The sequence below is a fragment of the Oncorhynchus keta genome, chromosome 31 (genome assembly GCF_023373465.1).
Source record: "Oncorhynchus keta strain PuntledgeMale-10-30-2019 chromosome 31, Oket_V2, whole genome shotgun sequence".
Lineage (NCBI taxonomy): Eukaryota > Metazoa > Chordata > Actinopteri > Salmoniformes > Salmonidae > Oncorhynchus > Oncorhynchus keta.
Window position 1 is genome coordinate 12,075,887 of NC_068451.1, and position 72,089 is coordinate 12,147,975.

At 40.6% G+C, this 72,089-nt stretch overlaps 3 protein-coding genes across 9 annotated transcripts; 2 read left to right on the forward strand and 1 right to left on the reverse strand.

Annotated features, from left to right (window-relative positions):
• Positions 1–17,244: 17,244 nt before the first annotated feature.
• Positions 17,245–27,908, reverse strand: hormad1 (HORMA domain containing 1). Of its 7 annotated transcripts, none has more exons than XM_035745992.2 (16): positions 27,038–27,135; positions 26,504–26,567; positions 26,212–26,356; positions 26,037–26,100; positions 25,869–25,905; positions 25,754–25,774; positions 25,636–25,662; positions 25,427–25,494; positions 20,737–20,888; positions 19,232–19,389; positions 19,043–19,132; positions 18,833–18,890; positions 18,650–18,711; positions 18,380–18,463; positions 18,108–18,176; positions 17,245–17,872 (listed from the first exon to the last, which is right to left on the reverse strand). In XM_035745992.2, the coding sequence occupies exons 2-16, from the start codon at positions 26,534–26,536 to the stop codon at positions 17,780–17,782; spliced, it is 1,161 nt and encodes a 386-aa protein (XP_035601885.1). In that variant the 5' UTR covers positions 26,537–26,567; positions 27,038–27,135; the 3' UTR covers positions 17,245–17,779. The 7 variants fall into 7 exon arrangements, 6 of the variants coding, with proteins under 6 accessions (XP_035601885.1, XP_035601883.1, XP_035601884.1 ...); XM_035745990.2 differs by lacking the exon at positions 27,038–27,135 and adding an exon at positions 26,827–26,994; XM_035745991.2 differs by lacking the exon at positions 27,038–27,135 and adding an exon at positions 26,845–26,984.
• On the forward strand, positions 27,339–39,057 carry LOC118364451 (alpha-endosulfine-like). Its single transcript, XM_035745993.2, has 3 exons — positions 27,339–27,546; positions 32,090–32,212; positions 34,621–39,057. Exons 1-3 carry the CDS (start codon positions 27,493–27,495, stop codon positions 34,789–34,791), a joined length of 348 nt encoding a protein of 115 aa, XP_035601886.1. The 5' UTR covers positions 27,339–27,492; the 3' UTR covers positions 34,792–39,057.
• A 462-nt stretch (positions 39,058–39,519) lies between these two features.
• On the forward strand, positions 39,520–43,572 carry LOC118364452 (induced myeloid leukemia cell differentiation protein Mcl-1 homolog). Its single transcript, XM_035745995.2, has 3 exons — positions 39,520–40,181; positions 40,355–40,605; positions 40,733–43,572. Exons 1-3 carry the CDS (start codon positions 39,698–39,700, stop codon positions 40,847–40,849), a joined length of 852 nt encoding a protein of 283 aa, XP_035601888.1. The 5' UTR covers positions 39,520–39,697; the 3' UTR covers positions 40,850–43,572.
• Positions 43,573–72,089: the final 28,517 nt, after the last annotated feature.

Genomic DNA, 72,089 nt, shown 5'->3' on the forward strand with positions numbered 1-72,089 from the left:
TGCAGCCAGGTGCAGCTGTTGGCTAAAATGATGGCATAAATGTTATCAACATGAGGGTCTTCGATAAAACCACATTTTGAGTTGTTTTAGCTTAGTTCAGTTAACTTAGTTCGGTGTAGGCTAAGTCTTCGGTGTGTGCATGTGTGCATATTTGTTGATGTTTAGCCTAATCAATATAGGCATCTTGCATATTTACAAATATAGACCTAAAAATCACATCGCTGTTATAATTAGAATAATTACAGGAATCCATTCTTTATGTTAATGACATTATCATATTGCTAATGTTTGCTTCCCGAAAGAGGGAAAAACGATTTCATATGCAACCTTCTGCTCGAGGGGTTAGAAGGGTCGATATAGTTGCCCTTTGTTTTACTCCCTGGATCTGGTACACATCTTACATTAACTATGTAGGAGTTCTGTAAAGTTTGAACATTAGCAGTAGGCTACTCAGCAACTGACTTTCCTTGTGCAGTTTCTGCAGATGGCAACATAGGCCTGCAGGAACATATGAGTGCAGTAGCATTAAACACAGTCAAATTGGTCTTGTGTAACTAAAACCCCAATGTTGTATGAAGAAAATTGTCTCTTGTCAAAGTTAATGTGAAATAAATATTGCCTTTAGGTCATGGTTACAATCTCACCTTATTCCTCTTGATCAATAAAATATTTAGAGCCATCTTTAAAGCCACAGTCTGGGATTTGGGATGCTGTTCACCAGTCATTTAATGAGCTTAAAGGCCCAATGCAGCCGTTTTGTATCAATCTCAAATCATTTCTGGGTAACAATATTAGTGCCTTACTGTAATATATTAGAATGGGCAAAGCTTTTTAGCAAAAAACTCTTTCTCAAGCAAGAATTTAGCTAGAACTGTCTTGGAGTGGTCTGATTGGGGAGGGGGAGACTGAAAACGATCTGTTATTGGCAGAGAGGTTTGGAACCCTCTTTCTTATTTGTCTATTATCTATTATTATTTGTCTGTAAACCAATTTATGATGTCACCATGGAAAGCCCATACTCCCACCCTGTCACAGTTCTTGTTTCTCAAGCGGTGTGTGAATTTGAGAGGGGTTACATTTCACTAGTCCCATCCCTCAGCTGTATATCAAAACAACTGTCAGGGACCTCATTTTGTTTGTTTTTCAAATCCCAGAATATAGTTTTGTAGAATCTATGCATAGTACCTAGTGAAATTATTCTAAAAATAACTATTTAGGATTCTTCTAGAATAAATCTAATAGAATATCAGAAAATATTGTGATTGCGCAACACCACGTTTCACTGCAGCCTATTGCGACGAATGCCTTTTGATTGTCTTGATTGTCAACTATGTTGATGCAATATGTTTTGGTTCTTGCACATTGTATTTTATTTTCTATTCTACCTTATAGTTCAACAGATTTGATTTCAAAGCAAGCTAACATGAACACCCCCTCTCCCCCTCTTTCTTCCTGACCCCCCTCCTTCTCTCGCTTCTCTTCTCTCTCTATCCCTCTCTCTTCTCTCTCTCTCTCTGTCTCTCTCTCTCTCTGACTATCTCTCTCTCTCTCAATTCAATTCTCTCTCTGTCTCTAATGCTCTCTCTCTCCCCCTCACACACACACACACACACACACACACACACACACACACACACACACACACACACACACACACACACACACACACACACACACACACACACACACACACACACACACACACACACACACACACACACACACACACACACACACACAAACAAACCCTGCCGTTCTATCATCTCCCTCCTTGCATGCTCTCCACACCTTTCAGTCCCGCTTGGAATAAAAACCCACTTCTCAGAAATATCCATAACCATCTTATGAATTCCCTAATCATAACTGCTTAACGATGTATGACCGTTTGCCACTGTGCATTAGAGATACCACTTATGAAACATTTACAAATAGATTAGCATCATACATACTGTTCTATTTTCTATCATGATAATGCTTGCCTTGGCCTGTCAGCATGAGTGTGTGTCTCTTACAGCCAAGAGTGTATGAGTCTTTGCGGGTTAGCTCAGTGTTGTCCAGTCGGTGCTGTTTAGGGTTTGAAGCCGTCAGCATCGCTCTGTCAGGTCAGCACCTGCATCCATTTCCCCCTCCTCTCCCATCCTCCGTTCCGCAGCCGCAGCCTGCTCCGGAGCTCTCCTCTCCTCAAATTATCCCCTGCTTTCCGTTCCTTGTCCTGTTTTTTTAATCCGTTCTGCATCCTCTGCCTGAGCTCTCTCTCCCTGCTTGCGGCAGGGCTCTTCTGTGTCCCAGCTGCATATGTGCGTCTCTCTCCTGCCTACCAGTTCTCTCCCTTCTCTCTTTAATCAGCATGTTAATAAGAAAGGTAACTAATCAATACATTCAATGGCCTGGCCTGGCGATTGATACTATCTCAAACACCCCCCTCACTCTCCCCAGCCAAACACACACACACAAACACAAACACACACACACAAACACACACACACAAACACACAGAGTTCAAGCACTCTTGCTACAGGGGCTCTCTGTGGTAATTGTAATACGTTATAATTTTCCAAATGTTTGGGGCAAATTTGTCACATCAATCTAATTACACAGAGTGAAAGGCTGACCTTTCTTTCTTAGTCTTTCTTTTTTCTCTTCCCTATCAGTGAACTTCACATTTGGTTCTTCATACTGTAGCTTTTAACCCCTATTCTTCCTTTTTTCGTAGGATAGTACTGTAGTGTTGTTTAGGTTATTCGGGCTGGGAGGCATACAGAATCCTCAGGGCAGAAAAAGGTTGGTCTCAGAAGGGATACAAATGTTTAAGAGAAAATATACTCATACAGCTCAGGGCTTTTAAAAAAGAGGAAAGAACATCCTGCCTTGTACCAAAGCAAATGCATAACCACATTCCCACCCCCCAGTATTATTAATAGAAAGAAAAACTTCCAAAACCGTCCTCAGGATATGGACTCAAACACAGAAATAAAACATGTCTCTGCAACTACTGAGGCTCACATGAGAGACATGGCAGAAGATAAAGGGAAAGGATTCATGCAGGAAGGAGGCAATGCTACATTGGCAACTCTACAATACAAGGTGGCCTTTTATGGCTGACAGTATGGGCTTATACCCCTGACCTTAACCCAATGTGGTTTTTGCCTTCTGGTAACTTCACTGCCGAGGCCAGAATGGTGTAGATCCATTTACATCTGTCTGTGAGTTGAAATGTTTCCCTTTTCCCCCTCCGTATCATTTTACCCTCTCACGGTGTGCAATCAATAAGAAAAAGGCTGCAATGGTACCTAATTGTATGAATTATTACTGACAATGTGTTATGAATTTATTGTAAATATTTTATGATCATTGAGTCAAGATAATAACTACATTATTAGTCGGGGTAACATGTATTTATACCGTACAATGTATTTTAGAGCTTAAGAGTTTTTAATGATTTAATTACCTGCCAAAAGGGTCTCATCTTTTTATTATTTTTTAAAACATTTTAGAACAGAATTGAGGTATTGTAAATTCCCACTTCAGATTGTTGTGTTATGTGGGTGGAGGGTGATTGTTATTACATTGGTTTAGAAACACCACAAAGGAAACTGAAGCCTAATAATGTCCCCATAATGTTTATACATGTTGAGTGCAATTCTAACAAACAGTGGCCACTGTTTAGTCTGGATAGAAATGCACTTACATTGTATTTGAAACATGCATGTTTGAAACCTTAAAAGGCTGAAGAGAACATATCTTAATGTTCAGTAAATAGCTACCTTCTGGTTGCTTGTACATTTGGAAAATTGCTCTTATATTAACAGTTTCCAGATAAATGGCTGAACAACAGAATCCAGGCAATGGATAGGTATCAAACCTGCCTCAGCCATGTTTATGCAATATCCTTGTTTACAAACAACCTGCACATTCATGTCTGATTCAGAAAACTGGAAGCATCTACTCGAGAGGGGGGAGTCCATGTTGTATTGATGTACCCTAACCCATTCTGCAAAGGTATTAGACCAGGGTGGAAAACCTATGCTGCATAAACACTGCAATGCGTATTCAATTGATTTGAGCCTAATGTACAGAAAGCTGTGAATATCACTGGGAGATTCCACATCTAAGGCATTCGACGCCTTATATCACAAATTCATGCTTTGCAGGATACCTCTATAGCCCATATAGCCTATATCCTGTTTCATTGCATTATCTGCATGTCCGAAGCCTCCCATTGGGGCTCAGAATGACCACTGGCCCCAGTGACCCTCAGCTCTGCTGTCACCCTTCATCATCCCGTGCTCCATCTTGGATGGTGTGGTCACCTAGCAACGGAGGCCAGGGTTCGCGGCTCATGGACCAGAGGCTATTGGGAAATTAATCGATACTCCTCGGCCAAACTCGGCTCATCCCCTTCCCCCCCTTATTATGGCCAAATGAGACGAGGCATTTCTCACTTTTCTACACCTCTGTTTGTGAGGATATCCTGTTACAGGACAAGAAATGGCTCTGCTTGCCAGCAGCCTTCAATGAGGATGCTTATCTATGTATCTGTCCCTTCACCCACCATCCATTTCACCAATGAATGGTGGAAGGGACAAATAAAGCAAATTTGTAAGGATTTTAGTATCTTTGAATTGAGTATGGCTTTCAGTCATATAATGCTGACCGGAGATTGTTTTGGTGCAAGATCCTCTGCTATGTACAGTATGGTCAGCACAATGTTTCTGACCGCATTTAGTGCCTGCACTCCATTTTAGAGCTTTTGGATTTTCAATTTGATTCATGAAATCGTATTAAACAACTCTCTGATATGAACACAACGATCATTTCCAATAAAGCCAAATGAATAAATGCTAATAGGATATTGGATTCGTAAATAAAGGTGAAGCTGAGGTTTAGGCATATAGCTAGTGTTATCTAGCAATCCAGATCTGTTTAGCAGGATCCCTGTTTATTATGAAGGTCCCCAACCTTTATAATCAGGCAAGGGTCAGTCACCTTTGATCCCCTCCGACCATACTGGGAGGATGGGCAAAATTCGATCACCTTAAACAGTTTAAGACAGAAGGGCAGAGAAGGGGAGGACGATGAAAGGTCGGGGGGAGGGAGGAGGGAGTAGGAGGAGGAGAGGGAGGAGGTGTAACAATCCAGTGCTAATCTGTTCCCTGATCAGAGCCATCAGACTGAATGGGGAGACTAAAGTAGATCTGGTAGTCCATCTGTGCTGATTTACCTCCATTGTCTTCCCTATCTAAAAGGAGGAGCACCATTTTTTGCCATTCCTGTACAAATGATTTCACAACAATTCAGAGATTTCACCCTAAAATCATTGCAGCCGATGTTGAACATTTTTAATATGGTTCTGATCATATTTATGTCTTACATGTGGGACAAAAGAGAAACTGTCTTCGCACAGTAATAGTTGTAGTACTGAAAGCACCAAAGCACACTGCAGAGGCACACACCGAGGCAGCTGTGGCGGTAGCCATCTTTTGGAGATTCTCCACAGATCAGGCAAACAGCTTTGGTAACTTTTGTTGCTCATCCCGATAAGAGGATGCCACGTACACACAGATGGCTGTCCAGCGCGTGGCCGGAGGTGGGCCGTGAAATGACCCCCCCCCAGCTGGACACTGTGGACAGGTCACTGATCTCCAATCCCTTCCTTTTGAGCCAGCTGCCAGCAGGCCATGCTAATGGTGAACCCCTCCCCCTCAGAGGCCAGGCCACAGGGAGTGTCCAGCTGCCCCCCGCTCCCCGGCCTTTCACTGGACACCATAGAGCCTGGGGGTGTAGGGGCAGGGGTGGAGGCCCACAGGAGAGGCAGATGAGAGCAACAGCCACAAGGATGAAGCATGGAGGCATGACAAGAGAAGAGAAGATAACATTTTAACCATAAAACTGAGTCGCCGCCTCTGGAAACTGGTGAGACGGTATGTGTTTGTGTGAGAGTGCGGCTCCCATTGTCCCTGTTCAATGTCCAGTTGAGGATAGAATGGTGGATGATAGAGAATGAATGGAGGAGTTCTGGAGAAGGCATTGACTCAGCAACACATTACATTTGGATGTGTCTGATGCTAATGTGATGCTCTTACGGACAGTACTGTTTCCAGTTCGATGACTTGGCATGGGCCCATCCTGTACAGGGGGTGGTAGCTCTACTGAGCTGGAGCCTGGCTGCCTACTGAGAGAAGGCTTTTGGGTTCGGTTGCCTGGAGTAATGTCGATAAATCAATAGGACACACGTCACTGCAGGCCTGAGAAGCCACATGAAACTGCCATTGATCGGCATAAAGTGTAGCGGAGGGGAGGAGGGTTGGGGGGGCTGAACCGAGGTGTTGGGATGGGAGGTACGAGGAGTCGAGAACCCGACCTTCACAATGAAGACACGGGTCAAATGTCAGGGCAGTGGCCAGTAGCCCTTGAACAACACCGCAGAGCCACGTGCCCATCAACACCACTATGTCACAGTTCACAAAACAGGAACAGCCTCCATCTCAGCAATACACTGCAATGGTGCACTCTGACACATTACTTGACTGACTGGCCCTGTACAATACAAACATAGCTTATAATGTCACATTGTAGCTGTTTTCACTGAAATAGATTATGTAATAGTGTTAGGAAATACTTAATAATGTAGGAATGTTCATGTGATTTAATTGTGTTTAATTTTAGTGAATGGAAAGCTTCATCAACTTAAACCAAACTAGATTGAAGGAAAATCTTAAAAAAGGCACTCAATATACAGAACATTGTTTTCCATAACCACTGTTTCCTACGACTCAATGTCCATGACCGCAGCATTGTATACCAGATCCACTGTAGCAAGTCCCCACAACCAATTCCCCTCTCCTCCTGCATTTTCAGCAGTAGTTTCGATTGCCGATCAATACAACAACACATGATCAACACAGACCAGATCATGATATCCATCCCCCTCACTTAGGGCAGACCAGGGGAGCACCAGGAGCCAATGAGTCCCTTGTTTAAAGTGTGATAAGTTCAAAGCACACTGCAGACAGACAAGAGTATGTCTGGTGTCAAGTTCTCTTGACATTCTGTCTGGCTCTGGTGCAGCGTTTTGATCTTCAGTGCTGACCAAGAGGAAAGCGTAGACAATCCCTCAACCACTCCCTCTCTCTCATCCAATTTCTCTTTGCTCTCTGGCCTTGCCCCTACATTTGCTCATGGTGAGCTAATGGCCAGCACATTGATCATGCTTGTTCGACCTCCAAATTGAGGTCAACTACGAAAGAAGCCCTCTCCAATGTCAGGAAACAACTGCTGATTTCAACAGTAATATGTGCATTATTAGCTTTTATGAAATAATTTAATGTATTTTCTTTTTTTTTCTATTGCCACATGAAACGCCTATTGTTAAATATCTGTCCCATGACTATTTTTTTTATTTAGGCCTACTCAAAGTTATTACACATTGTATAATTTCTTTAAAAGTGGAATATATATAAATTCCAACATCGTTGCATTAATTTGCCGGACACTTTCATTATCACCATAGGAACATGAAATAGGCAGGTGTAAATAAATACATGGCAGTCTCTGTCCTTGCTCTGCGAGTTTCCATGGAAACGGCTGATAGAGTATCTTATCGATTGCGGTGTCCAGTCTGAATTGTGTAGCCTCCTGAACCGACTTTTTTTCTGCAGTGATGGGCGTGGATCAATATCCCGATATTGTATGCTTTTTCGCCTTCCGTCCTCCATAATAGCAAAAGATAGAACAAATAATTGGAAAATGTCAGAGATACTATTTCTAGAAAAGTCTAATGATCAACTGAAATGATTTAATTGACATTAAAATGAGCATTTAAATGTATTTTATCCCAGAATGTGACGGATGCTCTTGTATGGCGCGCGCATGTTTTGGGGGCAGAATAATGGTCGGGCAGCCCTCAACATTCTGTCACAGCCACTCCATAATCACCCATTTCTTTAGTCTCAATATTTACGCATAGCCTACAGTCAGGGTGCATTCACCCAAATGTGTATCCATTTACCCAAATCGTCTCTCTATAGTCGAATGGGTATATTTAACCAACTGCTAAATAAAAGTCTATTCATCTGTTCTAAACGTAATGGCGTGAGAGGAGCCGCAGCGGACCTGGGGGAGCTCGTTTAAATCCTGCCTGAGGGATCCCCCCAGCTAGGGGTCATGGTTGAAGTCATGGAGCATCGGATTTAAAGGTGGGCTCTCCTCAAGGTGTCTCTGTCGCCCCGAGGCACGGTCATCACAATTCCTAGATAGGTGGAAATGGAAGTGCAGAGTGGACAAAGGATTTTGGACACTTCTAGAAATGTTAGCCAATGAGCTTGGTGATTGATGGTCAACCACCTTCAATAAAAACACCTTGCCCTTACCAATACACTATAGCCTTGTACTGTTTCACTGGTCTCCAAACCAACATTTTTTCAGGACCTATTGATATGGGGGGCAAATTATTATTGTAGTGTCAGTTTCATTCAGTGTGAGGCTACTAATAAACAGACAGATATGATATTAGACTTTGAAAAAGAGCGTAAAATAATATGGCCTATTTTACTTCCAGCATGTCATGTAGTCAATGAGAGTGTGTTATGGATGTCCATGTTTACCAAAAAAAGGGAACATGAAATGCATAGAAGCAGACTGAAGGTGGTTTGTTAGTGGACTGGTGTCATGCTGCTTATTCTTTTATAGTCCAGCACCAACCTGACAAATATACAGTCTCTCCCCACACAGAGATGTCAATATGTTTGGTCTTCACTGGGTGGAATGCGCCCTCAGGCTCCCATATGAAATTAGCTGACCATTCCCATGTTGGTTCCTTTCATGCCCCCTCTTAATGCTGTGTATACTATTGTATTAATAATTCAGCCACAATTTAGTTGTAGTTGTGCCACATGTTACAGGTCAATTGTAATGGTTAGATTGCACTGTATGCCTGATATACGCTAGATAGAACTTTTGTGACCAAGCCATATCTTAGAAAAAGGAGCTAAGTAGATCCATACAGGGTTCTTCGGATTGTCCCCATAGGGGAACCATTTTTGGTCCTAGGTAGAACCCTTTGCAAAGGGTTTTACTTATAATGTAGGGTACTTCATAGATGTAGGGTACTTCATAGAACCCTCTGTAAAGGGTTCTAGGTAGAAACCTCTATGAACGGTTCCACCTTTCTTAGTAGCCTTTAAAATGAAACAATTTATGACAATACCTTACACATATCATAAGGCCTTTCATTGAGGGACTAGTTATACCCTAACACAGTGGTGTTATGAAACTCATGGTTTACAGGCCACATCTGGCCTGCAAGTCACATCACTAGAGTTTTTACATTTGAGTAATTTAGCAGACACTCTTATCCAGAGAGACTCACCGTAGCGAGTGCATACATTTTCATACTTAAAAAAAATATTTAATGCTGGTTAACCAATGGGTATTGAAGCCATGTTTTTTCAAGCACCATGCTCTACTAACTGAGCCACACAGGACCATTGTGCTGGCTTGCAAAGTGATGTCTAATCCCTATTGGAATCCAGCCAGTGAGGATATCCAACAACTTGAACATTTAATCACACACAACCTGCATTCAGAATGACTGCCAAGGTAGGGAAGATTGATAAAAGAGACTAATTAAACCATCTCAAATGAAACAACCATCTCAGTAATGGGTGCATTCAGTCCAACTACTAACAGATTTGATTAGTTTAGAAAAGTGTATATTATTTATCTTTGTGTAGGGTAAGATCAATCAATCAATAAATGTACATGCAAAAACTGTCACGCCTTGGTCTTAGTATTTTGTGTTTTCTTTAATTATTTGGTCTGGCCAGGGTGTGACATGGGTTTATGTTGTTGTATTTCGTATTGGGATTGCGGCTGAGTAGGGGTGTTGTATGGGCTTGGCTGCCTGAGGCGGTTCTCAATCAGAGTCAGGTGATTCTCGTTGTCTCTGATTGGGAACCGTATTTAGGTAGCCTGGTTTCGCTTTGTATTTCGTGGGTGATTGTTCCTGTCTCTGTGTAGTTTCACCAGATAGGCTGTAATAGGTTTCACGTTCCGTTTGTTGTTTTTGTATATGTATAAGTTATTTCATGTATCGCGATCTCTTTATTAAAGACATGAGTAACCACTACGCTGCATTTCGGTCCCACTCTCTTTGTACAAACGAAGAACGCCGTTACAAAAACACAGATATTGAAACAAACAATTCTAAAAATCAACCTGCTATAGAGCTGGGAAATATAAGAAGGTTTGGGAATGGTTTTGAGTGTTTTACTCTATACAGAGTAAAAATGACACAATCACTCTCACCTTTGGTTATTAACACCAACACTCAGGATATTTAAAACGGAAATATCTTATTCACATAAGTATTCAGATCCTTTACCATGAGACTCGAAATTGAGCTCTGGTATATCCTGTTTCCATTGATAATCCTTGATATGTTTCTGCAACTTGATTGGAGTCCACCTGTGGTATATTCAAAGGATTGGACATGATTTGGAAAGGCACACACCTGTCTATATACAGTTCCACAGTTGACAGTGCATGTCAGAGCAAAAACCAAGCCATGAGGTTGAAGGAATTGTCTGTAGAGCTCCGAAACATGATTGTGTCGAGACACAGATCTGGGCAGGGGTACCAACAAATGTCTGCAGGTCAGGGAGGTGACCAAGAACCTGATCGTCACTCTGTCAGAGATCTAGAGTTCCTATTTGGAGATGGGAGAACCTGCCAGAAGGACAACCATCTCTGCAGCACTCCACCAATCAGGCCTTTATAGTAGAGTGGCCATACTGAAGCCACTTCTCAGTAAAAGGTACATGACAGCTCGCTTGGAGTTTGCCAAAAGGCACCTAAAGACTCTCTGGCCATGAGAAACAAGATTCTCTGGTCTGACGAAACCAAGATTGAACACTTTGGCCTGAATGCCAAGCGTCACGTCTGGAGGAAACCTGGCACCATCCCTACGGTGAAGCATGGAGGTGGCAGCATCATGCTGTGGGGATGTTTTTTTAGCGGAAGGGACTAGGAGACTAGTCAGGATCGAGGCAAAGATGAACAGAGCAAAGTACAGAGAGATTCTTGAAGAAAACCTGCTCCAGAGTGCTCAGGACCTCAGACTGGGGCAAAAGTTCACCCTCCAACAGGTGAACAACTCTAAGCACACAGCCAAGACAATGCAGGAAGGGCTTCGGGACAAGTCTCTGAATGTTCTTGAGTGGCCCAGCCAGACTTCCCATCTAGCCTGACAGAGCTTGAGAGGATCTGCATAGAAGAATGGGAGAACCTCCCCAAATACAGGTGTGCCAAACTTGTAGCGTCATACACAAGAAGACTAGAGGCTGTAATCGCTGCCGAAGGTGCTTCAACAAAGTTCTGAGTAAAGGTTCTTAAAACGTATATATAAATTACACATATATGTGATATATATATATATATATTTTTTTTTTTATAAATTAGCAAACATTTAGCAAACATGTTTAGAAAACATGTTTTTGCTTTGTCATTATGTGGTATTGTGTGTAGATTGATGAGAATACAAAAATAACAACAATTTAATCAATTTTAGAACAGAACAGAATGTGGAAAACTTCAAGGGGTCTGAATACTTTCCGAAGGAACTGTAGGTACAGTTTAAAACATTCTCATACCTATCCTTTTAATAAACTCTGAAGCGTTAAAGTTTAAACATTGAGATAAACACTAATGCTTATGCACTATTTAAAATTTAAAATAAAAAAATACAATGATTCAAAAGGGTTCTAGGTGGAACTCTTCTTGCCTTCCAAAGAATCCTTCTTCCCAAGGCGGTTCTTAGGATGAGAAAGGTTCTAGTTTGAACGCTTTGCCTTACAAAGAACCCTCGTCTTCCAAAAAGGGTTCTTCAGATGAAAATGGTTCTTGGTAGAACGCTATCCCTCTGCAAATAACCCTTTACAAAACCTTTTTTATAAGTGTATAAGCTTCACGCTAGAGTGGCTTGTCAAATTCATCATATTGTAGGCCTTCTGTGCTTTGTGACACGGTTCTGACACCAAGTAGCTGAGCCTGAGGTCCATGCTCCACAAAGGAGCAAAAGGCTGAATGTGTGTCATATGAACACACTTAACTGGGGATGTATCCACTATCCACAGGACTGGTGGGTTCAGACAGGTCTCAGGGGTTCTTCCTATGCCGTCTCCATTGCTGTGTTGGATACTTGCTGTTATCTGGGCGGCTAGCTCAGCCGCGGGTGGTTAATGTTAGCTCCACACACTACAACAGAAATGGAAATCACTGTAGTGTTTGTGCGTGCTGGATGGGAGGAGGGAGCAAGAGGAGGAAAGTGTCTGCCCTCGCATCCCGCTGAGATGAAAACCCTTCAGCCTGGAGAGGAGGAAATGCTACCAGGGCAGAAGTCAGCCTCCCCGGGCCTCGGCATGTGGGAGAGAAGGAGAATCAAGGAGTCAAACTTTTCTCTCCCTCCAGCAGATTGTGTGTGAGAGCTGTCAAAGTGAGAACATGGTGCTAAACTTCAGCTGCTCAACTTCATTTGTACATGTAAATGGAACTTCCTGAACATATTACAATTTACTATAGAATACTACAGTACTCACTATATAATTCTGTATTAAACTGTAGTATACTGTACAATACTATACTACACACTACTATCCCTCGATCATGTATAGTACTTAGTACAGAATTTGTAGTATACTGTAGAATACTATAGTTAACACTACAGTATCATCCACAAAAAAACACTGTAATAATTACTACAGAAATGTCAGCAAAAACACTACAGTCTGCAAAAACTTTTTTTTTAAACTATAGTAAATAGTACAGTATTTAATTTGCATACGCCCTGCCCATTCCCATCGCCCATAACCCAATTTGCACCACCCATATATTGTGTTCCCTACAGGTTATAGAAAGGAGCAGAATCTCTGAACTACCCTTTCAGCACCCAGTCCTACCTACTTACAGGTTATGGAATATTTCTCTAGTAGATTTCCTCAAGGAGAAAGCCTCCACTTCTATATCAAAGATAATACAAAGCAAAAATTGTTCCCAAAACACTACAGTAAATACTACAGTATACCGTACGGAAGTCCGCAAAAACACTATAGAAAATACTACTGCATACCACCGTCTGCAAAAGCACTACAGTCGTTACTTAAGCAATCAGGCCTGAGGGTGTGTGGTATATAGCCAATATAGCACGGCTAAGGGCTGTTCTTAAGCACGCCACAATGTGGAGAGCCTGGACACAGCCCTTAACTGTAATATATTGGCCATATATCACAAACCCCTGAGATGCCTTATTGCTAGTTTAAACTCTTTACCAATGTAATTAGAGCAGTAAAAATAATGTTTTGTCATACCTGTGGTCTAAGGTCTGATATACCACAGCTGTCTGCCAATCAGCATTCAGGGCTCGAACCACCCAGTTTATAATATAGTATATACTATTATTTGTTTCCACTATAGTATTTATACTATAGTAAACTGTAAATACTACAGTATACTACAATAAATACTAAAAAAGGTCAGCAAAAACATTCCTACTGTAGCATACACTATAGTTTATTTTCATGTGGGATGTACTGTAGGTCCAGTTTTCTACTGTTATGCAAAAAATAAGACATAGCCTACACCTTCAAGGGCCTTACTGTGTGTTAGATCTGTGCTGGCCCTGTTGTCGTGGCTCTATAAAACTGGTATAAGGGATGTCACCCAAGTCATCTGACCATCAGCATGCATTCCCCTGCCTAGCCTTGGGTACTGTAGGTACGGCAGTCAGTAGTTATTCATCATCCGCAATGTTAACGATTACAGCATGTCGATAGCAAACCCAGGAGTTAAATGAGTTTGTGCACTCAGCTACGCCTGTGCTTGCAGTTCAAGGTCATTCCCTTGATCCTGACAGAGGGATGATTCTTGGCTATGTTAGAAAGAAGCACACACATCTCGCCCAAGGTCAAGTGTGCCACTATTTAGAACAAATAGATACATGAAACACTCAATCTTGTGAGTGGGTAAAGAGTGGCCTCAGACCTTGGCCAGGGTGAAGTCACCAGCCACTCATAGATTTTGTTCGTTGCTTGTATTTCAAGTTGAAGTTGGTCTCATCAGTTAGTCTTTTACATTTCCAAGTCGGGTTGAATGTAATTCAACGGACAAGTTTGCATAGATTTTTGTCACGTTTAAGGACATGCTAGAGTGCAATGTGCAGAGAGATCTCAAAGGCTCCAGGTGACATATAGAGCATTTTTCATGCACCTGCTGACCAAATATATATCCGATTTCCTTAAAGCTTTTCAGCAAAACGTACCATGACCAAGACTGCTTTTTCATAAGGCTTAAAGCATTGTGTTTGACCAAGTTGGACAGGCAGTTCACGTGGCGAGAGGATACACTTGATTTGGAGTTAGTTAGCAGCTCATGCCTATCGTAATGGACAATGGTGAGGCCAAGTGTCTCTCCCTCCCTCCCCTTTCTCTCCTGGCGTGTTCCCCCCAGAGACACGAGCCTGGCCGGGCGCTCTGATGACCAAGCGTGACATTTAAACCCCTGCCCTCCGGTGGCTTTGGGGGAGGGTGAGGTACATCTGAGCACAGAGAAAAGGGGTACAAGGCAGAAGCTCTCCCTTCAATCTGCCCTCCTCCCACTCCCGCAGAAATCCTCAGTGTCAGAACTCAGCCATTGTAAGTGTCCTGAACTGAAGAAAGGGCCTTTGGTAAACAATTCAACTGTCTACTCGGATCACAATGGAAGCACATCCCATTGCTTTGAGCATCTGTTTCAAGTAGGTAACACTACTGCTCAACACTGACCATATACACATACCCTGGAAACACCTGCTCACATGGAATCTTATTTAACTTATTTTATGCAAATCAAATAGGAATAGGCTATCACTCTGCATACAGTGCTTTCTATGGTACCACAAAGCAAATCATTTTAGAGTTCTATTTGTGATTAAAATGTAGTGCAGTTGGAAGTGAATACAGTAGAGAAAGAAAGAAACCTGTTTATTGGTGCAAGTACATGGAAGTATTTGTCAATAGTCACATAGGTCTACAGATACTGCATCCTTTATCATCTAGGCCTGAGTCTCATCACATTCTGCAGCAACCTATCGCCCCCTTGTGGTCGTTTTCAAAACGACCAAATTGCAAATTACGGTATAGTATGTTTTTTATAATGTAATACATATAATTTATACTAGTTCAGAGGTATTCAGTGTGTTTTCCTCTAATTTAGTTTACAGCTCCCCTATTGTTTATTTTTGCAGACTTTAATCAATATATATCAGGCTTTCCCTCAAATTGTTGTTATTGTTCATAGTCATGCTTAGATACCATGTCGTCTATATTCCGAGGAGACTCCCCCAGTTCCTTTTACCTTACAGCAATGGGTTAACATCAGCCACGATGCTCTGCTGAAGAACCGCTAATCAGCTAGGAAACATTTGCTGCCCTTCTGGCAAGGTCAAAGGGGTCACAGTCCCTGGCTGAATGTCCAGTTCTCTCCCCCGCTTGCCTCTAAACCCTAACCGCCTCTGGAGCCCACAGGCCCTGCAGGCATAATCACAGCACCCCCTACATGCAGCCTGAGTGTCTTTCTAATCTAAGGCTCAGGGATGGGCCAGTCCATCCGTCCATCAGTCCATCTGTCTGTTTGTCTGACAGGGCTTCCCTCATCATCACATGAACCGCCTCGGCCGGCTCATATTGACTCAGAGACCCGGGCCTTGGCTCCACATAGGGGGAGATACGGCCTCTGAAACCAGCCTCATGTTTGACCAGCTGATTGATTTGTTAACACTTGCCATTCGACGTGTGTCCCTGAATTTAATTTCAGAATTCATTTCTTGAGACGTGTGTAGTACAGGCATAATGTTTGAAGAATAGGGGGTGGAGGTAAGTAGCATTGCATTTCAGATGTTGTCTGCTGATGTTGGCATGTCGTTTTTGATTCATTTGTGCACTTTACCTCATTGGAGTAGGCTAGAAGAGCTTCAGTCATACTGTATTTTCTCTGATGTATTACACACCTGATATACACTGCAATTCAGCTTTTAGACACTAATGTGTACAAGAACAAATAAACCTTACTAGAAACTCCACATGTTAAAACTGTAGCTGCATTTTAAGTCCCATCAATGTCGTCAAGTAGCCAGTTACCAATAATTGCTAAGCAGTGGAGGCTGGTGAGTGGATAGTAATGGCTGGAATGAAGCACGTTTCCATGTGTTCACTCCATTCCAGCCATTACTATGAGCCATCCTCCCTTCACCATCCTCCACTGTTACAAAGCTATAGGAGTTAGATTAATCTTAAATTATAAAAGCCACCTGTTCAATGTGTACTATTAGATTAAGTATTGGTTAGAATAATCAACCTGGATACACAGGTACTGTAACTACAATATAGTATAACATGACTAGAGAGACTTTCTTACTGTCTTTTTATGACCGTGGGCTGTCGATATAATAAAAATGGTTGAAAAATGCTTTTCACAGCTCATAAAGATTGTCAATTCGCTGCTGAGTGAGTATTGTCAAAGGCACAGAGGGCATTGCACTAGATTTTTCAGTCCATTCCACTTTCCACTTGAATGTTATCTCCAGTGCCTATAAAAAAACAAGAGACAATGAAATGAGGTTATTCTCCAGTGCCGAAGACAAGCCCTGTTTGGATGTAGGAGCTGATTTGATGGACTCTCCCTCTCCCGCCAGCCGGTGTGGTGGAGAGAAGAGAGAGGGCCTGTTTGGATATGCATCACAAAGGCTTCCTGCAGTATTGATCTGCAGTGGGTTAAGGTAGTCTATCAGCAAATGTCCCTCTCTCTGGGAAAAACAACAGCTGATTAAAAGCACACAGCAGCCAGGCAGGAGGCTGCTGATGGCCGGTTATCTCAGCCCAAAGGTCAGTGTGTACAGATATAATCCACTTTCACTTAACAGCTTAATTTAAGTCACACCTCATGCTAATGCCGCCATTTGGCAGTCCCTTTGTTAAAGGTTGGCTATTATTTAACAAGAAGATGATACAGTATTGTATAGATTTTTCTGCACTCATGCTAATAGCATCAGGTCTTACAGACAGGAAGCAGAAGCTCTTTGAGCTTGAATTGTAGCAAGAACTTGCGTTTCCTTTTTCCAACCATGACACTAAAACAGGTGCACCCAGGTTTGCTGCTGATGGAAGAAGTTGTATCTGAGGTTCAGCACTAGCATGTAGAACTATCTGCTCTTAACCATACAGACCGAAATAAGAACCCTTTTTCAAAACTGAGAAAAGGCACTTTAATTTATTAGAAACATACATTTAATCAAATAACTTACAACTGGAGGGTACTGTATATTGATACTTTATATAACAATATAAAATATAAACACAATTTTGCACAGTATAACGTTCATGGTAATCAAAAGACAAAAATAAGTAATTCTCACAATGAAAATGTCATCCTTTGAAATAAATAAAACTGTGAGTTTCGCACTTCACAGACCCTAATATACAATTGTAGAAAATACATTTTTCCCAGTCTCCATATCACACACTAGCATGTAACTCAACAATGGAAACAAAAGTATAAACATAAACAAGGTGGACTAGAAATAACCATTTCCTGTATCCTTTCCATTGTAACAACAGAATGCAGAGGTACTATTGTGGTGTTGGCGGTGGGCACTACAGCTTTTCCTTTAAAACAACTAAAAAGGCCTAGAGGCCATCCAAATTAGGACATCGGTTCTTGTCTTGACAGGTATCTTATAGGTAAGGTGGGGAGGTCAGTAGCGTTCCTTGGGTTCGCTGAACTTACGTTTCTTCGGCACAGAGGCCTGGACATCCTGACTGCAGGGGAACTCGAACTGCGATATCTGCTAATCAGAGAGTGACAGACAGTTTACAACCTAATGCAAGACTCTAAAATTAATAATGATTGCCAAACAATATTCTGTATACACCTAGATGGGATGGACTGAATGAGTCATATTGACTTGTTAAAAAAACATGTAGGTTTTATCTTTAAAAGACCATTTGCAAATGATTATCACTCCTTCCTTGAGTAAGACTGGGGGCTGAAATCTATGATGCTCGAGGGGGCGTGTCTCCCACCATTTTGTCTTCGATGGGAGAGGGCTTCTTCTTCTTGACACTGTGCACCTCAGTCTCAGCCTTTCTCTCCTGTGCACACACACACACAGAACAAAGACAGTAAATCACAGACTGCAGGGAAGTGCTTGAGAAGCTAGTCAGATATACTAGTCCCATAGATATACATCCTCCATGATCATTTTTACATGACGTTATACAAAGATGTCTTCCATTTGAACAGAACTACTCCAGTAGGAGTTAGATATGGTTGTGCGTTTTTGGGGGGCACTGACCAGGGTGGACCTGGTGACGCGTCCGCTCCTGGTCCTCTTAATGACCACTTCCAGGTCAGATGTCCTCTTTCCCAAAGTGTCCATCTGAGACAGACAGGTCAATCAAACCACAGACCGTTACCTTCACAACTGGAGCAGCACCTATATTACTTTATATTCATACAGTACTATCCCACCTATGTACTTGTATTGTTCTGTATTTACATTTGGTTGATACAAGGCCTATCTTAGTCATGACTATGCAGAATGTACATTTTGCTGTTATTTTACCTGAGAGTTCTCTGTGCTCTCCTCACACACCTCCATCTTCTCCTGGCAGTTCACCTGGACCTCTTTGAGCATCAAACATGATGAAAACACAACATGGATTTCAGACCGCATTTGACTTCTTAAAAGAGAAAAAAATCTTCAGCGAAACTTCTTTATACTAAGTTTTGAGAGAGGAGGTCCTACCGGAATTGTCCAAGTAAATGTCGTTGTCCGGATTTTCCATTACTTTTATCACGCGGGTCTGAAAGTATAAACCCCATTAAAAATGTTATATACTGTAGATATATCCCATGGGATAGAGACAGCAACGCCCCCTACTGGGTTAAAACAATAGCGCCTTGCCATAGGCACCCAGTCAAATTAGCCTAGATTTATGTCAGCCTCAGGTCTCACCTGCTGACTGCTGATCTTGGTCACTGTCCCCCCCTCCTCCATCTTCAGCTCCCACTTGTCCCTCACGCAAATGGGCTGCTCGTCATCAACCTACAGAGAAAAGGGGACAGTTGTTTAATCAACGTGTCACCCACTAGTCTGGTTGACATTACTCTGACTCTTTAGTTATTTCCCCCGTTTCCTTCATACCTGCTCCAGCCTTTCTCTCTCTGTGGTCACGTCCACCTTCAGGGTGTGGAAGGGAGTGACCACCTCACCCATGGTCAGGTTGACGGGCTCCTTCTCAAACTGCAGGCTATCGCCGTCCCCCTCCATGAAGCCTGGGGGCTGGTAGTCCTGGGGAGTGACTGAGATATACACACACAAACACACTCTTTAGGTGGTTTAAAAAACAAACATATACTTGTTATATCCTATGAAAGTTCAATTTTACTTCCGTACTCCGTCCGGGTTTTGTAGGTAAGAATGGGCTTCAAATTTTGATATCAAATTCATAAAAACGGGGTCATTTAAGATATATTTATCGTATATATGCCAGTTTTCAACGTATTTGACGCTCAATAAGCAGAAAGCTGAAAAGTTTCATTTGAACTACACAAATGAACTACAAATCAAAAGGCAGTGGTTGGCAACGTTCAATGAAAAACATTCCCAGCCTAATCTAATATAAAACACATCAAACAGCCTGCAACTAACAGGTTGTTACCTTCCTGTAAGTCCTCAGCTCAAGCAGGCATGCTCCAGCATGCTAACAACGCTGCAGTAGTAGTTCAAATGAGACTTTTCTAACTTTTGTAATGTCTTACTTATTGAGCGTCAAATATTTTGATAAAAGGCATCGGGTATGAGAAAATCAATGCACAATTATAAACTGGGTGGTTCGAGCCCTGAATGCTGATTGGCTGAAAGCCATGGTATAGCAGACCATATACCATGGGTATGACAAACCTTTGACTTTTACTGCTCTAATTAAGTTGGTAACCAGTTTATAATAGCATTAAGGCACTTCTGGGTTGTGCTAGGACACAGCCCTTAGCTGTGTTATATTGGCCATACACCACACCACCTCGGGTCTTATTGCTTAAATATACACTGAGTATACAAAAAAACCTGCTCTTTCCATGACATGGACTGACCAGGTGAAAGCTATGATCCCTTATTGATGTCACTTGTTAAATCCACTTCAATCAGTGTAGAAGGGAAGGTGACAGGTTAAAGAAGGATTTTGAAGCCTTGAGACAATTGAGACATGGATTGTGTATGTGTGCCATTCAGAGGGTGAATGGACAACACACAAGATTGAAGTGCCTTTGAACTGGGTACGGTAGTAGTTGCCAGGCGCACCGGTTTGAGTGTGTCAAAAACTGAAATGCAGCTGGATTTTTCACGCTCAACCGTTTCCCGTGTGTATCAAGAATGGTCCACCACCCAAATGACATCCAGCCAACTTGACACGACTGTGGGAAGCATTGGAGTCAACATGGGCCAGCATCCCAGTGGAATGCTTTGACACCTTGTAGAGTCCATGCCACAATGATTTGAGGCTGTTCTGAGCGCTCCTAATGTTTGGTATACTCAGTGTAATTAAATTCATTTGATCATTCAAAAGACCCGGGACATGACCCCGGAACAGCGTATTGCATCACATCATCCCTTGTCTTTTAGCTTACTCTACATCATTGTGTGGTCTTTACCGTCATCGTAGTAGGAGAGTTTCATGTTAAGACAGACATTGTCTGGCAGAGGACCCAGGTTCTGCATCAGTGTGTAGAGTTTACGCACCAGGAGGATGCTGGATTTTTTTGTGCTGCTGCAAGCCAGTTTTCCCAGATTCTTGCTGTTTTTGCTAAAACAAAAATAAATGTAAACATTTTTAAACAATTTCAAGTGTCTTTCTTCAATGCTTCTCAATGAAATTCTGCCATGTTATCATTATGTTATACACATTAGGGTTGAATATTTTCCCCGAATTTTACAAATGTCCGCCAACACCGGATGTGTCCTTCAAAAGCATTACAAAGCATATAAATAGGCACATGTCTGGATTTTATTAGAGCTTTGATCGTAAAGTCATGCCTGATGCAACCTAAACCTGATTAAATACATTTTATGACCCTACATTAAAGACATTTAATGAGCCCAAGCCCAAATGATTGAAACCGTTATCCAATATAGCTACTTCACATTACATAAGACAGAAAAACATAAAAGCACATAGATGTAGCTAGCTATATGCTCTCTTGGGTAAATAAATGAAACAACCTCCAGTAATCTTTTTGAGTGTGAACTGTATTACTGTACTGCATTCTATTATACTGTATTATATGAACTGGAATTACGCAGCTCGTTCAAACCATGATAAAGCAGGGAGAGAACATGCAATTCTGGTGCAGTACATGCGGTCTACAAAGTTATAAGTATAGGCTAGTGAATTTGATTGACATTTTTCATAATATTTCCCCTAATGTTATTAGTCTACCTTCTCTTTCTCTCTCTAGTGTTGCTTCATTCCTTCCTTGCTTTCAACAGGTAAATGTAATTTTGTTTTGTTGTCCTTATCTTTATCATTCTAATGACATGCTTGAATAATATAGGACTAGAATGAGATGCAACAGGCTTTCACTTCTCTTCATGAGGATTGGATGGTTATGGGTCTGCATAAATAACTGCTATAGCCGACCGCCATCGCACATTCGCTCTTCTTTCAAACTACCCATGAGTTCTATTGGCTGCTGTCCCTCTTCGAATAGTCTATTGGTATAAAAAAAAATGCAAACAAATTATGTCCAGCCGCTATTCTAGTCTAGGTTTTCCTGCATGGGAGCATTTTTTTTTTACAGAGAGGACAGCTGAGTACAGGTGTGTGCGTATTGCACAAGAGACAGAGGCTATAAGTTAGAAGCTTATTATGCATTACCCATCATCATGTATTACCTAAATATAAGGCTAATACTGCATTGTATGTATTACCTGAAAGAGGTAGGCTAGCACATCTAGAGTGCATTTGGAAATTATTCAATGCTCTTGACTTTCTCAAAAAAAAAAATACATTACAGCCTTATTCTAAAATGTATTAAATAAAACCTGTTCCTCATAAATCTACACACAATACCCCAAATTTGGACAAAAAGACAGGATTGTGTTGAGGCACAGATTTGGAGAAGGGTACATTTGAAAACATTTCTACTGCATTAAAGGTCCCCAAGAACACAGTGGCCTCCATAATTATTAAATGGAAGAAGTTTGGAACCACCAAGACTCTTGCTAGAGCTGGCCGCTCAACCAAACTGAGCAATCGAGGGAGAAGTGCCTTGGTCAGGGAGGCGACCAAGAACCCGATGGTCACACTAACAGAGATCCAGACTTCCTCTGTGGAGATGGGAGAAACGTCCAGAAAGACAACCATCTCTGCAGCTCTCCATCAATTAGGCCTTTATGGTAGAGTGGCCAGACTGAAGCTACTCCTCAGTAAAAGGTTCATGACAGCCCGCTTGAAGTTTGCCAAAAGGCACCTAGACTCTCAGACCATGAGAAACAAGATTCTCTGGTCTGATGAAACCAAGATTGAACTCTTTGGCCTGAATGCCAAACGTAATGTCTGCAGGAAACCTGGCACCATCCCTACGGTGAAGCATGGTGGTGGCAGCATCATGCTGTGGGGATGTTTTTCTGCGGCAGGGACTGGGAGACTAATCAGGCTCGAGGGAAAGATGAACGGAACAAAGTACAGAGAGATCCTTGAAGAAAACCTGCTCCAGAGCACTCAGGACCTCAGACTGAGGCATATGTTCACCTTCCAACAGCACAACGAACCTAAGCACATAGCCAAGACAACGAAGCATTGGCTTCAGGACAAGTCTCTGAATGTCCTTGAGTGGCCCAGCCAAAGCCTGGACTTGAACCTGATTGAACATCTCTGGAGAGACCTGAAAATAGGTGTGCAGCAACGCTCCCCATCCAACTTAACAGAGCTTGACAAGATCTGCATAGAAGAATGGGAGAAACTCCCCAATACAGGTGTGCAAAACTTGTAGTGTCATTATGGGGTATTGTTTGTATATTGATGAGGGGAAAAAACTATTGAATCAATTTTAGTATAAAGCTGTAACATAACAAAATGTGGAAAAAGTCAAGGGTTCTGAATACTTTCCAAATGCACTGTACATATAGGCCTATATACAGTTGAAGTCTGAAGTTTACATACACCTTAGCCAAATACATTTAAACTCAGTTTTTCAAAATTCCTAACATTTAATCCTAGTAAAAATTCCCTGTTTTAGGTCAGTTAGGATCACCACTTTATTTTAAGAATGTGAAATGTCAGAATAATAGTAGAGAGAATGATTTATTTCAGCTTTTATTTCTTTCATCACATTCCCAGTCGGTCAGAATTTTACATACACTCAATTAGTATTTGGTAGCATTGCCTTTAAATTGTTTAACTTGGGTCAAACATTTCAGGTAGCCTTCCACAAGCTTTCCTACAATAAGTTGGGTGAATTTTGGCCCATTCCTCCTGACAAAGCTGGTGCAACTGAATCAGGTTTGTAGGCCTCCTTGCTCGCACATGATTTTTCAGTTCTGCCCAGATTATCTATGGGATTGAGGTCAGGGATTTGTCATGGCCTCTCCAATTACCTTGACTTTGTTGTCCTTAAGCCATTTTGCCACAACTTCGGAAGCATGCTTGTGGTCATTGTCCATTTGGAAAACCCATTTGCGACCAAGCTTTAACTTCCTGACTGATGTCTTGAGATGTTTCTTCAATACATCCACATCATTTTCCTCATCATGATGCCATCTATTTTGTGAAGTGCACCAGTCCCTCCTGCAGCAAAGCACCCCCACGCTTCACGGTTGGGATGGTGTTCTTCAGCTCGCAATCCTCCCCCTTTTTCCTCCAAAGATAACAGTGGTCATTATGGCCAAACAGTTGTTTTTGTTTCATTTGACCAGAGGACATTTCTCCAAAAAGTACGATCTTTGTCCCCATGTTCAGTTGCAAACCGTAGTCTGGCTTTTTATGGCAGTTTCGTAGCAATGGCTTATTCCTTGCTGAGCAGCCTTTCAGGTTATGTCAATATTAGACTTATTTTACTGTGAATATAGATACTTTTGTACCTGTTTCCTCCAGCATCTTCACAAAGTTCTTTGCTGTTGTTCTGGGATTAATTTGCACTTTTTGCACCAAAGTACATTCATCTCTAGGAGACAGAAAGTGTCTCCTTCCTGAGAGGTATAATGGCTGCGTGGTCCTGTGGTGTTTATACTTGCATACTATTGTTTGTACAGATGAACGTGGTACCTTCAGGCGTTTGGAAATTTATCCCAAGGATGAACCAGACTTGTGGGAGGTCTACATTTTTTTCTGAGGTCTTGACTGATTTCTTTTGATTTTCTCATGATGTCAAGCAGAGGCACTGAGTTTGAAGGTAGGCCTTAAAATACATCCACAGGTACACCTCCAATTGACTCAAATGATGTCAATAAGCCTATCAGAAGCTTCTAAAGCCATGACATCATTTTCTGGAATTTTCCAAGCTATTTAGGCACAGTCAACATAGTGTATGTAAACTTCTGACCCACTGGAATTGTGATACAGTGAATTATAAGTGAAATAATCTGTCTGTAAACAATTGTTGGAAAAATGCTTTGTGTCATGCACAAAGTAGATGTCCTATCCGACTTTCCAAAACTATAGTTTGTTAATTAACAAGAAATTTGTGGAGTGGTTGAAAAATGACTTTTAATGACTCCAACCTAAATGTATGTAAACTTCCGACTTCAACTGTATATCAATCTTGAACACGATTATCTATTTTGGATGCAATTTGAATGGAATTGATGGAAAGAAAGAAAGACTGCGAGAGAGCATTCACTCATGCACCGATTTAAAGAAACGATAAAGGAGCGTTTTAACCACGGCAATTAAAGAAATATATAATCTTTACAATAAAAAAATAAGGTGATCCCCGAAAACCAGATGGAGGTGTGCAAATTAGATGCGCATTCGGTCTTTATATTACTGTAGCATAGGCTATGCTGCAGCAAATGTAGGACAACATATCACAATAAAAAAAAGTGACTAAGTTACCAAGGGAGGGTCTACATACTGAGATGGGCTGTCGGTTCCCACCCTGAGTGTTGATGATTCATTATGCAGTGACCAGAGGGAAGGCCTTACTGAATCCAGATTTAGACATCGCATATAATTGAACAGTTCCATTTCAAGTCATGCTGTTCATATAAATAATTTATAATAATTTACCGGTTTCTCAGTTATTTATCCTTTGGAAAGGGAGTGGTTTTGGGCAGTAAATCTCTGTAAATCTCAGTAACTGGGTTCCCACCATTCAACCCTAATACACATTGACAAAGCTATACCTTTCAAAGTCAATTTTGGGTCCCTTTTCAGTGTATTGGACTTTGAACTGGTAGCATTCAGTAACCTTCTGGAAATTGTAAAGAAAGACCAGTGTCACAATGAGAAACAGCTTGATTCAAGAGGTTACACATACTGTAGTTTGTTCTAGTGCAGAGAATCAAAGCATTACTATGATCGATACCTTTGGGGTTAAAAAGTAGTCTATTACCTTTGGATTCTCTGGGTCTGTGTATATCTATAGAAAGTGGAAGGAGACTACAAACTTTAGCAACGGAAAATGTAAAGGCTTTATATGCTGAAGAAAATATTCGATACGATATACTCACAGACATAACGACCGTCCGCAACTGTTGGAAAACAAGACATTCATTATTTGTAATTAATTAACATTAATAACATGCAGATAATGAATAAACAACTCAATTCTAGCATCTCACTTACGTATTTTCTCTGAAGGGCATCAAAGCACCCATGCATCCTGGGAGGTGTATAAAAAGAGTATTAATTAATCAACACTGAATTAATCATCTAACTAGGATAAAGGGAAAGGATTTGGCCACAGAGTACTGTACAGTAATTTCCCACTGAGGCTTGGTGGTGAATACTAACCACTGTACAATCTGACTGGCACCAGGGCAGGTGCGCTCCTCCCTGAGGATCATAACTTTCTGCTCTGTGGCATAGAAAGAGAAGTGTAAGGCTACTTCTTGAAGATCTCGGCTAGGGTATCATCATTTAAATAACAATTGATTTCATTTAAAAATAACATCAATTGTGTTTTGACCTTCAACATATTTTCTCCCATAAGCTTTTTCTGGGAAAAGACCCCTGAGGTAAGTGATGCTGGAGACTGCAATGGCCAGCAGTTTCTTCACAACAATCAAGGACTGCTGCTCTGTTGAAACTACATTTGGCAGCAACTGGGTTCCCTATAAAATATAACAAAGACAGGCGCTTACAACGAGGTAATTTGAAGAGGTCTGAATAAATAGACGCATGTAGATATTTATAGAACATGCTATAAAACAGCAATTCAATAGGACCAAGGTCTGGCTATGGATTGCCAGAGGTTTTACCTGAGCAGCCCGCAAACGTTGTTCACAGGCCATGGTAGTAATAGTTGATAACAAGTTGTCAAATCTACAAAATTAAGATTAATCAGAAGCCAGGTAACTAGCTATCAAGGTAAAGCTATGTTGAAATATGTAACTAGCTAGCTAAGTACTAGTTTACACAGATAGATACAGAAATATGTTATATTAATCTGGCTAGCTACGTCAGCTAACTAGCTATCTGCATTACATTTGTTAGCTAACGTAGCTAGTACACACACCTACTGATCATGACACTGATTTTACTCTACAACCCATTTTGAATAGTATGAAATTGCATAACTCACATAGCTAGCTATTACTACCTAGATAGAGCGCAGTCACTCAATTTGTTTTTTGTTTTAAAAAAATTCAACAAAAATACAATCTAGAAGCTAGCCAGACCGAATTTACTAAGAAACTGTTGGATGTTGAGTCAAACTCGCGCCAGACACACACATTTACCCGCCAAACCTGACAGCTAAAGTAGCCAATCAGAGGGAAGCTTAGATAACGTACATTTTCTTGCCACCACAACATGCATTGAGTGATTAGTGATATCAAATGTAGTAAGTGATATGTCCTGGCCGAGGTAAACATCAGTTTTAAATTAAGTTGATTATGTTGTGGCTCTGTTGTTAGTGTAGTTTGATGCAACGCTGCGCACAGATTGAATATCCGCACTCTATTGGACACAGCTCTGTCATTCAGCATTTCTCTATGATTAGTGCCATTTCATTGGCTCTCCTGGTATCTAATACAACGTGTTTCCTTATACCATTGGTTACTGTATATGTATGTCACAAATGGCAATCCCACACGACGGCGTCCCAAATTATTTAGCTTTTTTTGTGTGGAGGAGCCTTGTTCACTAGAGGCAGGTTAGATTTTGTGGAAGCTGGAGGAGCACCCCTGCATACATTCTAACCTGCGTTTTCAAGCAACTCGGACTTCTAGTCCATTATAGCTGCGTAATGTCGTCCGAAAATCTATCAGATACTCCGATGGAATATGAGGATGAAAAGCAGGTGGGTTTAATATCATGACACTATCTTGAGTTTGAAAGCTAACTATAACGCTAGCTCGTTGTAACGCGTTACAAGTAAAGTGTTTGATTTGATAGCTAGCTAGCTAGCTAGTTAGCTTTCGTTATAGCATCAAACCTGTAAACTTCTCGTTTACCAACAATGACAGTGTGTATAAATGTTTTGGAAAGGTATTGAGTAAGATTTACGTGTCTCCCGATAATCAATAATAACGTAGGTACCGTATTATTGAGTTATTTGTTCCGTTTTCCCTTGCCATTGTGGCTCGCTGGTCCATAGGTTAGAAAATATGCCTGGGCCGTATTGGTCTATCCTGACACTGCAGTAGTTGAGGTCTTCCGGCTTTCGAGACAAATACAAACAATACTACTATAGCCTATCCTTGGAAATCTGTGTTTCAATGGAAACCAGGGTCAATAATCACAGTTACTTACATGCTAGCGGATCAGTCACACAAAGCTTTAATGATGTATAAGCTAGATCTATTGATTCATACTCGTTTTCAGTCCCCTATGCTTTGTGAATGTTATTTGAAGTGTTGCACTGATATTAGGCGTAGCTATATATATACAGTTGAAGTCGGAAGTTTACATACACTTAGGTTGGAGTCATTAACTCATTTTTCAACCAAATGTTTTGTTAACAAACCATAGTTTTTGCAAGTCTGTGAGAACATCTACTTTGTGCATGACACAAGTCATTTTTCCAACAATTGTTTACAGACCTATGTTTTCACTTATAATTCACTGTATCACAATTCCAGTGGGTCAGAAGTTTACATACACTAAGTTGACTGTGCCTTTAAAACAGCTTGGAACATTCCAGAAAATGATGTCATTGCTTTAGAAGCTTCTGATTGACTCAAATTATGTAAATTAGCCTATTGGAGGTGTACCTGTGGATGTATTTCAAGGCCTTCCTTCAAACTTCAGTGCCTCTTTGCTTGACATCATGGGAAAATCAAAAGAAATCATCTAAGACCTCAGAAAAGAACATTGTAGACTTCCTGAAAGTACCACGTTCATCTGTACAAACAATAGTACGCAAGTATAAACACCATGGGACCACGCAGCCGTAATACCGCTCAGGAAGGAGATGCGTTTTGTCTCCTAGAGATGAACGTACTTTGGTGCGAGAAGTGCAAATCAATCCCAGAACAGCAGCAAAGGACCTGGATGAAACCGGTACAAAAGTATCTATATCCACAGTAAAATGAGTCCTATATCGACATAACTTGAAAGGCGGCTCAGCAAGGAAGAAGCCACTGCTCCAAAACCGCCATAAAAAAGCCAGACTACAGTTTGCAACTGCACATGGGGACAAAGATTGTACTTTTTGGAGAAATGTCCTCTGGTCTGATTAAACAAAAATATAACTGTTTGGCCATAATTACCATCGTTATGTTTGGAAGAAAAAGGGGGAGGCTTGCAAGCCGAAGAACACAATCTCAACCGTGAAGCACAGGGATGGCAGCATCATGTTGTGGGGGTGCTTTGCCGCAGGAGGGACTGGTACATTCACAAAATGGATTGCATCATGAGGAAGAAAAAGTATGTGGATATATTGAAGCAACATCTCAAGACATCAGTCAGGTAGTTAAAGGTTAGTCACATGGTTCTTCCAAATGTACAACGACCCCAAAGCATGTTTCCAAAGTTGTGGCAAAATGGCTTAGGGACAACAAAGTCAATGTATTGGAGTGGCCATCACAAAGCCCTGACCTCAATCCTATTGAGAATTTGTGGGCCGAACTGAAAAAGCATGTGCGGACAAGGAGGCCTACAAACCTGACTTCGTTACACCAGCTCTGTCAGGAGGAATGGGCCAAAATTCAGCCAACTTACATTTACATTTAAGTCATTTAGCAGACGCTCTTATCCAGAGCGACTTACAAATTGGTGCATTCACCTTATGACATCCAGTAGAACAGCCACTTTACAATAGTGCATCTAAACCTTTTAAGGGGGGAGGGGGGGGGGTGAGAAGGATTACTTATCCTATCCTAGGTATTCCTTAAAGAGGTGGGGTTTCAGGTGTCTCCGGAAACTTATTGTGGGAAGCTTGTGGAAGGCTACCTGAAACGTTTGACCCAAGTTAAACAATTGAAAGGCAATGCTACCAAATACTAATTGAGTGTATGTAAACTTCTGACCCACTGGGAATGTGATGAAAGAAATAAAAGCTGAAATAAATCATTCTCTCTACTATTATTCTGACATTTCACATTCTTAAAATAAAGTGGTGATCCTAACTGACCTAAAATGAGGAATTTCTACTTGGATTAAATGTCAGGAATTGTAAAAACTAATTTGAAATGTATTTGGCTCAGGTGTATGTAAACTTCCAACTTCAAATGATGAAAAGTCAGTTGTACAGGCAGCATCCTGAGTAGATGCTGGTGAAGGTCAGAGGTCTGTTGACAAACCGACTGGTCATATCATCAATATTCATTGACTAGCAGGTATAGGGAAGGTACTGATGCTATACTTTGTCTTATCGATGATAATGGGTGCTTTTAATGCAATGGTATTTTGATACAATGACTTGAAGTGAAACTGGTCATGTGAGAAAATAACATTTCATGGTAGCTAGCTACTATGGGTCTAGCAGTTTGGAACCGTTTGAGGGTGTGAAAAGTATCCAGTCCACTCTTGCATTTTCCCTCATTGGGGCTGAATATAGCAACTTTTAAAGTTTTGTAATGGATCCAAGTGAATCAGCAAGGGAATCTGTTCATCTGCTTCTCTACCCTGAGTCACCTAATATCCCTGCTCCAGCAAGCTTTGCGTTTACTGTCCTCTGCATGGAATGGCAGATATTCTCCTGTACTTCAGTTGCAGGGTTTTGTGGGTTTCTCAATGTCTTAACTTTTCTGGCTAAATAAAGCTATGTCTAAACAGTGATGCTGAGACTCAGATTCTTCCAATGAAAATGTATGCCAAACTAAAAACCAATGATTGCACAGTAGTAAAAAAAAAACATGCATCCGCAAGGGCTACTTTTAACAGTTTCCACACAAACAATTTACCAAACACATTTACTTGAAGAACAGTACAGATACAAACAGAATGATGGTTTGTGCTGTCATTCTGTTACCAAACTTTGCATCTGCACTGTTCTGTAAGTACAAAAATAAAATAGAAATTGCTACATTTTCTGTAGAAATTGTTAGAAGTAGTGCTTGTACATAGAGTTGTATGGTTTGTTTAACTTTGTAATCATTGGGTTTTGTTTTGACATTTTAAAGTGAAAAATCAGTCTCAGCTTCACTCTGTTACTGTGGAATTGCCCCAATAGAGAATACATGTTTTGCTGACTTCTACCCAGAGTCTCTGGACTGTGGGCAATAGCAAGGTGTGTCCTGTTAGCCTACTTTCCACTGGCATCTGTCCATGGACTCCACACTGGCAGTGAAGGGTAAACCAGTTTGTCTAGTGCAGGAGTTGCCTCCAGTAAAACCATAGGTTTACACAAAAAGCTTTAGCATGAAGGTGTCATGTGAACACTAGAACCACTCTGCAAGCTCTGTGTACCTAGACTTTGGTCAGCAATTACTCAAGGCCTGTTTCTGTATAATATTCTCCATAACCATAAATAACCATGGCTTGTACATATTTGCAGACAAACTGTTTTCCTTTCATAAAGTCATCTGTTTTTATGGCACCAATAACATGTCAGGGATGGGGAAACGGGTAACAAGGCTGTTTTATCCATATTAGCTGAGGAAAAGTGTGTAAGATAATAATAATGGATGTGAAGCTGCTTTTTAGTCACTTAATTCTTACTCAATCATAACACTCGTCTTCTGAGTGAGTTGTTCATCGCAGGCAACCATGAGGGCATGAGAGGGAGTGTTGCAGGAGAGCATGCAGAGTGTGACTCATACTATGAAGACGCTTCAACTCCCTCAAGTCATTTTCATGGCGTTAGCCCACTTCACAGCTGAATATGAGTAGGGTTAGGCTATATGATTCAGATGCAATCCTTTCTGAAGTGCACAGTGCCAGCCCAGTAATCTTGTTGTTTTGTCATCATCAGACCATCTTATAACCTTATTAGTTTCCAGTTGTAATGCCACAAGTACAGTGAAATGTCCTTCTTGCAACTTCTGAACCCAACAATGCAGTAATCAATAACAATGTAATACTAAAAACAACATAAGGTAGAACATAAACACACAAGAAATAGAAATAAGAATAACACAAAAGTAAGTAAGCATTCTATATACAGGGTCAGTCAGTTCCAGTACCATATTTACAATGTGCAGGGATACTGGAGGAATGGAGGTAGATAATTGTAGGGGTTCGGTGACTAGGCATCAGGACAGTTAAATGGAGAATGTCTATTTTAAAAGCCTATGCTTGTTCTTCTCTGCGCATCATGGCTGACATTATGATGAAGGATATATAGGCGTAGGCTACATAAGCCTATTGTTTAGATGTTTCTCCTCTTTAGCTAAATTCCTTGCACATAGCATGTAGCACCCATATGACGGAACATCGAAATGTTTTCTTTGTCTGGACAGGACTCTCAGGAAAAGAATGCCAACCTTGTGAAGGGTGAAGAGGTCAAGCTGAAGGCCAAGTACCCCGGCCTGGGCCAAAAGCCTGGAGGCTCCGACTTCCTCATGAAGAGGCTACAGAAAGGGGTAGGTGGAACCCTTCTCCTGGAGAGCCACAGATAATATATGCTTTTGATTCAGCATGTTAGTGAGGCTGGAACAAACACCTACACACCCTTGTTGACCACTTGACTAGGAAATCGCATAGGCTTCGAATACTCCTCTTTAAGACATTTCAATGCGTTCTGCATTTATGAGGATCTGAGATTGCCTTGGTATGTCTGTGGCAGTAGTGATGTTTCAATGAATTTGTCCAGATACTTTTTAATTTGTCAACATTTTAGAAAGTTCACAATGAATAGAGATTTAACTTTACGTTTAATTATCTTGTGTCAATAAATACAGCTGGATGTAATGACCTCTCACTTAAAAAACAATATCTTTTTTTTAGCAAAAACCTACAGTGTCGAATAACAATGGTTGAAGTGTTTCATTACCCATTTAGGCAACATGTGCAGTAAGAGGCGACAGCCTCTATGCCCTCCCACACATCGGTTTGATGTCTCTGGTATAGCCAGTGAAAGTCATGTATAGAATGCAATTTACTAATATTTCCATATTATAATAATTCTCATGTGCCAATATATCACCATGGTGAAACTTGCACTCCTGTAGAGCTGAAATAATTTGATATGGAAACTTGCATCCAGCCAACCAGAAAAGCAAGGCAAAGCAATTTAGGTATTCTTGAAAGTCAGGACAATCCTTGTCCTGCAAAGAAGCATTATTTTATAGTTGAAAAAAAAAAAGATTTTGCAAGCAGTAGGCATTTAGAATTAAAATGTGTATTGGAGCTTTATCGTTACTTGTGACATACTTTTTCTTGCTACTATATGTGAACCCTTTGGAATTACCTGCATATCTACATTAATTGGTCATCAAATTTGATCTGATCTTCATCTAAGTCACAACAATAGGCAACATAGTGTGCTTAAAGTAATAACACACAACTTATTGTATTTTTCTTGTATTTATTGAATACATAATTTAAACATTCAGTGTAGTTTGGAAAAAGTATGTGAACCCCTCCCTATGCTAAAAGTTTCTCTAAACGCCTTGAAGTCCACAGTAAGGCAAATTGTCTATAAATGGAGAAAGTTCAGTGTTCTTGCTACTCTCCCTAGGAGTGGCCGTCCTGCAAAGATGACTGCAAGAGCACAGCGCAGAATGCCCAATGTGGGTTAAGAATAATCCTAGTGTCAGCTAAAGACTTATAGAAATCTCTGGAACATGCTAACATCTCTGTTGACGAGTCTATGATATGTAAAACACGAAACAAGAATGGTGTTCGTGGGAGGGCACCACGGAAGAAGACGCTGCTGTCCAAAAAACCCATTGCTGCACGTCTGAAGTCTGCAAAAGTGGATGTTCCACAGCGCTACTGGCAAAATATTCAGTGGGCAGATGAAACTACAGTTGAGTTGTTTGGAAGGAACACACACCACTGTGTGGAGAAAAAAAAGTCACAGCACACCAACATCCAAACCTTATCCCAACTGTAAAGTATGGTGGAGGGAGCATCATGATTTGGGGCTGCTTTGCTGCCTCAGGGCCTAGACCGCTCGCTATCTTGGACAGAAATGAATTTCCAAGTTTACCAAGACATTTTGCAGGGGATGTTAGGCTATTTGTCTGAAAATTGAAGCTCAACAGAAGTTGGGTGACACAACAGGACAACGACCCAAAAAAACAAAGTAAATTAACAACAGAATGGCTTCAACAGAAGAAAATAGGCCTTCTGGAGTGGCCCAGTCAGAGTCCTGACCTCAACCCAATTGAAATGCTGTGGCATGACCTCAAGAGAGCAGTTTACACCAGACATCCCAAGAATATTGATGAACTGAAACAGTTTTGTAAAGAGGGATGGTCCAAAATTCCTCCTGACTGTTGTGCAGGTCTGATCCGCTACTACAGAAAACGTTTGGTTGAGGTTATTGCTGCCAAAGAAGGGTCAACCAGTTATTAAATCCAAGGGTTCACATACTTTTTCCACCCTGCACTGTGAATGTTTATATGGTGTGTTCAATAAAGACATGAAAACGTATGATTGTTTGTGTGTTATTAGTTTAAGCAGACTGTTTGTCTATTGGTGTGACCTAGATGAAGATCAGATCAAATTTTATGCAGAAATCCAGGTATTTCCAAAGGGTTCACCTACTTTTTCTTGCCACTGAAACTACATTTATTCCAAAAACATTGTTTCCATTTGTCTAAATAAAGTTAGACAAAAGAAAACCCACCCCTGTCGAATGAATAAAAATGTAAGATCTTTCGAACATTTCTGCCATTTCCATGACACGTCGGAAATGTTTTTTTTTTGCGACATTGCTTTTGTTGAATAAACCAGCATCAATGAATCTGCCTATATTAATTTTAACTAGCAGAACTACTCAAGACAACCTGAATTGAATTCCTTTTTTCTTGCCCCCACCTAGCAAAAATACTTTGACTCAGGTGACTACAACATGGCCAAGGCCAAGATGAAGAACAAACAGCTGCCCGTGGCAGGCCCCGACAAGAACCTCGTCACAGGGGACCACATTCCCACACCACAGGACCTGCCCCAGAGGAGGTCCTCCTTGGTGACCAGCAAACTAGCAGGCTAGCCTAGCCTCCACCCATCCACCAGGCCCCCAGCTAACGTTCCTCACCTGTTCCCCAACAATGTTCCCCCCCTAGTCATCTCCAGGCTCCACTTGGCTTTAACATATTGGGGAGAGCTGTGAAAGTCAGTACATATTGCTTGTATATGGGTATGGTGGGGAGGGGAGGGGAGGTGAGCTGGGACCTTTTCTACCATCTCTCCACACAGCTCTGCCCTCTGCGCACTCTGCTCTACTGCCTCCCTTATGTCTTGGTTTGGTGTTCAGAGGTACATAAAGTAGATGTGCCATCAGGGAGGCTGAGTTTAATGCACTTTGTATTATGTACAGTACGTTTTTGCATCCCGAACGACACCAAAATATGTTGTTGACGAGGGAGTTGGGAACCATGATCGCTCCACATTTTTCAATGTTGTGTTCTCGTCAAAGCTGGGGGTAGATGTTTGCGTATTTTGCTTTCACACCAAATCTGGGAGGGAAGGGAACCATGGTGAAGCATCCAAAGGAAGGGAGCGGTAATCAGAGGGAAAAGTGGAAACTGATATGTGGTTTCCTTTATCTCATGTTCTGTCTAACAAAATTCCAAGGTCGTCCACGCTGACCTGAATGAACAGATATGAAACTGCACATTTTCTGCTCATGTCGCTTTAATTCTTGACTCCCTGTTGCTCTTCTTTTTTTAAATATGCTGCATGATTGTAACATGTAACGAAATGTGCAAATCTGGAGGGGTTAGACGACTGACGAGAAGTAGCAAGCAACCACATGGAGCCCTGGAATGTCCATGGTCACTCTCCACACCTTCCTTCCCTCTCAATGTCCTGACAATCCACACACTCGGTCTGTAGGCTGCCCATGGCGAAAGCAATGGCAGAGCAAACTGAATACCCATATCATTTTTAAGGCTGGGGAAAAGAAGCAACTGTTTAATATTCAAGTTAAATGTCAGTTCTGTGGCTATTACATCACCTCAAAAATCCTAAGTGATTGGTAGGGGATCAATTCAGTGTATATTTCTGTATTGTGTTGAGAAAATTGACATTTGGTATGATTTGTGTCTTCATAAAGGGTTATTTGTTCATTGACACGTATGAGCCATTTACTACAATCTGGCTCTTTTCACTGTTCATGGCAGTTCCTGTTGAGAAACTCTTCCTTCTTCAACATAGTAGGAGCCTCCCAGTGTACTGCTAAAGCATATAGCCTTACATATTGACATTCTAAATATAAAAAGTTGTGACGTCAGTAATGGGGTAAACAGTCGGCCACCGGCTAAACTGGCCCTGACTGGCCCCTGGCTCACACAGACCTAACTGGGACACAGCGTGTTTTAGAGATATGCTCACTTGACGCATGTCAAAGGGAAGGGATTTTATGACAGGAGAGGGGGGCAAAGTGTGAGTGTGGACTTAGTTGACCCTGCTCATACCTGTTGGTATGGTACAACTTGCCAAATAGTTAACTCATACAAAAGTAAAATGCTTGTACTCTGGTTTAAAGGTCAGAGGTAGTAGGCTATGTTATCACCTGAATGAGTTGTCCTATCACACAATACACACTTGATCACTCCTATCTTGGCACCTTTTGAATATTCCCTGTGTCTAATTGGCATTGAGTGTGCTTGTCTTGGTCAGAATGAATGTGCTACTGTTCTCTGTCCCAGTGGGTGTAAATAGGCTTTTGGGGGTTGAGTTTTTTTTCTTTCTGATTTCACTACTTGTAGTTCTCTGATTCCAATGTTTCTTTTCTCCTGTCATTGAATACACTACGTAAGCTTTATATATTATTTTTTTTACTACAGAGACATTAATCTGTATAATATGAATGTGTGTAAATGCTGCTGATTTCAGTAATTGACAAATCTTTTAAACTGAGATATTACCCTAATAAAGAACGCCTGTCCTAGGATTCAAACAATCGGACCCACTCCTACCATGAATGTCTGCTAATGGGAGAATCACTAACCACTCCAGGTTTGGGAGTATAATTCCATTTCAATTAGGATATGAAATTCTACCCATGATCAATGCAATCCATTTTGGGAACTGGCCAGCTAGAGTTGAAATTTTAATTGACACCAACATGTTACTTGAATTTGAACAGAAAGACCGTGCAGAATCCTAAATATTTGTAGCATGGCTTATTAAAGTGTCAAATAATATAATTGGATATGCTGAAATGAAGGTTGTTGAAACAACCGCAATCAAGAATTCCTCTAAGTTTTTGTGCACTGTCTGGCTTTGTATGGAGCAATGTAATGAGAGATATACAGGTGAAGTCGGAAGTTTACATGCACGTTAGCCAAATACATTTAACCTCAGTTTTTCACAATTCCTGACATTTAATCCCAGTAAAACAAATCCCTGTCATAGGTCAATTAGGATCACCACTTTATTTTAAGAATGTGAAATGTCAGAATAATAGTAGAGAGAATTACTTATTTCAGCTTGTCAGAAGTTTGCACACTCAATTAGTATTTGGTGGCATTGCCTTTAAATTGTTTTAACTTGGTTCAAATGTTTCAGGTAGCCTTCCACAAGCTTCCCACAATAATTTTGGTGAATTTTGGCCCATTCCTCCTGACAGAGCTGGTGTAACGAAGTCAGGTTTGTAGGCCTCCTTGCTCGCACACGCTTTTTCAGTTCTGCCCACAAATGTTCTATAGGTTTGAGGTCAGGGCTTTGTGATGGCCACTCCAATATCTTGACTTTGTTGTTCCTAAGCCATTTTGCCACAGCTTTGGAAGCATGCTTTGGGTCATTGTCCATTTGGAAGACCCATTTGCGACCAAGTTTAACTTCCTGACTGATGTCTTGATGTTGCTTCAATATATCCACAATTTTTCTTCCTCATGATGCAATCTATTTTGTGAAGTGCACCAGTCCCCCCCTGCAGCAAAGCATCCCCACAATATGATGCTGCCACAAAAGTGATTCATGGTTGGGATAGTGTTCATTGGCTTGCAAGTCTCCCCCTTTTTCCTCCAGACATAACGATGGTCATTATGGCCAAACAGTTCTATTTTTTTTCATCAGACCAGAGGACATTTCTCCAAAACGTACAATCTTTGTCCCCATGTGCAGTTGCAAACTGTAGTCTGGCTTTTTTATGACAGTTTTGGAGCAGTGGCTTCTTCCTTGCTGAGTGGCCTTTCAAGTTATGTCGATATAGGACTCATTGTACTGTGGATATAGATAATTTTGTACCTGTTTCCTCCAGCATCTTCACAAGGTCCTTTGCTCTTCTGGGATTGATTTGCACTTCTCACACCAAAGTACATTCATCTCGAGGAGACAGAACGCATCTCCTTCCTGAGCGGGATGACGGCTGCGTGGTCCCATGGTGTTTATACTTGCGTACTATTGTTTGTACAGATGAACGTGGTACCTTCAGGCATTTAGAAATTGCTCCCAAGGATGAACTAGACTTGAGGTCTAGAATTGTTTTTTTTCTGAGGTCTTGGCTGATTTCTTTCCCATGATGTCAAGCAAAGAGGCACTGCGTTTGAAGTTAGACCCTGAAATACATCCACAGTGACACCTCCAATAGACTCAAATTATGTCAATTAGCATATCAGAAGCTTCTAAAGCCATGACATAATTTTCTGGGATTTTCCAAGCTGTTTAAAGGCACAGTCAACTTAGTGTATGTAAACTTCTGACCCACTGGAATTGTGATCCATTGAATTATTAGTGAAATAATCTGTCTGTAAACAATTGTTGGAAAAATGCTTTGTGTCATGCACAAAGTAGATGTCCTAACCGACTTGCCAAAACTATAGTTTGTTAAAAAAGAAATGTGTGGAGTGGTTGAAAAATGAGTTTTAATGACTCCAACCTAAATGTATGTAAACTTCCGACTTCAACTGTAGGAGGGTATGTTAAAATACCATGTCTCCTGTTCAACTATGATAAGTATGTGCCAGAATGTAAACAAGTGAAAATGACTGTGTGCTCTAAAGTACCTTGTGCTGCTTACCTAACCTGTTTTTGTCTAGCATACAGTAAAGATGTTTTAACATTATCTTACTCACTGCATAACTACAACAAGTTTATCCTGGCCCAAGATAACTACAGGGATATCTGGAGCACCCTTGCTCCCAATAACTGAGGGTTTACATGAGGATATGCTGATTGTGGAGCTGGAGACAGAACAAAATATTGATTTTAAGAAATTTGAAAGTACATGAGTACTAATAATGTTTCAGTTGTGTGGAAGTAATGGAGTGAATTTGTCAGTATTTTAAATAAACTTTTACATTAATATCAATTTCTTGTTGTATGTTCAATGTTCTTCTCACATTATTGATTTGATCACCAGTCCTGTTTACAACAGAAACCAATAACCAACACACTGTCTCTAGCTACACAGGGCAGGCAGGATACCTCCACTTTATATGTTGATAAGTTCCATACAAAGTATATGATCACAATCCGACATTGGCCACCAGGGGACAGCAGAATTCCGCATGAACTATTTATCAATGGTCTCTGAAGGGATATAAGCAAAGTGTACACTCCCCAGCCAATCAAAACGTAAAATTAATTTATCTGTACCGTTCAATGCAGAGAGAATGCATTTTTATATCCTCTTCGTGGATGTTTTTATCTGAATGTTATTGGAAAAACATATAGATATATTTGTAAAGCTAATTCAAGGAAGAGGGGGCCCAATGGGATAGGCAGTCGAAGTCCCTCCCACTTGTCTTTTCAAACATTACACGACAAAAGGTTGGTCATTTCCGCACCAGACTCACTGTTGTAGTTAGCAGTCAACGATGGGTGATATTTGTGGGTGATATTTGAGCAACAAAGTAGCTAACCGCTAGCTTTTCGTAAAATAACAGTTAGAAGTGTATATTTTATTTATTTATCAAACGCTTGTTTCTTTATCTAAAAGTTAAGCCAAGATGAGTCTGTCGAAGTCGATTACACGAGCCACAACTACGATGTTGCATTTTCAAAATGGAGGATCTTCGTACCTAGCTGATGATGCTGGCCCTTCGTACTATTTCGACGGGGCCGTAGGTGCTGGGGCGTCACCAAAGTCTAAAGTGGACTTGGGAAATGGGACCGGCGATACTCCACCACGACCCACGACGTTAGGAGTGAATGTCGTGAAAAGCAACGTCCTCGATAATCATTTGTCAGACCGAAGCAACAATGACGATTCTTTGCCATGCACTCCTCAAATGGCGTCAGAATGTGGGCCTGAACTATCGAATTGTCAATCGGGCGATGAAGTATTGGAACATGATACCAGACAACTCATTGAGATTTTTTTGGGGGACTACACAGGACTGTCTCAGCCTCGATGGAAGCAAAGCAAGCCTCTTACGACCATGAAGCGAGTGGTGGAGGACGTAATAGCAAAGCATCGATATGCATACAATGGTACGTAGATTTACAGGAAGGATCTCTATAGATCCTTATGGTACTGTATATCCTAATTTTCTGTTTGACAGTGGTACTGAGTTCATGCGCTAACTTGATTAATAGCATAGCAATATTATCAGTAATATGTTTAGTTCGTTTTACTGAGACCTAGATTTTAAATGTATTTTTAGGTATGGTCGTCAAACTTGACTTGGTTGATCGATGCGATGACATGAGCGTCCTCAATTCTGTGGCCAAGACCATGTTCAGTGATGGGATCACGAATTGGGGTCGCATCGCCAGCCTGGTGGCATTTGGCGCAGTGGTGAGCCAGCACCTGAAGGAGAGTGGCAGGGGACACTGCGTTGATTTGGTGGGCCAAGAGATTGCCACATACCTCCTCTCTGACCAAAGGGACTGGCTGGTCAAAAACAATGCTTGGGTGAGTCATCTATGTGTTCCATTAGTCATTTGAAAATGTGAGCTAATCTGAGGATAGTTAATCTTATTTAGGTTACTTGTTCAATAGCTAATCATGAACCAAATTTTGCCTTTTGTCTCCCTCTCAGAATGGATTTGTAGAGTTCTTTCATGTTCAAGATCCTGAGTCCTCGGTAAGGAACACCCTCCTAGCCTTTGCTGGAGTTGCTGGGATTGGGGCAACACTTGCCATGTTGATCAGGTGAATTGAACAATACTTACCTGTTACTTTTTTTCAACGAAGAAAATGGACTATGCCTGCAAGTTCTCTGAAATCCTTGATAGCACCATGGTTGGAATGAGTACCCAGTGATGTCCTGCTTAGTCAAAGAAGAGGGTCAGTCTGTTGGATTATAGTGAAGGACTGAATTGGGACGATGCTTTGGTGTCAAGCTCAAGTTTGCTTTTTTCCCGCATCAACATTTTGGTGCCTTTTCTTGTTTGAGGGGTCATTTGAGGATATTTGGTAACAGTCTCCAAATATATTAATCTGACTTCTTAAATCTAATGGACTTGTTAAATGGCGCTTTTATTTAATGTAAAAAGTACAGACATTTTATTTTTGTAATAAATGTATAGTTGAATTTAGACTCGTACAAAGTTAATTAATTTGCAAACTGTCAACTCTCTTTTTAAGTAATCAAGATGGAAAAGCACTAGCTAGTAGCTATAATTCACAATGGCAAAGTTCTGCCTCTGACCATAAATTTGGCTCAAATGACTTGTTCTAGTCCTTGTGATATTAGTCATACATGTACATACAGGGATTGGTGTAAGAAAGGCAGAACCTGCATTGAACTGACCACTGAGGGCCTTAGAATTCAACTAAGAAGGTATACCCAGGTTATGGGCGTTGAAAATGGAAAGTGCTTACAGCAGAAAGGCTTTATTTTATATGCAATTAATTGCCTTAGGGTCTTTATGACATGCATGTATGTCATAAAGCCCCTAGCTCTCCTACACCACATTCATAAGTCCGTATTCCTGTTCCTTGGGGTAGATTTTCCAGTCTTGCCTGGCAATGCATTTGTGTGGTTGCAGTGTGACTTCCTGGTTAATGAAATCTTGTGACTGTTGCACTAGGCTTTACTGGGAGGGGGAAGGGGGGACCTGTTTGAAAGTCAATTGAAAATTCCATTCTCAAGACTATGCTGATTTGTATTTGAAGTGTTTCATTTCCAAATGATATCCATGTAAATGAAATGTGCTCGCAGGTATGTTTTAAATAGGAGCATAAAGATTGTACATGGTATCTGGCATTGGTTCAATAGAGGCAAGATCATCTGGACAGTGAACGTGTACCACAGTTCCACCCCAACGAACTAGCACTAACCCTCCTGATGTATCTTGCTGGCAAATTCCTGTAGTCTCCTGAAGTTAAATGATTTAAAGGATAAAATCATGCAACTTTATTCACTTTTGTGACTGCAATGAATAAAGAATGTGACTTTATTCACTTTGTGGCTGCAATTGTCTCAAAGCAGAAGTTTGACTGTTAACCTGCTGTGAACTTTTGAGACTACTTCTCGGAAGGGAGGGAGATTTTGCACTGTGCTAGTTTCTGGTGCTGAAAAGTAAACCCATACACAAATGAATTCCTGTGTTGTACATAGTCATCTACACACACACAGTTAAGTGTGTTTATTCACACCACATCCCCAAACATGCACCGTGAGGTTATTTCCTAGAAATTAAACTTCTGTGGTAACCACGCCTATATGTGTGTCATAGGCAGACCTTTGCCACGGTATCACTTCAGCTGCAGCCTCAGTTGTCAGAAACATAATTATTAAACTAAGTCCACCAGAACCTCTTGGGTGCCTCAACCTCTGAGTTGTCAATAAAATAAGTTAACAGCAGTCCAAAGGTCTTTTACAATGTTGCATAATGTCAGTGACCACCTTTTTAGCTATTACGTTTGAGAATTTTCCACATAATGCATCCGACAGCTCTGTCTGCGCCACAATCATAGCTTTGCAACAGTTGAAGCAAATATTACCCACATCCTTTGTTGCTCACACTAATTTACCAACTTGAGTTTCTTCTGCATATTTAATCATGTCTGATACCAAAGCAGTATTTTATCACCGAGTGCCACAAGATGTAATGCATCCAGTCTCAATTAATTTAATGATATGCAAAATAAAATTACGTCATTGAAATCCTCTTGCACATAGGCCATAAAATGACGGAAATTACCCCTGTTCTTTCTTTGCATATGTCTGTCACTGATAGTGTATACATGTAGAACGGTCAGAACCAGACTGGTTATTGTAGCTGAGGCTTTCACCTAAAGCTTAAGGAGGAGAACTGGAGCGAGGGGGGGGTCATGGCGGAAGGAAGCATTGCACATTGCTGGCCTATCTAATCAGGCATGCTTTTAGACAGCTATGGAAATCAGCCACAGAGCAGGTATTGTTTGACCTCTGCTGGACCCAAGGGAAGTTGGAGATATCCCAGAGCGTAGTGATGCAAGTTGAGGGGAAATGAGAGTTCACTTTTGTGTTTGCACTCTGTCTCAAGAACAGTTCTCCAAATGTGAAATGTGTAATTTATGAGGTTGTCAATGAGATGATGACATGACTACACTGTAGAAGACTCACTAGTCTCATCTAGGCAAATCTTGGATCAAATTCACATTACCTGTGTCAGAGCATGCCATACTTCGGGTAAAGAGGATTTTCTTTGGTAATGAAAGGTGGTATGGAAACAACAATATGCTAGAGCAGGAATTCCCAAACTGGGGTATGTATGCTCAATGCTGTCCGGGGTATGCCAAATACAAATGTGATTCGCATTAACAAAAAACAAGTGTATGTGTTTGTGTGTACATACACACACACAACTGTTCAAAAGTTTGGGGTCACTTAAATGTTCTTGTTTTTGAAAGAAAAGCACTTTTTTGTCCATTAAAATAACATCAAATTGATCTGAAATAGTGTAGACATTGTTCATTTTGTAAATGACTATTGTAGCTGGAAACGGCTGATTTTTAATGGAATATCTACATAGGTGTACAGAGGCCCATTATCAGCAACCATCACTCCTGTGTTCCAATGGCACGTTGTGTTAGCTAATCCAAGTGTATCATTTTAAAAGGCTAATTGATCATTAGGAAACCCTTTTGCAATTACATTAGCACAGCTGAAACTGTTATGCTGATTTAAATAAGCAATAAAACTGGTCTTTAGACTTAGTTGAGTATCTGGAGCATTAGTGGGTTCGATTACAGACTCAAAATGGCCAGAAGCAAATAACTTCTGAAACTTGTCAGTCTATTCTTGTTCTGATAAATGAAGGCTATTCCATGTAAGAAACTGAAGATCTGGTACAATGCTGTGTACTACTCCCTTCACAGAACAGCACAAACTGGCTCTAACAAGAATAGAAAGAGGAGTGGGAGGCCCTGGTGCACAACTGAGCAAGAGTACAAGTACATTAGTGTCTAGTTTAAGATACAGACGCCTCACAAGTCCTCAACTGGCAGCGTCATTAAATAGTAAACGCAAAACACCAGTCTCAACGTCAACAGTGAAGAGGAGACTCCGGGAGCGCATCCAATGCTAGCATCAGTAATTCTACATTTGTTGTTAGCCCAGCTAGCAAGGACACTGACAGTTGTGAATCTGATGCAACCAATGCGCTACTGCCCCCTTACCCGGGAAAGCACCAAACCTGTTGGGACGTTGGACCATTGTAGAGGTGCAAATATGATGAGAACTTCATTGATTTGGGGTTCACTTATATTGGGAGTAGTGTCTTTCCTCAGCCACAGTGTGTTAGTACTTTTGCACATATCTCACAACTCGATGAAACCTTCACTCTTGCGCAGACATTTAGAAACAAAACATGCCAATTTGAAAAACAACCCACAAGAGTTTTTTTCAGCTAGAATGAAGACTACTTTTGAGTAGTAAGACGTATATAAAAGTAACAGATGCCATTAATAAGAAGGGGCTAGAAGCATCCTATATGGTCAACTATCAAGTGGCTAAGACAGGCAAGCCCCATACTATTATGGAGGACTTAATTCGTCCTGCTGTCGTGGATATGGCTGGGGGGAAAAGCCCCAAAAACTATACAGACAATGCCTTCATCTAACAACGCTGTTTCATGACGCATCAGTGACCTCGCGGGAGATGTTTTGAAACAATTACTGCTTCGCATACAACCAGTGAATTCTATGCGTTACAGCTGGATGAATCAACAGACGTGGCGGGCCTGGCACAGCTCCTGGTATATGTCTGTTACGTTTATGGGGGGTCAATTAAGGAAGACATCCTCTTCTGCAAACCACTGGAAACCAGAACAACAGGAGAGGATATTTTGAAAGTACTGTACAGCTTTGTGACATCAAATGGACGTGTTGGTATCTGTACTGATGGCGCAAAAGCCATGACAGGGAGACATAGTGGAGTGGTAACATGCGTGCAAGCAGCTGCTCCCGACGCTACTTGGGTATACTGCAGCGTCCACCGAGAGGCTCTTGCTGCCAAGGGAATGCCTGACAGCTTGAAATATGTTTTGGACACTACAGTGAAAATGGTTAACTGTGTTACTTTGTTAAAGCAAGGCCCCTGAACTCTCATGTATTTTCTGCACTATGTAATGATATGGGCAGCGGCCATGTAACGCTTTTACAGCTTGGTTATCAAGGGGCAAAGTATTGACACTGTTTTTTTGTGACAAACTCACACTCATTCTCACATTCATTCTTATGTTTAATAAATGTATTGTGTGTGTGTGTGTGTGTGTGTGTGTGGCAGGCTAACGATGGCAAAACAATATTTGAGAGTGTGCTCACCCTGGTGCTAGAGGGGGTACGCAGCTGGAGATTGAATGTTTGAAGGGGTACGGGACTATAGAATGTTTGGGAACCACTTTACTAGATTAAACATACTTTGTACTTTAATCTAATTTAATGTGAACAGTGTTGTTGTGGGGGAGGGATGCAGCTATTTCAAGCCTCAATTTAGGGAATCCTTTCAAAGGGTTATGTTGCGCTTAGTCATGATCCCTCTGTGTGTGTGTGTGTGTGTGTGGGGGGGGGTAGTTCTGTTTGTCAGATCTCCTCTGTCGTCTCTGGTTACAGCACAAACACACACCCATAGAGGTCTTATGAGGTCTCATAGTAGGCCCTCTCCATGGTGACTGGTGCTCACATCAGACCTCGCCTAACCCTCCTGATAATGACGTTGGAAGCCACCATGTTTACCGTCACCAATGGGCTCGTTCTTGTGGGCATTGCCAAGCACTTGCTACTCAGGCCTGGGCAACTCCAGTCCTTGGGGGCTTGATTTGGTGTCACACTTTTGACCCAGCTCCAGGTAACACCTGACTCTAATAATCAACTAGTCATGATTTTCAGTTAAAAATGCAATTAGTTTAAATCAGTTGTGTTTGCTAGTAGGGCTGGGCGATATGGCCAAAATCTCATATCCCGATTATAGGTCATTTCATATCCCGATAACGATACATATCACGATATAGCACATTTTCTGTAAATTCAATTAATAAATAGTTTATATAAAATGACCACATCTAAAGGCCTATTTATTATTACATTTTGAATTATACTCAACAAATGAAAAGGTACTTACTCATATTTGATTATTTATTTTATTTAGAACCTGTGCAAATATTCAATTAAGCATGTAACAAAATATAAAATATGAATGTATCAAATCTAAAAAGGTAAATAGGAAACACTACAACTATAGTTGCAAACAAAATAAATATAGGCCTAAAATAATATATATAATATACAGTTGAAGTCGGTAGTTTATATACACTTAGGTTGGAGTCATTAAAACTCGTTTTTCAACCACTCAAACATGTCTTGTTAACAAACTATACTTTTGGCAAGTCGATTAGGACATCTACTTTGTGCATGACACAAATTATCTTTCCAACAATTGTTTACAGACAGATTATTTCACTTCTAATTCAATGTATCGCTCTTCTTTGGGTCAGAAGTTTACATACACTAAGTTGACTGCCTTTAAACAGCATGGACAATTCCAGAAAATGATGGCATGGCTTTGGGGTCACTTAGAAATGTCCTTGTTCTTGAAGCTATTTTGTTGTCCATTAAAATATTAGATTGATCAGAAATACAGTGTAGACATTGTTGATGTTTTAAATGACTATTGTAGCTGACAACAGCAGATTTTTAAATGGAATATCTACATAGGCATATAGAGGCCCATTATCAGCAACCATCACTCCTGTGTTCCAATGGCACGTTGTGTTAGCTAATCCAAGTTTATTATTTTAAAAGGCTAATTGATCATTAGAAAACCCTTTCGCAAATATGTTAGCACAGCTGAAAACTGCTGATTTAAAGAAGCAATAAAACTGGCCTTTAGACTAGTTGAGTATCTGGAGCATCAGCATTTGTGGGTTCGATTACAGGCTCAAAATAGCCAGAAACAAATAACTTTCTTCTGAAACTCGTCAGTCTATTCTTGTTCTGAGAAACTAAGGCTATTCCATGTGAGAAATGTCCAATAAACAGAATATCTCGTACAATGCTGTGTACTACTTCCTTCACAGAACAGTGAAAAACGGGCTCCAACCAGAATAGAAAGAGGAGTGGGAGGCCCCGGTGCACAACTGAGCAAGAGGACAAGTACATTTGTGTCTAGTTTAAGATACAGACACCTCACAAGTCCTCAACTGGCAGCTTCATTAAATAGTACCCACAAAACACCAGTCTCAGCGTCAACAGTGAAGAGGCAACTCTGGGATGCTGGCCTTCTAGGCAGAGTTGCAAAGAAAAAGCTATATCTCTTACACACCAATAAAAATTAAGATGGGCAGTAGAACACAGACTCTGGACAGTGGAAGATTGGGAAAGAAAGTGTTATGGACAGATGAGTTTGAGGTGTTCGGATCACAAAGAACAACATTTATGAGATGCAGAAAAATGAAAAGATGCTGGAGGAGTGCTTGATGCCATCTGTCAAGCATGGTGGAGGCAATGTGATTGCTTGGGGGTGCTTTGGTGGTGGTAAAGTGGGAGATTTGTACAGGGTAAAAGGGATCTTGAAGAAGGAAGGCTATCAATCCATTTTGCAACACATTTACATTTACATTTAAGTCATTTAGCAGACGCTCTTATCCAGAGCGACTTACAAATTGGACACCATGCCATACCCTGTGGACGGCACTTAATTGGAGCCAATTTCCTCTTACAACATGACAATGACCCAAAGCACAGCTCCAAACTATGCAATAACTATTTAGGGAAGAAGAAGTCAGCTGGTATTCTGTCTATAATGGAGTGGCCAGAACAGTCACCGGATCTCAACCCTATTGAGCTGTTGTGGGAGCAGCATGACCTTATGGTATGTAAGAAGTGCTCATCAAGCCAATCCAATTTGTGGGAGGTGCTTCAGGAAGCATGGGGTGAAATCTCTTCAGATTACCTCAACAAATTGACAACTAGAATTCCAAAGGTCTGCAAAGCTGTAATTGCTGTAAATGGACGATTCTTTGACGAAAGTAAAGCTTGAAAGGACACAATTTATTATTTCAATTAAAAATAATTATTTATAACCTTGTCAACCTTGACTATATTTCCTATTAATTTTGCAACACATTTCATGTATGTTTTCATGGAAAACAAGGACATTTCAAAGCGACCTTTTGAGGCCATGTTTACCTACAGTATGTTAAAACAGACTTTACCGGAGGAAAGAAAAATAGGTAGCGCACTAGATAAGGTGTCCCAGATTTTACCTTTGTTCTCTCTTGCCATTTCCTGCCTGTGCATAAAGTCAACACTGCATAGCAGAGCTTTGTCACCTGTAAAGTTGTACAGGTTTAGAGCATGTTGTAAACAGGTTTGTTTCTATGCCATCAACTACTTTGTATTGTATATGCTTTAAGTAGTTTGTAGTCTTTTCTTTCTGGAATGTGGAAGTTTTACCCTCCCCATTCAGGCCTAACTTTAACATCAAGGAATGTCTCAGACTATAACCACAACAGGCTAAAAGCTTATTTTTTTTATATTTTAAATCAGGTCACTCACTATCTTTAATTCACTAAAGCTTCTCTCACAAAAAAATATTTTTTTCTCAACAAGATTTGGATTTAGGCTATTTGCAAGTTTATGTAACTTCTACAAGTGGGCTGGCTTTAACTGCAGTTTTCAATAAAGCAAAGTTGGGGATTGGCTGAAAGTTTCTCCACTTCCCCTTAGCAACAGCCAACTGAGTCCTGCCCCTGAAACTTAAAAAGCAACAGTTTCCCAGAAGTCAGCTGACACAGAAGTTTATCTGTGACAGCAGAGAGAATGGAGACTAATCTTATACGCAGTCCATTTTACTTCTGAATCAAATGGTGCACTGGTACTTTGGATTAATATGACATGAGATGTAGTGCAGGGCCAGAGTATAGCCTTGGGAATTCTAGAGTTTGCCCAGTTCCCGTAGTGCAGTAATACATGCCACCTCAGTGTGAACTCTGAACCCAATCCCACACACTCAGAGTTGCATGGCCATGTGGCTGAGCTCACATCTCATCCACATGGTACAAATGTGTCATGTCCTCAAATGTAAAGCACATTCATTGTCTTTGTCAGTTGAACTGTTAATCTTGCATTGGACTGTCTTGCCTTTGTAGGAATAATTTGCTGTTCCACTTTTGGACTACCTTGCCTTCAACTGAAAAATATAAATGCAACATGCAACAATTTCAAAGATTTTACTGAGTTACAGTTCGTATAAGGAAATCAGTAAATTGAAAAAAACGCATTAAGCAGTAATCTTTGGATTTGACATGACTGAGAATACAGACATGTATTTGTTGGTCACAGATACCTTAAAAGAAAGGTAGGGGCGTGCATCAGAAAACCAGCCAGTATCTGGTGTGACCACCATTTGCTTTCATGCAGCCTGACACATCTCCTTCTGCGTAGAGTTGACCAGGCTGGTGATTGTGGTCCTGTGGAATGTTGTCCCACTCCTCTTCAATGGCTGTGTGAAGTTTCTGGATATTGGCGGGAACTGGAACACGCTGTCGTACACATCGATCCAGAGCATCATAAACATGCTCAATGGCTGACATGTCTGGTGAGTATGCAAGCCATGGAAGAACTGGGACATTTTCAACTTCCAGGAATTGTGTACAGATCCTTGCAACATGGGGCCATGCATTATAATGCTGAAACATAAGGTGATGGCAGTGGATGAATGGCACGACAATGGGCCTCGGGATATCGTCAAGGTATCTCAGTGCATAAATTGCCATCGATAAAATGCAACTGTGTTCGTTGTACATAGCTTATGCCTGCCCAAACCATAACCCCACCACCATGGGGAACTCTGTTCACAACGTTGACATCAGCAAACCGCTTGACCACACAACGACGTACAAGCTGTCTACAATCTGCTATTTAATCATCTTATATGCCACACCTGTCAGGTGAAAGCATTATCTTGGCAAAGGAGAAATGCTCACTGACAGGGATATAAACAAATTTGTGCAGAAAATTTGAGAGAAATAAGATTTTTGTGCGTATGGAACATCTCTGGGATCTTGTATTTCAGCTCATGAAACATGGGATCAACACTTTACATGTTTACTTTTTCAAACTTATTGGCACAAGAGATACATTTTAACTGTCCCTTTTCTCAGTACAGTGTAGTCTCAGGGAGGGCAGTAAACCTCAGATGTGAGGGCACATTGGGCCTGTTTTCCCACCCTCTGTGAGAGGACAACAGTGCAGTCCAGAGACAAATATTCCCTACAGTAGGGGTGTAACATGTTCCCAAGAATTCCAACTCATAACATACCGGAAGGAAGCAGTGGGTGGTGCATGTTATGTTACTAAGAATACCAATCCAGCCAGAACACAGCGTTCTTTGTGGATTCTAACTTGGAGACCAGGCAACACCCATCTTTGAGGACAATTCCCCCCTTTGCAGTGGTTATAGGTGACTCTAGTGATTTGACATCCACCATTGTGTTTAATGTCAATGGTTTACTTTTACCTTTAATAATTTGTTTCATGTTGCATGCATAGGTGGTCATTCCATTTACTGTGTAACTCTTTTGAGAGTCACAAATGCATTATTTCAACTGCCACAGTGTAATGTGTGTCTATACACAGTCAAATCAAACTTTATTTGCCACACGCACCAAATACAAGCAGTGTGGACTTTACCGTGAAATGTTACTGACAAGCCCTTAACCAACAGTGCAGTTCAAGAAGAAGAAAATATTTACCAAGAAGGCTAAAATAAAAAGTAATAATAAAAAGTAACACAATAAGAATAACAATAACGAGGCTATATACAGGGGCAACGGTACCGAGTCAGTGTGCGGGGGTACAGGCTAGTTGAGGTAATCTGTACATGTAGTTGGGGGCGAAGTGACTATGCATAGGTAACAAACAAACGGCGAGGAGCAGCAGTGTACAGGGGGTTGGGGGGGTCAATGTAAATTGTCCGGTGGAGATTTTAATGACTTGTTCAGCAGTCTAATGGCTTGGGGGTAGAAGCTGTTGAGGAGCCTTTTGGTCCTAGACTTGGCGCTCCGGTATCGCAGAGAAAACAGTCTATAACTTGAGTGACTGGAGTCTCTGACAATTTTCTGGGCTTTCCTCTGACACCGCCTATTATATATGTCCTGGATGGCAGGAAGCTTGGCCCCGGTGATGTACTGGGCATTTACGCACTACCCTCTGTAGTGCCTTACCGAGCAGTTGCCATACCAGGCGGTGATGCAACTGGTCAGGATGCTCTAGATGGTGCAGCTGTAGAACCTTTTGAGGATCTGGGGACCCATGTCAAATATTTTCAGTCTCCTGAGGAGGAAAAGGTTTTATTGCGCCCTCTTCACGACTGTCATGATAGTTCATTGGTGATGTGGACAACTCTCAACCCGCTCCACTACAGCCCCGTTGACGTTAATGGGAACCAAGGGGGGCCCCAGTGTTAAGGATCAGCATGGCAGATGTGTTGTTGCCTACTATTACTACCTGGGGGCGGCCCGTCAGGAAGTCCAGGATCCACTTGCAGAGGGAGGTGTTTAGTCCCAGAGTCCTTAGCTCAGTAATGAGCTTCGTGGGCATTATGGTGTTGAACGCTGAGCTGTAGTCAATGAATAGCATTCTCACATAGGTGTTCCTTTTGTCCAGGTGAGAAAGGGCAGTCTGGAGTACAATTGAGATTGCATCATCTGTGGATCTGTTGGGGTGGTATGCGAATTGGAGTGGGTCTAGGGTGTCCGGGAGGATGTTGTTGATGTGAGCCATGACCTGCCTTTCAAAGCACTTGGCTGGTTACCTTCGCTTTCTTGGGCACAGGGACTATGGTGTTCTGCTTGGAAAATGTAGGTATTACAGACTTTTCAACCTCAGGGAGAGGTTGAAAATGTCAGTGAAGAAACTTGACAGCGAGTGATTTGAGCACACATCCTGGTAATCCGTCTGGCCCCGCGGCTTTATGAATGTTGACCTGTTTGTGAAGGTTTTGTTCACAATGGCTACCGAGAGCGTGATCACACAGTCATCCAGAACAGCTGGTGCTCTCCTGCATGCTTCACTGTTGCTTGCCTCGAAGCGATCATAAAAGGCATTTCGCTTGTCTGGTTGCTCGCGTCTGGTTTTCCCTTTGTAGTCCGTAATAGTTTTCAAGCCTTGCCACGTCCGACGAGCATCAGAGCCGGTGTAGTAGGATTCAATCTTTATCCAGTATTAACGCTTTGCTATGTGTACTTGTTAAATACCAGAGAATTACCATGAAACTAGTTGAAAATGCAGTTTTTAAACTAGACACTGTTTGACTTCACAGAAACTCAAACTCATATGAACCCATTGCACTGTAACAGTGTGTGCCTTTGTAATGGTGTCTTGGTGTCATGTTTGCATAGAGATTATATGGCAAACATTTAAATAGACTTGTAGACCCCTTCCATGGCTTTTAGCTTCTTGAGGTCAAGCTGCAACAGGCCAAGACCTGTTTGCCCTCAACGCTCTCAGGTGTAATGTTGTTTTATATATCCATTAAGTGGGTGGGGGTCAAAGGGTTTTGTGTCTCTCCTCGCCTGTGTTTCAAAACAGTGATAAAAACCACCTAAAGCATCACCATGGATTGATTGGGATCAAATGGTCAGGTTTGATATTATTTGCCCCTAGCTAACATTCCTAGCTTCATTCTATCTATGGAGCATGTATGACACCAACTCATCCAATTGAATAGGGCACATTGGGATAAATAACACAGACGGAATTGCCCACATGGTCAAGGGAAAAAAAGTTGTGTGACGGTATAGAGTGGTGTAAAGTACTTCAGTAAAAATACTTCAAAGTACTACTTAAATCTTTTTTTTTGGGGGGGGGGTATCTGTACTTTACTATTTGTATTTTGGACACATTTTTACTTTCACTTCACTACATTCCAAGAACAAATTCTGTTATTTTTACTGCATACGTTTTCCCTGACACCCAAAAGTACACATTTTGAATGCTTATCAGGAAAGAAAAATGGTCCAGTTCACACACTTATAGTTGAAGTCGGAAGTTTACATACACTTAGGTTGGAGTCATTAAAAGTTGTTTTTCAACCACTCCACACATTTCTTGTTAACAAACTATAGTTTTGGCAAGTCAGTTAGGACATCTACTTTGTGCATGACACAAAGCATTTTTCCAACAATTGTTTACAGACAGATTAGACAGATTAGATTTCACTAATAAATTCACTGTATCACAATTCCAGTGGGTCAGAAGTTTACATACACTAAGTTGACTGTGCCTTTAAACAGCTTGGAACATTCCAGAAAATGATGTCATGGCTTTAGAAGCTTCTGATAGGCTAATTGACATCATTTGTGTCAATTGGAGGTGTACCTGTGGATGTATTTCAAGGCCTACCTTCAAACTTAGTGCCTCTTTGCTTGACATCATGAGAAAATCAAAAGAAATCAGCCTCAGAAACAAAATTGTAGACCTCCACAAGTCTGGTTCATCCTTGGGAGCAATTTCCAAACGCCTGAAGGTACCATGTTCATCTGTACAAACAATAGTATGCAAGTATAAACACCATGGGACCACTCAGCCATCATACTGCTCAGGAAGGAGACGCATTCTGTCTCCTAGAGATTAACATACTTTGGTGCGAAAATCAATTCCAGAATAACAGCAAAGGACCTTGTGAAGATGCTGGAGGAAACAGGTACAAAATTATCTATATCCACAGTAAAACGAGTCCTATATCGACATAACCGGAAAGGCCGCTCAGCAAGGAAGATGCCACTGCTCTAAAACCGCCATAAAAAAAGCCAGACTACACTTTGCAACTGAACATGGGGACAACGATCAAACTTTTTGAAGAAATGTGCTCTGGTCTGATGAAACAAAAATAGAACTGTTTGGCCATAATGACCATTGTTATGTCTGGAGGAAAAATGGGGAGGCTTGCAAGCCGAAGAACACCATCCCAACTGTGAAGCACGGCATGTTGTGGGGGTGCTTTGCTGCAGGAGGGACTGGTGCACTTCACAAAATAGATGGCATCATGAGAAGGAAAAATTATGTGGATATATTGAAGCAATATCTCAAGACATCAGTCAGGAAGTTAAACTTGGTTGAAAATGGGTCTTCCAAATGGACAATCACCCCAAGCATACATCCAAGTTGTGGCAAAATGGCTTAAGAAAGTCAAGGTATTGGAGTGGCAATCACAAAGCCCTGACCTCAATTCTATGGAAAATTTGTGGGCATAACTGAAAAAGCGTGTGCGAGTAAGGAGGCCTACAAACCTGACTCAGTTACACCAGCTCTGTCAGGAGGAATGGGCCAACATTCACCCAACTTATTGTGGGAAGCATGTGGAAGGCTATCCGAAACATTTGACCCCTTTAACAATTTAAAGGCAATGCTACCAAATACTAATTGAATGTATGTAAACTTCTGACCCACTGGGAATGTGATGAAAGAAATCAAAGTTGAGATAAATCATTCTCTCTGTTATTATTCTGACATTACACATTCTTATAAAAAGTGGTGATCGTAACTGACCTACGACAGGGAATTTTTACTATAATTAAATGTCAGGAATAGTGAAAAACTGAGTTTAAATGTATTTGGCTAAGGGGTATGTAAACTTCCCACTTGAACTGTATCAAGAGAACATCCCTGGTCAACTTACTGCCTCTGATCCGGCTGTCACGTCCTGACCTTAGTCCCTTTTTTTATGTCTCTATTTTAGGTTGGTCAGGGCGTGAGTTGGGGTGGGCATTCTATGTTTTGTTCTATGTTTGTATTTCTATGTGTTTGGCCTGGTATGGTTCCCAATCAGTGGCAGCTGTCAATTGTTGTCTCTGATTGAGAACCATACTTAGGCAGCCTGTTTTCACCCTTGAGTTGTGGGTAGTTGTTTTCTGTCTTTGTCTCAGACAGGACTGTTTTGTTTGTTTCAGGTTTGTTATTTTTGTTCCAGTGTTCAGTGTAATTAAAAGATCATGAACACGTACCACGCTGCACCTTGGTCCTCTCCTTCTTCCACCTACGACGACAGCTGTTACACTGGCGGACTCACTAAACACAAATGCTTTGTTTGTAAATTATGGCTGAGTGTTGGAGTGTGCCCCTAGCTATCTGTAAATAAATAAAAATACATAAGGAATTTGAAATGATTTTTATTTGTAATACTTAAGTATTTTAGCAATCACATGTACTTTTGATACTTAAGTATATTTAAAACCAAATACTTTCAGACTTTTACTCAAGTAATATTTTACTGGGTGACTTTTACTTTTACTTGAGTCCTTTTATATTAAGGTATATTGTACTTTTACTCAAATATGACAATTTGGTACTTTTTCCACCATTAACGGTACATCATGTACCGCATGTTCCATTCAGCAGGAACAGGGTCATATGTCTGTATGTGTCACAGGATGTGACTCAGTCTGAATGACCAAGTGTTGGGACATCTCTTCTTTAGCACAGGGATCAATGATGATGATGTGCGATGGGCATGTCCCCCAAAAGTAGAAGTGGTTTCACAAGAAACAGTATAATTATTACTCTTTATTTGGAATCATTAGAGCTGCTGAGCATACACTATTATGGCGTGTTTTCAATGTGCAATATCGTGAGGTACTTATACAAGTGAAGACAGAAATGACAACGGCCTAATTGTGACTACAAATCAAACATCAATGGTCTTGGTTTAATCTCAAAACATGACTAACACATCTCTCAACATCTATGATCTATTGGGAATCCAAATGTCAGCCTTATTTGTGATGTATTACAGCACTGTCGTCTATATTTAGCAATTTTAACATGCATTCAAATGTTATGTGGTTTATCAGTGTGTCCTCATAGGCCTTACCCTTATAAAGACAATAATTAGAGGGTCCCTTTCTTATTGTTAGCGTGTGTTTTGTCTCTATAGGCCTACATATGAATTTGGGTCAACACTTAAGCCTTTTATCCTCCCCCTGTAGATGACTGGGGGATTACAACACAGTCAAAATAAGTGCTTTGCTGATAAGTGACAGAAAAAGCCAGACCAGCTCAAGCCTGTTTCCTTGACTGAGACAGTGATGTTGTCAACAGCTATTTCCAAGAGTGCCGTTTAACAAATGATCCCTATACTTTGGCCTGCTGCTTTTTATGTTGTTGTTCATCTTACATCAGCTACAGGTTTAAAACAGGACGGGTTTTTTTCACATGATGAAAAACATGACAAATCATAATCTCCTAAAAGGCTAATACTGATGTTTGCTGGCTGAACAGTTTAACCATGAAACACTCCATAGATGTGCCATCATCATGTCACCACTAGGGCTGTGGCGATCATGACTTTTTTGTCAGCTGTGGATTGTCAAGCAAATAACTGCCGGGCTCACGGTAATTGACTATTAATTAACCTAAACATGTTTAGCATCTCTTGGCTTCCACGCATAGCCTACAAGACACTGATACACACCTTTTGGAACATCTGCGTTTAAAAAGTCTAATAAGTCCATGTAATATAGCCTACACCCGCACAATAAGTCCATGTAATATAGCCTACACCGTCACAATAAGTCCATGTAATATAGCCTACACCGTCACAATAAGTCCATGTAATATAGCCTACACCGTCACAATAAGTCCATGTAATATAGCCTACACCGTCACAATAAGTCCATGTAATATAGCCTACACCGTCACAATAAGTCCATGTAATATAGCCTACACCGTCACAATAAGTCCATGTAATATAGCCTACACCGTCACAATAAGTCCATGTAATATAGCATACACCGTCACAATAAATCCATGTAATATAGCCTACACCGTCACAATAAGTCCATGTAATATAGCCTACACCGTCACAATAAGTCCATGTAATATAGCCTACACCGTCACAATAAGTCCATGTAATATAGCCTACACCGTCACAATAAGTCCATGTAATATAGCCTACACCGTCAAAATAAGTCCATGTAATATAGCCTACACCGTCACAATAAGTCCATGTAATATAGCCTACACCGTCACAATAAGTCCATGTAATATAGCCTACACCGTCACAATAAGTCCATGTAATATAGCCTACACCGTCACAATAAGTCCATGTAATATAGCCTACACCGTCACAATAAGTCCATGTAATATAGCCTACACCGTCACAATAAGTCCATGTAATATAGCCTACACCGTCACAATAAGTCCATGTAATATAGCCTACACCGTCACAATAAGTCCATGTAATATAGCCTACACCGTCAGAATAAGTCCATGTAATATAGCCTACACAGTCACAATAAGTCCATGTAATATAGCCTACACCGTCACAATAAGTCCATGTAATATAGCCTACACCGTCACAATAAGTCCATGTAATATAGCCTACACCGTCACAATAAGTCCATGTAATATAGCCTACACCGTCACAATAAGTCCATGTAATATAGCCTACACCGTCACAATAAGTCCATGTAATATAGCCTACACCGTCACAATAAGTCCATGTAATATAGCCTACACCGTCACAATAAGTCCATGTAATATAGCCTACACCGTCACAATAAGTCCATGTAATATAGCCTACACCGTCAAATTAAGTCCATGTAATATAGCCTACACCGTCACAATAAATCCATGTAATATAGCCTACACCGTCACAATAAGTCCATGTAATATAGCCTACACCGTCAAATTAAGTCCATGTAATATAGCCTACACCGTCACAATAAATCCATGTAATATAGCCTACACCGTCACAATAAGTCCATGTAATATAGCCTACACCGTCAAATTAAGTCCATGTAATATAGCCTACACCGTCACAATAAATCCATGTAATATAGCCTACACCGTCACAATAAGTCCATGTAATATAGCCTACACCGTCACAATAAATCCATGTAATATAGCCTACACCGTCACAATAAATCCATGTAATATAGCCTACACCGTCACAATAAGTCCATGTAATATAGCCTACACCGTCACAATAAATCCATGTAATATAGCCTACACCGTCACAATAAATCCATGTAATATAGCCTACACCGTCACAATAAGTCCATGTAATATAGCCTACACCGTCACAATAAGTCCATGTAATATAGCCTACACCGTCACAATAAATCCATGTAATATAGCCTACACCGTCACAATAAGTCCATGTAATATAGCCTACACCGTCACAATAAGTCCATGTAATATAGCCTACACCGTCACAATAAGTCCATGTAATATAGCCTCCACCGTCACAATAAGTCCATGTAATATAGCCTACACCGTCACAGTAAGTCCATGTAATATAGCCAACACCGTCACAATAAGTCCATGTAATATAGCCTACACCGTCACAATAAGTCCATGTAATATAGCCTACACCGTCACAATAAGTCCATGATTTATTTTAGACAGGTCCAAAGAAACATATTATGAAGAAAAAGGTAGTCTATTTCAGAAAAACAGAATAGCATACTCTGAGTTGTCCTCATGTTAGGCCCTGATATGGCTGTGGGCTACACTAGATCATTTAGCAGGCAAGATTTGCTTAGAAGTACATGGCATTCTTTTTTATTATTTTATAGTATGAACAATACAATTGAAGGTCGCTGAATAAAATAGAAAGCATATTTTCCCCAAACGATTTCCAAGGAAGTGCTGTTGAGCGGTGAACAAAGAAACAGGTCCTCCTATGAGCTTCATTTCAAGTTATTTATACAACTTTGGTTGTGAAACCAACGTTGGGCTATATGTTTAGATTTTTAATACAGTATAATAACGATGATGTAATACATTAACCAATGCATTGGTTATGGTTCAAAGTCGAACCTCCACCGTGTATCTGTGTGCCATAGTACTAGTTTGTTATATATCGTGACAATGAGGTATGAATATTGATTAAAGGTTTTTCAGTTTGGCGCATAGGGCTACGTGTTTTATGACCATGTTAACCTTTGACAGATCTTGTGTTTTTTTCAGCCAATGAGAATGCTGATTGTCAACTATAAACTACAGTTAAGGTTATACTCAAGGTTACTGGAGGACATTTTGATTAACTGAATACTGGTGATTCACCACCACTGGTTATTTCTTTACCCTGTAGCCTTATATTAACCATGTGTTGGCAGTTTTGGTCGATGGAAAGCAGTAGGCCTGTACTTGTCTCGTGCTTTTTAAAAATGCATAGCTTCCCCATTTTGTTATATCATAAGCTATGTTATAAACATCATAAATACGTGGTTGGAAGAATGTCATATAGACATCCAACCTCAACAGCACATTGTTGGTAACACTTTATTTTATGATAGTTTAAGCTGGTATTTACCTGGTACTAGGAAATGTGTCCTATCAACTGGTACTTTTAGCAAAAGATTGAAACACTGTTGGTTTTTAACTGCTACTAAATGGTGCCTATGATGTTTGTTTTAATGAATATCATATGAGTGGTTCATGGGTTATTATTGTTTATACATTTACATTTACATTTAAGTCATTTAGCAGTATCCAGAGCGACCATGTTGCCATGTAATTCCTATACTGTAAATAGCTGTTCATTTTTATACCATAAAATAAAGTGGTAACCTTTTCTTACTAGATAGTGTAGGTGTTAGTGTAAATTTAAATGAATGCTAAAAAGTTAAATATTTGTCTGCAAAGATGTATATGCATTACAGTCTTAAGAGCGATACTATCCCAGAAATAAATAACTGTAAATAAAATATATTGTTATGACATCATACGCCAAAAGTATTTGCATTGCATTCAACTTAAGAAATTAAATTGATTGGGAAATGACCAAATGGGAACGCTGCAAGAATGATTTTATTTCAAATTTATTTAACCAGGTAGGCCAGTTGAGAACAAGTTCTCATTTACAACTGTGACCTGGCCAAGATAAAGCAAAGCAGTTCGACACAAACAACAACACAGAGTTACACATGGAATAAACAAACATACAGTCAATAACACAATAGAAAAAATAAGAAAAAAAGTATATATACAGTGTGTGCAAATGAGGTAAGATAAGAGAGGTAAGGCAATCAAATAGGCCATAGTGGCGAGGTAATTACAATATAGCAATTAAATACTGGAGTGATAGATGTGCAGAAGATGAATGTGCAAGTAGAGATAATGGGGTGCAAAGGAGCAAAAATAATTAAATAAATACAGTATGGGAATGAGGTAGTTGGATGGGCTATTTACCGATGGGCTATGTATAGGGGCTATGTATAGGTGCAATGATCTGTGAGCTGCTCTGACAGCTGGTGCTTGAAGTTATTTCGGGCGATAAGAGATGAGAGGAGTACTTCTGTTATCAGGATCATATTCCGTGGGAAATTACTGAGTAGGCAGGATTTAATCTGTTTATCTTTGTTAATTATGGCAACTGACTTTGTTGCTTTGGTGTTTGCTTGCTTGCATGCATGAACCTCTCTGTCTTTCACAGCTAAGTGTACTACTAAACACAAGATAACCAATATTGGTCATCCTTTCTGTGGATTGAGGTAAATCCAGTAGCAGCACAGAAGCTTTGTGTTGAATATGTTTGACAATAGCATGATAGCTTCACTTCTTCACTGCTTTCAATGTTGATTATAATGGTTTTAGTTTGAAATGCAGCATGGTTTGTTTTGACCATCTAGAAGCTGAGGTGGTATCAGGTGAAGGTGACTGCAAAATAGGTTAATGGTGAGTACTGTCCCACTCTAATCCCTAAGGTGTGTGTGTTTAGTAGTTTGTTTATTAGTGGTTCTCCTAGTTTACATGGAGGTAGTTTTCCCATCAGTAACACTGAACGCTTTGCTTCCTGGAGGGCTCCCACCCATGGGAGTGGACATAGATTGGGGGAAAACAACAACTCCAAAGACCACACATGAAAGACAGTCAATAAGGAAACAGCAGTTTCATTGACCCCCACTTACCTCAGAACAGAGGAACTGAACACCACGGTCTACCGTGGTCATCCTGCTGCTCAACCCATATATTTTAAAGATGTATTATTCATGTAAATAAGGTATCAAAACCCGGAAGTATTTCACAATTTAATGCCCATATACAGTACCCGATTGATAGTTAAAGCTCTATTTATGACATGAGCGTGTGCCCATTCAAGCCAATCCCACACCCGCTCACCTTTTCTGTGGGCAACTAATCCTTTATGATTCCTAAATTGAGTTGGAGTGTATCAAACAAACATCCTTGAGCAGAATCTGCATATTTGCGACCTTTAACTCATTGTTTTGAAGCAAGTTTGTTTTAGTGTGAGCCATGCAAATGCATGTACACGTGTACAAGTTATCAGCACACATAAATGGCATCAGTGTTTAAGGTTTAGCCTTCAGCACAATGGCTAATAGCTCACTCTTTTAACCAGGCACTACTAATAACAGCTAGGGGCTGCACTTGCAAAGGTGAGGTACTGATAAAGACAAACCATTGCTCTTTGGCTTGCTTGGTTCTGTGCTTGTTGTTGGTGCCATAGTGTGGAAAGCTACAAGCTACTCTTATAAATCAAATGTTGACAGCTTGGCTTGTCTTGGTCTTCTCTATCTCGAATGGATCCAAATCATATTGTTTTGTTGATGTTTACACCACTTTGGTGAAATTACATCATGTCAAAATACTCTACATGACCAAAAGTATGTGGACACCTGCTTATCGAACATCTTTTTCCAAAATCATGGGCATTAATATGGAGTTGGTCCCCCTTTGCTGCTATAAGAGCCTCCACTCTTCTGGCTTTCCACTAGATGTTGGAACATTGCTGCAGGGACTTGTTTCCATTCAGCCAAAAGAGCACTAGTAAGGTCGGGCACTGAAGTTGGCCAATTAGGCCTGGCTCGCAGTCAGCGATTCAATGCATCCCAAAGGTGTTCGATGGGGTTGAGGTCAGGGCTCTGCACAGACCAGTCAAGTTCTTCTACGCAGATCTCAACAAACCATTTCTGTATGGATCTCGATTTGTGCACAAGGGCATTTTCATACTGGAACAGGAAATGACTTTCCCCAAACTGTTTCCACAAAGTTGGAAGCTCAGAATCGTCTAGAATGTAATTAAATGATGTAGCGTTAAGATTCCCCTTCACTGGAACTAAGGGGCCTAGCCAAACCATGAAAAAGAGCCCCAGAACATTATTCCTCCTTCACCAAACTTTACAGTTGGCACTATGAATTGTGTGGCCTACCACTTCGCAGCTGAGCCGTTGCTGCTCCTATACGTTTCCTCTTCACAATAACAGCACTCTTCACAATAACAGCACCAGGGCAGCTCTAGCAAGGCATGCATTTGACAAACTGACTTAATGGAAAGGTGGCATTCTATGATGGTGGCATGTTGAAAGTCACTGAGCTTTTAAGTAAGGCCTTCTACTGCAAATGTTTGTCTATGGAGATTGCATGGCTGCGTGCTTGGCTGAAATAGCCAAATCCACTAATTTGAAGTATGTCCACATACTTTTGTATATATAATGTATGATGAGAACATGTCATCACTTGCTTGTAGATTTTTCAGAATGAAAATAATATGTTTTTTGCAAGTTAACCTTAGGTTGTTTGACAGGGACACTGTTTCACTCTGTTTCTCTCTCTCTTTTTTCAACACACGATTTCAGCAGATTATCAGGTCCTTGAAAACGAAACCAAACAAGCAATTTACCACAATATGGGAACAAAGTGAATACTTGAGGGGAAGAGAAACACATTACATTGCAGAGAGGATAGGCTGACGGATACAAGAAATACTCAAAGCAAAACACAATATAACAGTTCTAACATATAAAAGTCAACTAGGATGAAAGTTGTAGATAAGGGAAGTGTTTTCTAGCCAATGATGGTTCAGCAACAGACTATCCCTATATCCAATGTCCTTGACATTGCCTCTAGATTTCAAGGAGGGGAGGGGGGTGTAGATAGCCCTTCTTGAATGAGCTGCCAGGAGAGAATGTCAAAGAATCCCATGAATGAGAACAGAACGGAGTGTTTTTAGCAGGATCCCAAAAGTACATATTGAAATGGAGCAATTTCTTTTGGTTTGTTTACAATTTGTTCAAGAAGGGGGATCTTTCCTCTGTTAATTTATTAAAGTTGTACATTGCACCAGTATTTTCCCACTTTCTTTTGATATAGGAAAACACCCTCCTTATGATCTGGACTTTTTAATGGTCTGGCATTTACCCATCTCTGAACTGAAACCCGCCTTCAGGTGTTAACACACCTTCAGAGTTTTTGATAAACTTCTGGCTCTCCCACTCAGTGCTAGCTTTATTAAAGGCCATTGTGTTGGAGAAGTCTGTCGACTGAGAATTTACGTCTACGTTCACAGAAAATGACAGGTTGGTTCGGCTCACCGCATTCTTTCGCCTCCCACGCACATTCTCTTAAGGAAGTGGCTCTCAAGTTTCAAACACACTCAGGCTTATAGACACACTTCGCTACACACACACACTATTCAGTGTTTTACCTTACTGAGTCTCCGTGGCACTAAAGGCCAGTCTCTATGATTCCCCCAGAACATTCCAGTGGGGTATTATGGTTTGAATGAGTAAGCATAGACTATCTATAAAAAGGAAATGACCACACAACAGCACACCATAAAAGTTATATTGAAGTCTCATGAGCATCAGACTGCCACAGTGGCACTTCACTGAAACTAAAATTCCTGAATCATCTACTGTGTTCCTGCTAAGGCTGGCCAACTCTTTGGATATCTTTTTTTGTCACAGTAGCAATATAAAAATATATAATTTTAATTTGGTTATTCTAGCTAACATGCCTTCCTGGTAGTACTTTTAACCTATTTCAGCTCACACCAACAAACTTCAACAAATGAACTTCCCATTGTGTGTTCCTGGATTCATATTTACTTCCTGATTTTTTTCACCTTTCCCCTTCATTGTCACAGTCATCTGTCTTGTCCTTGCCGTGACAAGCCAGTGACATTTGATACTGACAGTAAATATAATATTCTTTACAGAAATTGACGTGTCAGTCAATATTCTCTCCTTCTCTCCATAGCCTCCACTATTCTTCCCATAGGCTTTCTGTCCTTCTCCCCACTCCTTGCACATGATGTTTGCTTCCTCCTAAAGCAAATTTACCCTGGCTAGTTAACCAGCAGGCAGGCAGGCATACAAGAGCAGGCTTGTCTGTGGTGAAGCAATATACCAGGAAATGAGCTTTAGCACACACATCTCCTCTCTCATCTGATGTGTTATTGTCTTCTGGTTATGGCCCTTGATAAACCATGTTCGATCACATAGTCTTCCCACCGAATAAGATGGACAGTATGTGTAAGCACAACGCAACACGGGGGGCCTGGATACAGCCTTTAGCCGTGGTATTTTGGCAAAATATCACAAACCCAGAGGTGCCTTATTACTATTATAGACTAGTTACCAGCATAATTAAAACAGTACAAATAAATGCTCTATCATACCAGTGGAATACGGTCTGATATACCACAGCTTTCAGCCAATCAGCATTCAGGACTCGAACCAGCCGGAATATAATAAGAAATAGCTTATTCTCTCTGACACACATAGAGATAGACACTGTGACTGTTTGTTTAGTGAGTAATGCTTGGAATGGGAAGTATGTACTGTAACTGTGTGGTAATGAAGTATCTGTCCAGGCTGCCAGCAAAAGCCAATGGAACAGTGTACTGGAGGAAAACAAGTTCTTTCTTTGTGTATTTGTTACAAAGTTTGGATTAGTGATTAGATTTGCAGGACAAATTCAATTAAAGTGGATGTTTGGAGGCTAATTCAGTTATGAATCCGAGTTGAGGTTCATTTCAGTTCCTTGGAGTTGTACGATGATTTACATTTGGGCTATGCTCACTACTTTGAATGTCTATATGTCACAGCCTTACATTTAAATATGAGTAATCAAACGAACAGCTGGCAATGCCGTTGCAATAGGCATCCTCTTACAAGATCCAACATGCTCAATTCATTGTTGTAATCCCCCATTCTGTTTTTCTAGTTTGTTCTGTTTTGGGTATGGGTGGCAGGTGGAGGAGGGTTATTTCTATTCCTAACCAGCCAGGTAGGAGCAGGATTAGCACAATGTGAGGTATAGTCATGCCTGAGCTCATAGTTAGCTAGCTACAACTGGTCCTAAAATAGTGTTCCCACGCCTTTCTCAGGACAATTGGCTGTTTTTACTTTGTTAGCACCTTAGGGGAAAACACTGTCAGCTGACACTGAAAGAGAGTAGTCCTGAATCCTGTGAAGACCAGATTTGACTGGAGTATGCAGGTCCTGGTAGCAACACCACATCATACTTACAAGGGTTTGTTTCAGGAAGTGAGTGCCATATATGGCCAGGAGGAAGTGACTCCATCCTAATCACTTCAAATCAAATTTTATTGGTCATACACATATTTAGCAGATGTTATTGCGGGTGTAGCGGAATGCTTGTGTTCCTTGCTCCAACAGTGCAGTTATATCTAACAATACACAACAATACACACTAATCTAAAAAGTAAAAGAATGGAATTAAGAAATATAGAAATATTAGGGTGAGCAATGTCGGAGTCCAGAGTATAAATACAGTATATACAGTACCAGTCAAAAGTTTGGACACACCTGCTCATTCAAGGGTTTTTCCTTATTTTTACTATTTTATACATTGTAGAATAACAGTGAAAATATCAAAACTATGAAACAACACATATGGAATCATGTAGTAACCAAGAAAAGTGTTAAACAAATGAAAATATATTTTATATTTTAGACTCTTTAAAGCCACCCTTTGCAGCTTTGCACGCTCTTGGCATTCTCTCAACCAGCTTCCCCTAGAATGCTTTTCCAACAGTCTTGAAGGAGTTCCCACATATACTGAGCACTTGCTGGCTGCTTTTCCTTCACTCTGTAGTCCAACTCATCCCAAACCATCTCAATTGGGTTGAGGTTGTGTGATTGTGGAGGACAGGTCATCTGATGCAGAACTCCATCCCTATCCTTGGTCAAATAGCCCTTACACAGCCTGGAGGTGTGTTGGATCATTGTCCTGTTGAAAACAAATGATAGTACCCCAAAGTACAAACCAGATGGGATGGCGTATTGCTGCAGAATGCTGTGGGAGCCATGCTGGTTATGGGTGCCTTGAATTCTAAATAAATCACAGACAGTGTCACCAGCAAAGCACCCCCACACCATCACACCTCCTCCATGCTTCATGAACCACACATGAGGAGATCAACCGTTCACCTATTCTGCATCTCACAAAAACACAGCGGGTGGAACCAAAAATCTCAAATTTGGACTCATCAGACCAAAGGACAGATTTCCACCGGTCTAATGTCCATTGATTGGGTTTGGCCCAAGCAAGTCTGTTCTTCTTATTTGTGTCCTTAAGTAATGGTTTCTTTGCAGCAATTCGATCATGAAGGATTGCTTCACGCAGTCTCCTCTGAACAGTTGATGTTGAGATATGTCTGTTACTTGAACTCTGTGAAGCATTTATTTGGGCTGCAATTTCTGAGCCTGGTAATTCTAATGAAATTATCCTCTGCAGCAGAGGTAACTCTGGGTCTTCCTTTCCTGTGGCGGTCCTCATGAGAGCCAGTTTCATCATAGCACTTCATGGTTTTTGCGACTGCACATGAAGAAACCTTCAAAGTTCTTGAAATGGTCATTATTGACTCACTTTCATGTCTATTTGAGCTGTTCTTGCCATAATATGGACTTGGTATTTTACCAAATAGGGCTATCTTCTGTCTACCAACCCTATCATGTCACAACACAACTGATTTGCTCAAAAATTCCACAAATTAACTTTTAACAAGGCACACCTGTTAATTGAAATGCATTCCAGGTCACCTCATGTGGCTGGTTGAGAGAATGCCAAGAGTGTGCAAAGCTGTCATCCAGGCAAAGGGTGGCTACTTTGACTAATCTATTTTGATTTGTTTAACACTTTTTTGGTTATTACATGATTCCATATGTGTTATTTCATCGTTTTGATGTCTTCACTATTATTCTGCAATGTAAAAAATAGTAACACTATAGAAAAGCCCTGGAATGAGTAGGTGTGTCCAAACTTTACACTACAAATACACTGCCCTTAGCCGTGGTATATTGGCCATATATCACAAACCCCAGAGAAGCCTTATTGCTATTATTAACTGGTTACAAATGTAATTAGAGCAGTAAAAATAAGTCAGCCAATCAGTATTCAGGGCTCGAACCACCCAGTTTATAAATATATTGAACATTTAATTTTACTGCTGTAATTACGTTGGTAACCAGTTAATAATAGCAATAAGGCACCTCAGGGGTTTGTGATAGGGCCAGTATTACACGGCTAAGGGCTGTTACCTAGCACTCCGTATTGCGTTGTGCCTATGAACAGCCCTTTGCCGTGGTATATTGGCCATATACCACACCCCCTCGGGCCTTATTTCTTAAATATTCTCACAAATGTAGGTAAATTTGCTTAATTTTTAAAATAAATTATAAAAGAAATCCAATCATGGCATGGGGTTGGTTGTTCAATGACAAAAATCTATCACTTGAGCTGGACGGTGTTTCTTCCGACACATTGGTGCGGCTGGCTTCCTGGATAAGCGACCAGTGTGTCAAGAAGCAGTGTGGCGCTTGGCAGGGTCTTGTTTCGGAGGACGCATGGCTCTCAACTTTCGCCTCTCCCGAGTCCATAGGGGAGTTGCAGCGATGGGACAAGACTGTAACTACCAAATGGATATCACGAGATTGGGGAGAATAAGGGGTGAAAGTACAAAATATAAAAAAATCACATGATGGTTTCATGTCAGAGAGACAATAACTGTTTTGCTAAATGCCATTTATCCGCCTCAGAGAAATAAGTAGTACTGCTAGGTTTTACGCAGTCAAATGTAACAAATAACTATGTTTTTAATAAAGACATTTACAAATGATACATTTGTGACAGCAACAGGGTAGCCTAGTGGTTAGAGTGTTGAACTAGTAACCGGAAGGTTGCAAGTTCAAACCCCCGAGCTGACAAGGTACAAATCTGTCCTTCTGCCCCTGAACAAGGCAGTTAACCCACTGTTCATAGGCCATCATTGAAAATAAGAATTTGTTCTTAACTGACTTGCCTAGTTAAATAAAGGTAAAAAAATAAAAATACAGTAATGTGATATCTGTATGTAAAACTTTGACATTTTAGTCATTTAGCAGATGCTCTTATCTTACAGTACTTACAGTAAGTGGTCATTCATCTTAAGATAGCTAGGTGAGACAACCACATATCACTGTTAAATATACAGGATAAAGAACATTCCATTTAAGCTAAACAATAAATATACATGTACAATGGATATATAGAACAAAAAGCATACACCTCTAAAATCTATGATTTAAAAAATCTGAGAACAACAATATTTTACAGACACATGAAGGTACCCATAAGCAATCATTTCTGATTAAAAAACACAAATGTGAAAAATTGGTGGATATAGTGTTTTGTAAATAAACTCTTCAAGTGCTTAAGTACATAAAATGGTATGAAAACAATTAAAATATTTAGAATATTAATACTTCACCACTACTGGAAATTATGACCATATCATAAAGACCAATTTGATCAGATAATAAACATGAGCATTTATTTAAAAAATTACCAGTAAGGAAAAAATATTTTATGGATCGTGAGGAGTTAGAGTGCGACAGAATATGCACTACAATTTTTATACCACACTGCCGAATCCTCCATTTTCATGAACAAAACAAAAACAATAACAGTGGCGCTGGCGCGAGCAGGGTCGCTGTTTCCCCTAATGCAAATTCAATCTTTAAATGACATGAAACTGTAGAAAAATATTTAAAACATTAATACTTCAATACAGAAAATGATCACCATATTGTAGAGACCAATTTCCTCAGATTAGAAAACACATTACAAAACATAAACCAGTTAAGGGATATTCAAAGGTTTGTGAAGGACCCTAATTGTGTATCTGTCTCCGGGTACAGCACTGCACCTTTAGCCCAGTGTTGCTGTCTGTTGTGTAAGTTACTCTGACACTCTGCCAGATCCCATGTTTACAACAGCTGGGAGAAGGATTAGAGCTAAAAAAATAACAAATGAAAACCTGCGTGAGCCCCACGGTGACCAAAGGTAAATGGACAGATGCACAAAATGAGCAGATGAAGGCTCTGCAAAGTGGTTTGTAGAGTGCATCCATGATCATATGGTCTCCAAGGCAAGGTGATGTGTGTACACATTCAAACCCAAGATTTCGATATGGTCTCAATAATGTTAATGTGTGTTGTGTTCCAGTCGTCAATAAAGATATATGGGTTTATGTCTTATATGAAGGTATGTGTTTGTGTCTAAGGGTAACCCTCTTATCTAAAAGTTTTTTAGTATCCAAGACCATACAGTACATTAACACACTTTATGGGCTATATATGTTATAGAGTAAATATAACCAGACCTACAATGAGTGTACAAAAAATTAAGGACACCTTCCTAATATTGAGGTTAAGGTTAGAATCTTACATAGCAACCGAGCTATTATGCCACACCTGTTACAATCGTTTAGAGATGGGTTGGACCAAGGTGCAGCGTGGTAGGCGTACATTTTTCTTTATTTTAAATGACACCGGGAAAACAACAAAAATACAAAAACTAACATAAAGCTACATGCAGTGCAAAAAGCAACTACACACAAACAAGATCCCACAAACTAAGGTGGGAAAAAGGCTGCCTAAGTATGATCCCCAATCAGAGACAACGATAGACAGCTGATTGGGAACCATACCCGGTCAACAAAGAAATAGAAAAACTAGAATACCCACTCAAATCACCCCCGACCTAACCAAATAGAGAAAAAGAAAGGCTCTCTAAGGTCAGGGTGTGACAACGCCGCACCCATTAAAACAAACTAAGGATTGGCTGTCCAAGGAATGGTTGAAATGTTCTTAAGTGAAAGATTGAACAATGAATGGAGAACACACCATCTTAGTCATGTGGCAGGCATGCAGCTCACAGCTCCTTCCAATCACCTGCGGAGGCATGATTCTTAGTTTTTAAATTGATGGACCAGGATGTTTTGCAATGAAATTGTACATTTTGTGCAGTGTTGAATATACTCATGATTTGTTATGGCTAATCTTGTGCAAATTTGACTAACGAGCTCTGCCTGAAATCCATCCAGCAGTTCACTTGATTCATTGTTTTTATTAGTGATAGAGATATTTAGGCCTAAATGCTTTTTCAATTGTGCTCAAGGCTGCAGCTGGGAGTTACATGGGATTTATCTGGTGCATCTGGTGGATTATGGGTAGATTTCTGTGGTATTTTGGCAAGGTTCCACAGACTGTGTTTGTTGCTGTGGAAGATCTACCTCCCTACATTTACAAATCACACAGCACTCAAACCAGACACAAACCCATGGAATTATGTTTACCCAATTCTCCAGTATTAACCCTATAAAAAGGAACATGACATGAGCCGAAAATGTCATTTCAGTGGTCAGGTCAGGGTCTAATATCTACAGTACAGTAAACATACAATGTTATTACATAACCCATCTTTGCTCCTAGTCTATGCCTGCACTGTCACTGTACCATATGTGCCCTTGAGCAAGGCTCTTAACCCCCCAACAGCAACAGCTCCCTGGGCACCCAGTGTGGCAGCCCCCCACCTCTCCAAAACCTGTAAAAGCAGAAGTCAAATTTTGGTTGGACCTTGTGTGCAATTGACAAATAAAGTCATCTTAATATGACAGCACTGTTACTGTGCATTGTCCTGCACCGAGGAGTGAACACGAGACCAGCTATGTGAGTGTGACAAAGACAAATATGATAGAAAAGGAACTTGTTTCAGCTTGTCTTCAGACTAATGGATGCCTAATGGAACATTTGCATCACTGGCCAAGGGAGGAACACCATGTCGCGCACAGCAGTTAGGAATCCAACTTTGGGCTGTGCCTGCATGGGGAGCATGCCCCAGCTTGCAGGAGAAATCTTACATAAGAGAGAGGCGTCGTCCCCTTTAACAGACATTACGTGATGCTGAAATGACATGGTCAGTTTACCCTCAGAACAACACAGAGAAAGGGTCAAACGTTGGTGTGACTCCAACGTTAGGCAGTGGTATGTCACCTATAATGGCACTGCATCAAAACAAACACTGCTATTATTAGAGCTAATCATTCTTTTGTAACCCATCAACTTGTTTAATGTACTTATTCAGACACTGTAACCCTCTTTCATTCCATTTCAGGGGTCATATGTCATGCTGCTACAGAATGAGGACCGTATTATGGAACTAAATGTACAGTGGTAAAGCAGACAGTTTGTTCCAGACAGAAGATGATGTGCGTTAGTTTCGCAAACATGCCGTAACAGCTCACCATGATGAGATAATTAGGTGACGGGACTTTGAGGAGGATTGCAACTCCATACCTTCATTAGGCAACTTTTGCATTTTCTGTTTTGTTTCGTTGTTGTTTTCTCAATCATGATGTCACTATACTTTCACTTTCTGTGTTTCATTCTTTAATCATTCTTTAATCATATTCTGTACAGTCTGTTATGTTGCTTTTGTTGATTTATTTTTCATCTTATGATATCATCTGTTTTTGTGCATATAACATACTGGTGCTTTGCGTCACCGTCCTTGATAACGCATCTGATCTCCAACTGTATGACATCATGACTTCCATCTTCATATTTTCTTTGTCCTTTCTGCCTTTTATCTTTCTGCCTGTCTCTTGCTCTCCCTCTCACCTGTTGACTATTGTCCAAATACTATTGTCTTTTAATTAAAGTGCTTGAGAATGTGAGATTATTGATTTCAAAGGCCAATAAAGTAAAGTGAACTGAAGTGAACAAAATTGATGCCCATCCAACACATATTTCATATTTTGCTTTCAGCTACTTTAGGCTCGTCTAGACTTCTAGGTGTTTTTACTTTGCTCAACGTTTTCTTCTGTTATGTCTCTAGCTCTATTTCATTTTGGGATTTTGGATTTCCCCTCT

Coding starts and splice junctions, on each gene's coding strand:
- hormad1 (XM_035745988.2), bottom strand. CDS start 27,118: ATGTTTACCTCGGCCAGGACATATCACTTACTACATTTGATATCACTA. Junction 26,357..27,037: donor TGTTGTGGTGGCAAGAAAAT/GTACGTTATCTA, acceptor TATATTTTATAG/GGAACCCAGTTGCTGCCAAA. Junction 18,464..18,649: donor AGAGCACAGAGAACTCTCAG/GTAAAATAACAG, acceptor TGTCTGTCTCAG/ATGGACACTTTGGGAAAGAG.
- LOC118364451 (XM_035745993.2), top strand. CDS start 27,493: ATGTCGTCCGAAAATCTATCAGATACTCCGATGGAATATGAGGATGAA. Junction 27,547..32,089: donor AATATGAGGATGAAAAGCAG/GTGGGTTTAATA, acceptor TTGTCTGGACAG/GACTCTCAGGAAAAGAATGC. Junction 32,213..34,620: donor TGAAGAGGCTACAGAAAGGG/GTAGGTGGAACC, acceptor GCCCCCACCTAG/CAAAAATACTTTGACTCAGG.
- LOC118364452 (XM_035745995.2), top strand. CDS start 39,698: ATGAGTCTGTCGAAGTCGATTACACGAGCCACAACTACGATGTTGCAT. Junction 40,182..40,354: donor GCATCGATATGCATACAATG/GTACGTAGATTT, acceptor ATGTATTTTTAG/GTATGGTCGTCAAACTTGAC. Junction 40,606..40,732: donor TGGTCAAAAACAATGCTTGG/GTGAGTCATCTA, acceptor TCTCCCTCTCAG/AATGGATTTGTAGAGTTCTT.